Source organism: Pelmatolapia mariae, linkage group LG9 (assembly GCF_036321145.2).
Source record: "Pelmatolapia mariae isolate MD_Pm_ZW linkage group LG9, Pm_UMD_F_2, whole genome shotgun sequence".
Classification (NCBI taxonomy): domain Eukaryota; kingdom Metazoa; phylum Chordata; class Actinopteri; order Cichliformes; family Cichlidae; genus Pelmatolapia; species Pelmatolapia mariae.
Genome location: NC_086235.1, coordinates 13053950 through 13110000, shown reverse-complemented (window position 1 = coordinate 13110000; position 56051 = coordinate 13053950). Strand labels below are relative to the sequence as shown.

Genomic DNA, 56051 nt, shown 5'->3' with positions numbered 1-56051 from the left:
CTGATAAAATCAAATGGAAAATAATTACTCAAGGCATTGCTGCCAAAGATGGTTCTACAAGTGGCTGAATCTCAAGATGAAGTTTTCACATGACTCAGTGACTCATGGGCCACGTGTAAACTTGTTTCATGGCTGCAGTGACTCATTGTTTATCTTAGACATTGTCTTCAAAATGCTGGCATGTGATCCGTGATGAAATGTACAGTAAGTGATGTAATGTGAATTCTATCTTGTATTTTTCCATAGACTGTTTATGAAAGGTTTGTCCAAAGAGCTCACTCACTCAGCTCATACCTCTGATATCTGCACACAGCTCAGATAAGAACGCCTTCATTACTTTAACCAAAGGGAAGTGCACTAAAACTACACCATAAAGAATGTTTATTTGGCTGTTCTAATGATGAATTTTTCTGAAGTATTAATTTGTTTTTTCTTGTGATCCTCTCTTGTCCTAAATAGGAATTTACCAATGTTTTTACAGCTTTTTCTTTCCTTCTAACCTGAAATTCCAATTTAAATATTTTGAGCTTTGTTATTTACATAGTGCTGAACATAAGGAGAACCTTCCTGAAAGCTTTCGTGTGAAACCAGAAGAACAGGTGTAGCATTGTGTGATTTTCTGCAAAGCTAGAAAGCCCACACACACAGATGAAGAGATTCCTAACATTTCACGTTACCTTCAAGTCATCACTTAAACGACTACAGGCATAAAAACATTATTCAGTAACTCACGTCATAAAATAAGTCTGAGAATAATGTGGGGTGTTTTGTAACCCTTAAACCCTTGTTGCTTGTGTATAGTGTATCATTTCTCTAAAAAAAGGTGATCCCCTTATTTCATGTCAGAATCGAGGATGTTGTGTTTTGTCTGAAAACTTGTTGAGTGACATATTTTTGTTTGATTGGTGTGTCACAAGGGTTGCCCAATCAGTACTGATGTGCACATAAGCCCCACCTTGTTAATAAGACAGTGGACACAAAAGATGAGCTTTAGGCACACTTGTGCAGCATAACGTCAAGTAATCTTCCCCGATCTCCTGAAGGAATCATGTCTCCTGTCTACATTCTCCTCCTGCTGGTCCCTGTGAGCTCGGCTCAGACTTTTCACTGGGGTCCCTGTCCTACTCCAGAGGTGCAATCTAACTTCACCCTTCAACTGGTGAGCACAAATAGAATAATATTTTTGGTTTACTGTCTATGTATATTCAGTATATAAAGAGTTTGATAGAACTAATGTCCTGCCTTTGTTTACAGTACCTGGGAGAGTGGTACGAGATTGCAAAGCTGCCTGCTTACTTTGCAATAGGAGAGTGCATCCAGGCAAACTATTCTATGAGGGAAGATGGGACAGTGAGAGTACTGAACTCTCAGGTGTTAAACGTACTGTAAGTGATGAAGGATTGGGCCATATGCTGATTCAGCAGGGCAAAATGTATCTTTAACTTCACATATTCTGTCTGTCTGATGGTGTGACAGATTAGATAAGGAGACTCGTACCACTGTGTTGTCTGTGTGGTAGACTTAAAATTCTGGGAAATAATTAGTCTTTTAATATATAATGTTATTCACATGTTTGTGTGTCTCAGGAATGGCAGTAGGTGGGTTGTAGAGGGGACAGCCAAAGTTATGGAACCAAAAGAACCAGCCAAGCTTGGAGTCCAGTTCACATCTTGTAAGTACCCATCTTATCAACTTCTTTTATAACAGTGTTTTTCCTTATCTGTTTTTGCTTCTTTTCTTTTTTTGGCTTGCCTTTTATTCTCATAAGGATGATCAGGCTCTTAAAAGTTGTATGGCATGTCTGTATTGGCTTAATTTTTAATTTGGAAATTGTTGCTTGGTCTAGGCTATAACAAGCTTACCTTTGCACTTTTTAGGACAAGGTGTTGAATAAATCATCTAACACTGCTCGTATATTAGCATGCTAACAGTAGTATTTACGTTAAAAAACCGTGACACCAAACATGTGATCACTATTCTTACTGTAGCCTGTTTAAAAAAAAAAAAATCAATTGAATGCCCAAATCATCATCATGTAGATTATACTGCAGTTTATATAAGTAAAAATTTGACATTGATAGATAGATAGATAGATTGATATACCTTTATTAGTCCCACAAGGGGAAATTTCATGAAATCTTTCTGAAAATATTGTTATGTAATCAAAGTATTATAGTCTACGCTGCCCAAAAGCTTTGCCCAAAGAATGGAGCAAATATGCCTACATAAAAATGTACAATATGTATTGAAAATCTTTGATTTTTTTGGTTTCCAGTTCTTCCCTACTCTCCATACTGGGTTGTGTCGACTGACTACACCACCTATTCTGTAGTGTACTCCTGCACAGACATCTTTAAGAGATTCCATTTCAACTTTGCCTGGATTTTCTCACGGTCGCCCACCTTGCCTACAGTAATTGTGGATTATGCTAAAAAGCTGCTGATTGAAGAAGGAATCGACATTTCCAAGATGACCCACACAGATCAGAACTGTATTGTGTAACTGAGGTCTAATACAGATGTTCATTAGTTTTTTCCTTCCTGAATATTTTATATAAACTACTCAGTTTACCTGTATTACTCTGTGGCCTTTTAATCCTTTGCATTCCTTCAGGGCCAGAGAATTGTTTCACAATTTTAGTACATTTTTCACTTAAATGATAAGTTACATCTAAAATATTCATTTGGTTCTTTAAAAAAAAGGGGAACCTATATCAGCACGTTAAGGTATTCAATTAAGATATTATTTGATTAACAGAACAATGTTTATTTATTTACAATAATCAGTGAAACAAGCTATTTTTGGTAATTAAAAAACTATAAAGCTTCTGTATAAATTAAAGTTACATCCATTATTCAATTGTTTCATCTCTTCTCATTCTTCTGCTGAACCTCTATATAACTGATCGTTGTAATTGGTTGCTAGGGGTTCACTGACCGGTCTCTAGGCCGACAAAGAAAAAAAACCCAACAAACTAAGAAAGAGCAAGTGCAAAAGAAAAGCCTGAGAAATACTATCTGATTATTTGAAGGTGAAAAACCAAGAAGGTATTTAATGTGGCAGATGACAGAAGTGTTAGACAAACTTATAGTCACTAATACTTAGAACCCTCATTTGTTCCAAAGTTTGCGAATTTAAAATAATCAATTAAAATGTAGGTTTTCACTGAATGTCTCTGGTTCATAGAAGAAGAAAAATGTATGCTTGTTAGAGAATGTATTTGTTTCATGTTGTTATGCATGTAGGACTATGAGAAATAACAATTCAAAACTATAATGTGCAGCAAACTGAAAGGTTGTCATTGACAGACAGTGCAAGTTCTCTACCAGCAATAACACCGATGCATACCCAAAACATGCTGGTATTTACTGGTATGTTAAAGGTGTTAGAATCAAAATGTTATAAATATCACACCGTGTGTGTGTGTGTGTGTGTGTGTGTGTGTGTGTGTGTGTGTGTGTGTGTGTGCGTGCGTGCGTATTTTTTCGCAATGCTTGTACTTTGTGATTACTCACCTCTGTGTGTTTGTACTGCTGATCGGCTGACTTTATCTTCTGATCATGTGAAGAGAGTTAGCAGTGGGAGACTTTGTACATGGTCTGTACGCTGCTCACCCAATCAGAAAATGGACATAGTAGAGCCTTATCTAGAGCCAGTCAACAGCATCCTCGTGTTTTTTCGAGATATTTATATGAATCTAATCAAACCAGATAATGATTAAGAAGTAGAAACACATGGGGTCTGGATAAATTGAATATTTTATTGCTTGTCATAGTTAGAGTGTTTTCATAATTTGGGCACGCCAGCTGCTATGTAACAGGAGCTCATACACTCAGTGTCTACCAGAGTCAGACCACCATATGACATCGGTGAACAGTTTAGGCTAGAAAACTTTAATAGCTTCAATCAAAGGGAAATACACCAAACTGCAATCTTAAAAGTTTGATGTTATTTATTTAAATATGTTATAAAACACATACAAGTATTTTCTGAATATCAGTAGGTGTTTCATGTAATTGAATGATTCTCAATTAAGAGAATCATTCAATTAGTTTTTTTTTAATTGTTACACAATATAGAATAGTGATTGTGAAACCATAAGATCTGATGTGGCAACGTGTGGTATGCAAAAAACCCAAAAGGAAACACAGACCTGAACAAAGGAAAGATTTCTGACATTTTTCCTGGAATCTAATTTCACAAAAACAAGACCCACATAACTACAATGTGTCATAACTATTACATCTTAATAGGGAACAAGTGAAGCAAAAATTTTGCAAATCAACTTCATAACTTTGTAATATAACTTCTGTAATCTCCAGAAGGGACCATGTCAACTGTCTAGCTTCTCCTGGTCCCTGTGATCTCAGCTCAGACGCATTAATGGAGTCCCTTTCCTACTACTTCACAGTTGAATTAATAGTACTCTATTTCTATCAGGAGTGATGATACGTGGTCTATAAAAGGTATAGCCAAAGTTATGGATCCCAGCAAAACTTGGAGTCAACTTCTCACCTTGTATGTAGTTTTCTTATCACCCCTCTTTACAGCTGTAAATATACTGCTTGTGGCACCTTTTTATTTCTTCTTGCTAATTGTCCTTTTTTGGGTCATTATTACTCTTTTTGTTTTTCTTCTTCGTTTCCGAAGGATAATTAGGCTCTTAAGATCATTACAAACTGATGAGACAACAACAAAACAACTAAAACAATATTTTGCCTCACTTATAGGACCTTTGTTTACCTTGTAACTATTCAATAAATTTTTCTGAACTCATCTTGATTGAAGGCACACGCAACAATAATAACATCAGTTAACATGTAACGCAGTAGTTTGTAATGTTTGTAATGTCACTGATATTAAGGAGCTCTGTCAAAGCCTTGTATCATTTATGTATATTTATATATATGTAGCATATGCATATATGCTGGTATTTGCCAATATATTTTGAGACTAGGTTCAAGTCTGACTTTGGAGCAACAATTCGTACATGGAAAATCAGAACTATATCATGAGATCAGGAGATCAACAAAAGTCACACCCTTTGGCTGCACCTAGAAATTCTTTTTATGAAAAGTTTGAAACAGAATCAGTGAGAGAGGGCGGCCTTAGCAGAGTTCATTGCCCTTGGGTAACACGGCTGTCTTGTTGCTAGCTATGTGAACTAGTTCTGCTGTTTAGGGCTGAACAGCACAGTTAGTAGACATTTGATGTTGTGCTGAAAAGAATTACACAAAGAATTACACAGTTTTTAAAGGTGAAATATAAAGATAAAAATCAAAAGTAGTCAAAAATGGCCAATTATACCCTTGAACCCAGAGGGTTAAGGTGAGAACAGTCACCTGAAGGCACATTATATTGTAAGGTAAAGACCCTACAATAATAGAGAGAAAAAACCCTACAATCCCCTGTGAGGTGCACTTGGTAACATTGGGAAGGAAAAACTCCATTTCAATAGGAAGAACCTTCTGGCAAAACCAGCCTCTGGAAGGGGCAGCCATTTGTTGTGACTGGTTGGGGGTGAAGAGACAAAAGACATGGCCAGAGATCAGCACTGCACCTTTGGATAAAATTAATGTTTTGACCTTATAGGAACAGTTTGCATATTTAAAGTTTCTAGCAGAACGATACCATGAGCCCTAGAGATCACAGAAAGCCACACCTTAAAATTCTTTCCATTAAAAGTTATGAACAGAATCTGTGACAGAGGACATCTTTGGCAGAGTTCATTGACCTTAGACAACAAGCCTGAACTGTTGCCATGAACAAAACTTGTGGTTGTACAGTGACTGAATTTCCAATAACAACGGGCCCGATAACCCAAACTCCCAAAACAAATTTCACAAAAACAAAAATTTTTCTTTTAGTAGATTTCCATGCACCCTTGAGCATCCTCAAGAGGCTCAAGAGCTGGTTTAGTGTTCTGCAACCAAGACGAATCAGAATTTTTAAGGAATATGAGGAGAATTGGCCATCGGTGAGTCAGCCACAGTGATGGGCAAATTTTAGTATATTAGCGTATAAGTATATGTTCATGACATTGTCCCTGCCTTTTTTGCACCTTAAATGAAATATGAGAAGCTAATGATAGTGAAAGATGTCACCGCAGTTTTCACTTATTTGATCAATATTTCAATAAATGATTAAGATACTTAAATTTTGGGAAGGAGTTCATAAACTATAAAATATATTGTTGTAAACATCACCATATACTTTGAGTCGCATCATCATCTAAACATAAATCATCCTGACAGTGTTACTGTTCCTCAAATCAAAGTGCAGTGATGTAGATATGGAACATTTTCAAGTTCCTTTTAGAAATTCTTTTAGACATTGTCGTTGTGTTAAAGGACATTGACAAATTGAGAGCTGTTAAGGTGATAGGTGATTGCTAGCAGACTCTATTTGACCAGGTAAACCTCTAATGTATTTACTACTTTGCCATAAGTCAGTCACTGGTATCCTGCTCTCTCATTTGTAGGAGCCTAAATTGCTAATCTCAAAGTTGAGGAAAGTTGCCTTGGGATCTGCTCACTTTGTGTTGCAAGCAATATTTTCGTCTGTAATCACTCCCGGTCACCGAATGTCATTGATTTCGACTCACTGGGAATCGTTTCCTTTGTGGATAAAGCTTTAGCTGTTTAGTCAATATAAAGATGAAGCAACCGACATTTGAAAAGTCTTCAGTCAAGATATGAATTATTTTCTGAACATGAGAATGTCTGCTGTAATTATTTATTTCATATTGTAATCTTATCTCCTGCTAAAAGAGGCGATGTAAGTTCTCTTATTCTAATGTGAGGACAATATCTTAGGAAATTTTTCTAATAATGAAAAAAAAAACCCGATAGAAAGGTTTTAGGATGTTACACCTGAACTGTTGCTCGTGTTCAGTTTATCATTTTTCTTTAAAAAACAAAAAGGCGATCAATTTATTCTGCAGTAGATATTGCCTTTTTAATCCTCAGTTTTATTTTGTAAAGCTGGCTCATGAGCAATCAAATTTGAACAGCAAGCTTCTCTTGATTGGTCAGTGTGTGATAAGTGTTATCCAGTAAGTAAATATTGACTGTGTACCTAAACACAGATGTAATAAAAAGAAAGTGGGTATACTGAAGCTATAATGAGCTCTAGGTGCAACTCTTACACAACATAACTTTTGTAATCGAACAAAGGAAGCATGCCTGCTGTCTAACTTCTCCCTGTGATCTCAGTTCAACTTTGACGGTGCAGCCCAAAATCTCCCTTCAACCAGTGAGCCTGGATCAAAACCTGCATGAACACAAATTAAAAAACAAATTAAACAAAGCTGTAAAAAAAAAACTCATAAATGACTTGTCTTTGTGTACAGTACCTGGGTAAGTTTGATGAGGAGTGACAATAGGTGGACAAAAGAGGGCTAAGGTTATGGACCCCACAAGAACCAGGGAAACTTGGAGTCAGCTTCTCATATTGGAAACATTTTTTTAATCATCCCCATATGTTTGTCATCTTTTTTCAACATACTTTTCATGTTATTGTTCTCCTTGGTTGCTATTTTGTTCAGCATAATTATGCACTTTAAATGATCATAAACTACCTACTACAGACACTTATGCCTGTAGAGAGCCCGTTCTCACTCCCGAGGCGTAACATCCCTCGCGGCGGTTTCCAGCCCTGTACTGCAGCCCTAAACTTAACCTTATCACTAAGCCTAACCATAACCTTATGCCTAACCTTAACCATAACCTTATGCCTAACCATAACCTTATTCCTAACCTTAACCATAACCGTATCCCTACGCCTAAACCTAACCTTATCCCTAAACCTAACCATAACCTTATGCCTAAACCTAACCATAACCGTATACCTAAGCCTAAACCTAACCTTATCGCTAAACCTAACCATAACCTTATTCCTAACCTTAACCAGCACTTTAATGAGGTGAAATAGTGTTTTCTAAAGCGATTTTAAGGGAAAAAGCGAAGATGTGTAGATTGAGTCCAAACGGTTCTCATGTGTCCGCAGTTTTCCGATGTCGTGACGTAGGAACGCCTTGGGTGCCCAAAAACGTAATATGTTGACGATTTGTCACCTAGCGTAAAATGTTACGATTTGGGAGTGAGAACGGGTTGCTGTAGAATGACAATAACATCATGTGATTACAGCAGCATCAGTTTGATGACATTCTGTCTGTCGCTGTGAAAGGGTCTTTTGTCAAAATGCATTTTGGTCTTTTAGACTTTTAGCCTTAATACAATTTAAATTAGATGAGACACATAAAAATTCATAAAGCTATTATGATGAGGAAACTGACTAAAGAGATTTTCTCTTTAGCCAGTTGATAATCTCTCCCACTGGAATAGCTGTCTTTATTTTTTCTGTTCAGTTTTCTTTTTTCCCTAGTTCTTCCCTACTATCCATACTTGTCTACTGACTACAGCAGCCATACTGTAACAAACGTATTCGTGCAAAAGTGACTATGACATATTCCATTTCTACTACCCAGGGATTTTTGTACAATTGCCCTAACAGCCAACAGAGATGGTCGATCATGCCAAACAATTTATGACTGACGAAGGAAGTGACATTTCCAAGATGACACACAAATCAGAACTGCAGAAATAGGAAATAAGTGATATAAGTTATTTTATCTTTTCAGATTTCAGATCTGTACCTGTTTTACTTTGTTCCTGTGTTTTAATGTTTTATGATATCCTGAGAATTTAATACAGTTTCCACTTAAATGACCAAATTGCATCTTCATCATATCCTCCTGAGAACATGCCTGTTCATTTATGTCCTCTGTGTTGGACATTTGCTTTTGGTCTATTTCTTTTGAGTTATCTGAGCTACCATACTAAGTCCTAATGTACTAAATAGTGGACATCCTGGGCTTTTCATTGATATCTATGTTTTGTAGTTTAACTCAGGGTTAACTTCTTACTAACTCTGGATATTATAGATTGAACACGGCATTGGTTTAATTGCCTAATAGTGTATTTATTATTATTTACAACAACTACAACAAGTCAAACGAGTTGTTCTTGTGATTGAAAAACTTTATTAAGGTTCAGTATAGATTAAAATTTCTTGCGCATTAAACAGTTGCTTGGTCTATTTTTATGTTAACTGTTATTAACCTTGTGAACATTTAACTAAGAAGCAGTGTTTGGAGTGACAGTGAACTATTATTTCTATCTATCTATCTATCTATCTATCTATCTATCTATCTATCTATCTATCTATCTATCTATCTATCTATCTAGGAATTTCCCTAAAAAAAAGGTTAATTTTTCAATAATAGAAAAAAACACATTGCACAATGACAAAGCAAATCTCAGATAAAGTGAGCATTAACACATGAGGCCTGAATGAAAAAATGTAATCAATAATATTTAACCCTTATCCCAGTGACATTTCACAACAAAAGAATATTCTTATGACTAGCGCTAAGGAGCTGGTGAGTGCTGTTTGACGTGTTGTGGAAGCCAACCTCTGTTGTTCTGTGAACTGTATATAAAAGGTTTGTTCCTAGAGCTCACACACTCAGTTTCTCCCAGCCTCGGACCTTCACCTGACATTCGCACACAGCTCAGGTAAGATCTTAAATGACTTTGTTTTTTTAACACAAAAAGCACCAAACTCAATTGAAAATTTGTGCTGTTTTAGCAATGTTGATATTTTTAAACACCGCTTTCTGTAATACTAAGTCCAGCATTAATTTTCACTCATTTTTATCATTTTTTGTGTTATCCTAAATCAGAATGTATTCTGATATCTTTACAGATTGCATTTACCATATGCTTATTGTCCGTATTAACATATATATTTTTAATGATTATGACATGGTGCTGAACACATGCTTGGCCTGTGTCTCACAGAAAGCATTTGTGAAACCAGGAAAACAGGTGTGACAATATTTGCTACAATAGTTAACCCTCACAGGAATGCAAAACTTTGTTCTGTCATTTTCTTCTATCTAATTAAATAAATCCATGACCTTCTAACCAACCATTTCACAACTAAATGGGGAACTTGCTTCAAATCTTAAGAGTGAGGGAAAAAATGTATTGTATTTAGTTTCTGTACCTTTCAGTATAAAAGGTGATGACATTTTTCAACTTTAGAAATAGAGATAGAGTGAAACACACTCTCTACATACACTCCGCTGTATTAAAAAGGCTGGATGAACTGAGACAGGTATAACTGCTGCATAACATAACTTCTGCAATCCCCCCTTTATCTTCTACAGGAACCATGTCTGCTGTCTACCTTCTTCTCCTGCTGGTCCCCGCGATCTCAGCTCAGACCTTTCACTGGGGTGCCTGTCCTATTCCAGAGGTGCAATCTAACTTCACCCTTCAACCGGTGAGCAAAGAGATATATGCATCCAGAGTAAACATTTTTTAGTGCAGAACTCATGGCTGGGTGTTTTTTTGTTACAGTACATGGGTATGTGGTATGAGATTGAAAAGCTGCCTGATATTTTTGGAAGAGGACAGTGCATCAGGGAGGAAAACACCATGATGGAAGATGGGACCGTTCAAGTGTCGTACTCACAGGTGTGGGACCCCCAGAACCAGTAAGTACTGAAGGATCAGGTCGATGGATTGATGACTGGAATATAGGTTAGATGGACTGATACTATTCATTTGTCAGTAGAGTTAGATGAGCTTAGCATAAAGGAGAATAATGCAGGGAAAAGCTAGTATAGATATAAAAAATCCTTTTAACTATAACAACAAAGAAAAAAAGTCTAGTTTCTTACAGTAGCGTTAATGTTGTTGAAGCAATTGGCCGCTGGTAATAGATGGTTAGTAATGGATGTGTTTGTCTGCAGGGTGAAACCTTGAACTTTACTTCTAGTGACATTTCTTTGGATTTATTCTGGGTGTTGATTAAATGTTTGCACAAGTATTTTTCTTCTGAAGAGCTGGGTTGAGTAAGAAAAAAATGTGATGCAATCTATGTTGACAAAAGGTTTAGTGGTGACACACCTCAACTGAAGTTTTTTTGATTAGGAGCAAATGCACTAGAGACAGACCTTGGTATGATAAGAGATATGACACAATGGATAGATTGATGAAATCGCATATTTGTCTCTCTCAGTCAGGGTAAAAGGTGGTACCTGGAAGGGACAGCCAAGGTTATAGACCCACAAGAACCAGCCAAGCTTGGAGTCAACTTCTTGTCTTGTAGGTACCTCTTTTATCATCTATATATGTATATATATTGTTTTAACTGTTACAACACTCCTTTTAACATTTTATTTCTGTTTCTGATCTTTATTCCCAGTTCTTCCTTACACCCCATACTGGGTTCTGTCAACCGACTACACCAACTATAGCATTGTGTACTCCTGCAAAAATGTCTTTGGGATCTTCTACTTTGATTTCGCCTGGATTCTTGCACGGTCACCCTCTTTGCCTCCACAGATGGTGGATCAGGCCAAACGGATACTGATCAGCGGGGGGATCGACATTTCCAATATGACTCCCACAGATCAGAGCTGTAGCGTTTAGCAAGAACTGGCAGAGATGTTCAGTTATTGTAGAGGGTTTTTTCCTTGATTACCTACGCCTGTAACTTTTTACATGAGCCATTGTTTTTAAAAAGTACATTATTTTTGTGTTTTAATATGTTTTGCAATTAAATGATCATCTCATTCAGCAAACGTTATTTCCATCATGATTCATCTTCATGTCACGGTTCTTCAAATCAAAGTGCTGTCATACAGACATGAACACAGAAATGGTTTGAACTCTGTGTGAGCCGCCTGATAATTGGAAACTATTCAGTAAAAGCTGTCCTATTTTTAAAGGTTTTGGATTTAATCAACTAAGCAGTGTTTGCATATCCTTGATTGCATGTAATAATCCATGAAACATGCTGTACTTGGTGTAGGAAAAACTTTGCTAAGATTCTGCTGACATTAAAGATGAACTGATTAAACACTGGCTTGGCTTACATTCATTATAACTGTCGTTAAATGAAGAAAATGCTATACGATCCTGACCCACAGTGAAATAATAGAGGGGCATTTTATTTTTAATAAAGAAAAAGTATTTGCAATTTCACTGTAATAAAGTGGAAGAAATATCACACATAAATCATCTTTGTTCCTAGCCTCAAATCACGATAAAGCGGTACAACTGAAGAGCCATCAGTACTGATTTTTCAGCTAGTTATTTTATCTGTAAACCATTTAAAGGTGATGAAGAATAATATCATTTAAATAATTTCCCTCATTCCAAGGTGGTATCTTCAGGTGTATGACAAACAATTCAAATGAAAATGATAAAGAAATAAATCAGAGCTTAATTCGGAGATGAACCCAGCATTAACACAGTGGTTCCTGAATGAATAACGACATTCATCCTTTCTCACAGTGGCAGCACTTTCACCATACAGGAATGTGCGCATGATTACAATTAGTTAAACAGATGTCCTTATGCCGTCCGAGCGACGTAATGCGAAGGCTGACCTGTGTTTGTCTGGAGAGCTCAGACAGTGACCGAGAGCTCAGCCTCTAACTTCCACCTGACATCTGTACAGAGCTCAGGTAAGAACGCGTTAATAACTTTAATAAAATGGAAATACAACAAACATCTTGAGCATAAAGATTTATGTTTTAATACCCATAGTGTATCTTTTTACTGAAATTCTAAGTATATTATTAATGCAGCTCTTGCATTATTGCTACTGAAAATATACACTCCTGCAATAGCTCTTGTCTAATGTAACTTCTACCCTAATCTCCTGAAGGAACAATGTCTGGTGTGTGCTTTCTCCTTCTGATGCTCCCTCTGCTATCAGCTCAGACTTATCACTGGGGTCCCTGTCCTACTCCGAAGGTGCAGCCCAACTTTAACCTTCAGCAGGTGAGTACAAACTAAGACATACACTCCTATAATGGCTTTCCATCACCACCTTTCAGTGAAATCAATTAAAAAAATTTGTAACATATAAAGACCTCCTAAATATAAAGGCTCCTAAATATATATATATTTAGCTGAGCTACTGGGACCTTATAACTACAGTCGTCCTCTCTGATCATCCGATTGGGGTCTTTTACACCCTCTCACACACCCTCTTCTTTTAAATCTAGAGGCTATTGCAATTCTAAACATTGGATCAGCCTTAGCCTACTGAAAATTAATTTCTATAGGTTAGCATTTCCTCAAACTTTTTCCCAATATTTTTTGGCTTTTGTTCTTCTAATATGTATTTATGTGAGTGCGTATGCAAGAATGAGTGTAAGACCACATGTCTGACCGTGTTTTTTGTGTGCTTGAATATGTACACCTATCTTCAGTGTGTGGTTTTATGCAAACTGTGAAGCATTTTCTGTGTTTTATTTAATGATATACAAATGAAATAATTATAATTATTAAACAAAGAGTTGCACAGATCTAATGACTTGCCTATGGTTGTTACAGTACCTGGGTAAATGGTATGAGATTGAGAAGCTGCCTGCTCCCTTTGCAAGAGGAAAGTGCATTGAGATAAACTACTCCATTAGGAGAGATGGGACCATCCAGCTGTTGACCTCGCAGATCTAGTAAGTACTATAGTAAAGGATTTTTATTGTTGGTTCGCTTGACACCACATTTCTCTGCAACTTCCATTTTTCTTTTAGCATATACTCTTTTGAAGGAATATTGATACCACTGAAACGCTTGATATCACTCTCATTTGTATGGTTGATATGATGCTGGAGACAAAAAGTAATTCTACTGTTTCTGGCATAAAAACTGTTGTCTGTGTACAGAATCAGAAAGAATGCTTTGTTTCAAAACTCATTGCAATAAAAATCATGTTCTACTCTATGTGTGAAATATGTCTGAATATAGTCCCAGATTCAAAAAAGTAAACGGCGTAAAAGTGCTTTAAATCTAAATCCTTTGTTATGGTCAGCAATGGGCAACTCCTCTTGTTTGAAAAAAGATTCTTGTTTGAATTAACGTTGCACAGGACTTTATTAGTTCGCCATGTTGCCACAGTGACAGGCTGGATGGTTGGAAGCTTGTCCCAGGGTAAACTTCTCCCAACTTTGATGCAAGTGATGAAAAAGACAACCAATAGGAGCACAGTATATTGGTGACTCACAGATGACAGGGTACAATATAAATTTGATGATTACTTTCAGAGATTACATCCATAGCCTGGAATGACAAACAGTTAACCATCGGCTTTAAGTGACAAGTGATGAAAAGGTAAGCCAACCCTGAAAAGGAATGGTATTTACATCAATGCACAAGTGGGTGTTAAACAGAGGCAAAAGGCATGTGATCAAACAAGTAAAACAAAGGTCATAAGGTCTAAGAGTCAAAGATTCCAGGGGAAAGGCAACTGCCATTTGGTTATAGGTATTATGACCAGGATGTTAAAAGCTAAAGATTCCACGAATAGTGAGTCTGTCTCAGTTTCTAGCTTGGTTAGGAAGATACATCTATGTTCAAATCAAAGGGCTTACAGCAGTAGCTCAAAGCACACCTCGGTCCAAGCCATGATGATGGGTGATTTGAGTTTTTTGTGAGTTTTTTTTAGACTCCTTCAGGGTGTGTATTGTATGATGAGCATAAAGTAATAAAGCTGACACTGACCATGGACAACTGACCTAAAGCTGATTGCCGGCACACCCTAGGTGGAGTTTGCCTACATAAGGGATTCTGTCTTTCTGATTCCTGCTGTTTTATAATTAGTTGAATTAATAGTTAGTCTGTTTGAAATCTTTGTTGACATATTTTTTCATCTCAGTAAAGATAAGAAGAGGCATGCAGAAGGGACAGGTGTAGTTCCAGACCCACGAGAACCGGCCAAACTGGGAGTCAGTTTCTCATATTGTAAGTACTTATTATCCTTATTTTATCAACTATTTGATGAAACATTGTAGCAGGATTCCTGCTTCACTGAGATCAAATTGTACTAAGTCTGGCGGTCCTTTGAAATTACATCTTGACATTTTTTCACTCAAACACCTTCTCTTGGCTATAATTTGGAGCTCTCCAGTACTTTAGTTGATGACAATATAGTGTGAGATTGTGAGTATATTGACAAGCTGATACAAGCATTTACCTTAAAGCACTGTGATACTGTACAGTTTTACTGTCATGGCTGTAGCCGGTCTCATTTATTGAACCCGTTGTATCATCATGTTGTTTTAAATTTGTAATTACCTTGACTAATTTATCAGTGGGCTGATTTTATCAACTCATATTACATATTTGCTGATCTATCGGTATCAGCATTTTAGCCAATAAAAGAAAAAGAAAAATTACACTAAACAAGAGACGGTAGAAACGCCCTTCAGACTTGCTATGAATGTAGATGTTGCTTATTTCTTCCACCAGAGGACACTATGCTACGTCCCTGTGTGAAACACATTCGAAAGCCACAAATAAATCAACCAGCAGATCAGAGCAGAGGCAAAGCATAAATAGTTCAATAAAAAAACTACACAAAATCTGTTTATGTTTCATTTGTCTGAGAAAAAGAAAACCAAAAGCAGATTTTTAAGTCACTAAAAATCATATATTATCATATATTACACATTTAAGTTGGATCAGTTTTATTCAGAAAATCAATATAAAGATTCTCCTTTGAAAAATTTTGTTGTTTTTTTATACTTTTTTTTTCTCTTTGTTCTCAGTCACTCCATATGTGCCATACTGGGTTCTGACTACTGACTACACCAGCTTGTCTGTCGTGTACTCCTGCACAGACATCCTTCGCATATTCCATTTCAACTACAGCTGGATTCTTGCCCGGTCGCCCTATCTGCCTCCAGAGACTGTGCATTACGCCAAACAGCTGCTAATTGATGAAGGAATCGACATTTTCAGGATGACACACACAGATCAGAACTGCAAAGATAAATAATAACCAATAGACACGTTCAGTTATACCTCTCTTATGAACTCATCCCATTTCAATATATCTGTTATGAACTGTTGCTGCCTTCTGAAAAGACATGTAAATTCTAAATAAAATGATCACTAAGTTGAAGTGTTAAAATTGTACAAAGGAGTTAAGTAACCGATTATTAATTATTTCAAGTAAATATATTATATATATATATATATATATATATATATATATGATTCTGAATTAGCTGATAATTTTAAAACAATATGAGGCTGGCAAGAAGACCTGAATGGTCGATGAAGACAAATATGAAGGAAAAAAAAAAAACAGCAGGACACTCAAACATAGAGAACAGTTGAGGAAAAGGTAAAAGGTAAAACAAAGACAAGAACATGAAAAAGTGCCTAAAAGACAAATAACTACAACACTGAGAAAAAAAGAGAGGAGATCATAGAAAGATGATATCATGATATACATTATCCTCTGAACTTCATGTTTGCATATTGACACTAGAATGGATCATTTTCCTTGGTGATGAAAAAAAGGTTCTGTATATATTACAGTTACTCTTTACAACCATCATTAATATATTGAACATTCTATTCTGATTCACACTGATTGGGGAAATGCAGTATTGTTAATTAATTTTTAGTTTTTAAGGGTTACCGCTGACATGATTTATATAAGGGGACATATATTACAGTTTTTCTCCATTGGTTTGGCTCATTTCTTGAAACAGAAATTACATTCTCAAAACTCTAAGATCATTTGGCAAAACACTCTTACAGTTTAGCACAACACTATAGCTCACCTGCAAAAGCTCATATCTCTTCCAAAACTGTTCACTCAGGCTTCAATCTAAATCCCTTTCTCATCTAAACAGTCAGTGTCTCCAAAATGGCAAAGATCCTTCTCAATAGCTTTGGCTCATTTCTCGACACAGATCGGACATTCTCATCATTCTTGGTGCTTTTGTCAAAATAAACCTGGATGGTTGATCACAACAACATGGTCCACCTGCAAAAGCTCATATCTCTCCTAAAACAGTTCACTCATGTGTCAAAACTACATTTCTTGCTAATCTGAATAGTCAGTGCCCCCAAAATGCATCGTCCCTTTGGCATTGTGTGAGTACTGCCATACAAAATGTTTAGATGTTTTGTCACCATGGCAGAGGACCAACAATATACAACAGAAAAGAGTAGCCTCCAAGGTTTGACATCACAGATTGCACTCACACTACCAAGGAAATTATAACCATTTTATATTCACACGCAAAGAAAGTTTCATACATATGTAAAAAGAAAATGTACATTACAGTAGTAAATTGTATGAACACAAAATCAAAAATCAAGGACTTATTCAGTGGTCGCTGTACTCATTCTCCCTCTCTTGTCCACTGTCTTCACCCTCCTGATTATTTACACGCTGTTGTCCGTCTGGCCACAGATTCTTGTCCACATCACAGCGGATACTTTCTCTTGCGATGCAACGAGGGAAGAAACGGCGTGCATGCCGCAACCATCCCCTGCATTGATCTCCTGTAATGTCGTCACACGCTGTGTCCATAGCATGGAGCAGGGACGGCTGATCCTGAGCATGATGCTCATACACTCTCCACCTCCAAGCAGAGAAAAACTCCTCTATCGGATTGAGGAAAGGAGTGTAAGGTGGTAGGAACCCCATGACCATCCTTGGATGCGTTGCAAACCAGCCCCTAATGAGTGGGCTATGGTGGAAATTGACATTGTCCCACACAATTACATAAATGGGTAGGTGAGGCCCTATGAGACCTCTCTCATTTTCAGGGATAAAATCGGTGTAAAGGCGATCCAAGAAGATGAGGAGCTTGTGTGTGTTGTATGGGCCAAGACTGGGGATGTGAGTGGCCACACCATTCTCAGAAATGGCAGCACACATAGTTATATTGCCCCCTCGCTGACCTGGGACATCCACTGTGGCCCGGTGGCCAATAATATTACAGCCACGTCTTCGGCCCTTGGCCAGGTTGAAGCCAGCTTCATCCACGAACACCAGGATGTGAGGGGTCTCATGTCCTTCCAATGCCATTATTCTCTAAAATAGAGTGAAGAACATAAAATCAGTCATACAGAAGAGTAATATACTACAGTTAGACAATTACATGTTCCCCCCCACAGGTTCAATATACTACAGGCCACTACTCCAGTGGTTCTAAACTAGTGATAGGCCTATGAGGAAGTACTGCAGGGGTATATGATAGAAAGGGGAGTGAGAAATACTGATGACTCACTGAGATGTTACAGTAAAACCTACAGTATTAGACAGATTTGATTGGGAGACAACAAAATAAGGATTATAATGAGAATTGTATCATACAGTAAACTGCAGTTTTCTGTTGAAATTGTTGAAGTCAGATGCAGCAAATACTGATTCTGAAATCAGGTAAAGGAGGTATTGAAACCAAATAAGTGAACTACTGCTTACTGTAATCACAGGTAAGGTTATAATGAGAGACAACCAGTAACTGACTTACATTTACATACTGGTAGCACAGCTCCTTCACTCTGTCAGAGTTCCTCTCAAATGGTACGCTGTAGATTTGTTTCATTGTCATCTGATGCTCCTTCAAAACCCGGTCTATTGTGGAGATGCTTATTGTGTTTATATTCTGGAATATATGATTGTCCTGAAGGATGGCATCACGGATCTCTCTCAATGTGATGGCATTATTTGCCATCACCATGTTACAAATCTCTCTTTCCTGTTGTTCATTGAGCAGTTTTCCTCTGCCACCCACGCGAGGTTGTCGTCCAATCCTACACATAGAACAGAATACAGTAAGTTACCAGTGTAATTGTATTATTGTTTTACTCACAGTAACTTCACCACAATCCTAATGCAATATTGCACAGTGACTGGAATACTACTCTAAACTGTATGAATTATGTAATTCCATAGTTTACAGTAATTTGTTCAATATCTTTCTTGTCATATTTAGTATCACAACATTCCACTAGTCCTCTCCACCTGCTAGTATAGACCTACTACTGTAGGCAGATGCACACAAAATCTCTACAGTAAGTTATACATTTTTTGCCTCACGCACAGTGCCCTGTTCTATACAACATATAATTCCATCATAGATTACATAGAGTACATACCTGTTTTCCCTGTGAAAGGTTTGGATGATGGAGGAGACTGTAGAGCGAGGCACATTAGGCTGCACTCGACGACCTGCCTCTGCCATTGTGAGGCCATGGTTTATGACATGGTCTATATTTGTGGCCCGAATTTCATTCGGGACAGCACAGTGTCTTCACGCACCTTGGCCTCTTCCCCCTATTCCTCCACCACGCATTCTCAGTCCTCTTCTTCTTCTTCTTCTTCTTCTTCCTCCTCCTCCTCTTCCTTGAGGGAGAACTTCCCCTTGTCCGTTTGCTTGGCCTTGTCTATCCATGTTCAGAGATCGGACTGGCTCTGGTCAAGCTCTATATATCTGTGTTTGGCAGCACACAATCATGGAACACACCTGTGTGTGACACTCCCCCTTCGTTAGTCTAGTTTCACCTGACTGTCAATGACTGTCATCAATTTATCAAATATTCAAAGAAATTCATATATGGTATTCATGGTATTATGTTCTTGACCGATTTTGACAATTGAACAGACAGTTGTGAATGCGAGCACTTATACAATGAAATCATGCTGACATGTTTTGGAGAGAATGATCATTAGACTGAGAATCAACTAATCAGTTTAGATCTACAAGATCTATTCATTTGGAAAATGTGCTAAATGTGGGCTAACTGTATAACTGTAGGCTACTTGTACTTAATCATTTGCAAAGATGCACTGAGACAATTGAGACATGTACTAAGGCATTTGCCATTTGATAAAATGAATGAGAAATGTCATTCTGTTGTGAACATTTGCCAAGAGGTTTGGAGGTTTGTCCATGTTATTTTGAGAATGTCATTTCTGTTTCAAGAAATGAGCCAAACCAATGGAGAAAAACTGTATAAGGGGGAAAGTATCACTTTTATATAGTCGACAGATTATTCTTGCAGCACAGTGATGCAGTGGTTTCTTTGTGGCATGAAAACATCACAAAGATGTTGCTTTGTAGACATTTTAAATGAATGTGCATGTGAATGCCTGCCTGTTTCTCTGTGTCAGTCCTGGGATTGAGTGGCAACCAGAACTAGCCAACTCTGAACTGGCAGCTGAGAAATGGACTGATAATTGTTTCTGGAGCAGTGAAGAAGGCACCAGACGCATAGCTTGTGGGGCTGTGAGGATGTCATTTCATTTTAATGGTGACATCTTTATTTGTAAAGTTTAAGAATGTGGAACCAGCAAATATTTGGCTTCATCCTTACAAATGTGACTAAAATAAAATAAAAAATGTTTGCAGATCACCAGTTCATTGACTATTTATACAGGGAACTAAATATTTATTATGGGGAACTAAATGTTACTGCTCTACTAAACAGAGTCAGGAGAGATTTACACTTGTAGCCATACATGCTGCTTTTTCTCTTTCCCAGTTTTTGTTTGGGTGTTTTAATCAGAATTTACACCTCAGTTTACATTACAGTTGCTGCAGTAGGTTTTGTTGGGGTAAAATGTTTATCTGTTTATCAAAAAATGCTTGTCTGTTTATTTCTATAAACAAAGAATAAACATTTAAAAATAATAAAAGCCATTCAGCTCAGCTCTACTTTATCAGAAGTAAAACAGTTTTACACCATTAACTATTAGACTCGATCAGTAGCAGGATAGACAGTGGTGGTCCAGAAGGACCAACTAGCTACTGTTTGCAATTTTTTACTTTCCTCCCAAATTAAACAGCTATAAATGAGACTAAAATGCTAAACAAATCAAACTTCTTCTTCTTTTTCCTTTTTTTAGTAGGTGCGATGTGTACACAACTGAGAGAAATATTTGTGAAATATGAGGACAGCTCCCCTCTGAGTACACAGGGTACAGTATAATCTGGGAAAAGCCTGGCGGGGTTATGTGCTTGCATGTGTGTGTTTGCTTAAGTGTGTGTTTGGAGGTCGGCTGCCTCTTCCTCCACTGAGCCCCTCACACCACAGACCTCAGTGAACCAGCAGAAGATCAGCAGCATCTCTTTGCACGGCTTCACAGACTATTCACAGGTAAACAGCTGCAGAGTTTGATTCTGGTTTCTGAAGATTTCTAGTATATATCTAAGATATTGTGAATAGTTTGACATATTATTCACTTTATTTATTGTTTAAGAGATTTCACTTTTGCAACATAGACAAAAAAAAAACCCTACAGCATTGTTGGGTGTTTTCTTCATTTAGGAGGGAGACATGAAGCTGCTGGTGTTGCTCGGTATTGTCTTCTGCCTCTTTGCCTGTCATCTCAGTGGTGAGTTTTTCTTTTTTTAATCCACAGAAAATATGTTACCTTGAATTCAAGAGTTGGTGTGTTGTAGCTAAAGTTGAGTTTATTCATGCAGTGCAAACATTAATAAGTTTTAAGACTAAGTTTGATATATGTACATGTAGAGATGTGGGTGAAAATAGCTGGAAATCATGTGATGTGACAGTGCTGTTGGAGAGGATTTGTTTTGTGTACAAAGAGGACTCTGACTGAGTCTCCATGATGAATTCCTTCTGGTTTAGTCTGTTCGTGCGTGTGTGTGTGAATAGTTAACAATAATATTTGAGGAGGGAGCAGGTATTTGTAGTCCCCTGGGAAAAAGCTCTCTTTTCCAGAACTGAATCCCATCTTTGTGCTGAGAGAACCAAGGAATGCTTGAAATGTTAACTTTTTTCCCCCTTCTCCCCCTTCTCCCTTCCCCCCTTCCTCCTCCATCTCCTCATTGCAGAGGCCAGGATCATCCCAGAAGGAGGTAACTTTTAAAATTTCTTTTAGACGTCTTCAGACATATAAAAAAGCTCAATGAACTTTGCATACATGCTGTACATCAGAAGTAGACAAATGCGGCCGGTGAATCAAACCCTGCATTCTCTCTAAAATATTATTATTTTTATTATTATTATTTTTAATCTGCATCAAAACATTTCTATAACTTTTCATGACTCTTCGGTAGATAAAATTACAAGTACATGGCATATAATGTTTACAAATAGGAAAATGAACTGCTACATTTTTTATTTCAAATAAATATTGGGAAGCATTGTCATCCATAAATTAGTCAATGTTTTTTGGTCAAATGAGTCATGTGGACTCAACACCAGGTTCATCAGGAGGGTTATTTGAAGACATTCAGTTTTTTTCCACAGACTTTTATAGCACTGAACTCGACTCAAAGCAACTATGTTAACAGGGAGCATTTGCACAAAGGAAAGCCATTCGTGTATATTTGAATTTCCTCCCCACACACTGTTGTCGGAATACAAGAATACAAAGGAGAAAGGGCACGTTAGCTATGCTTGTCCTTAAATACTGACTCACATGACGGATGCTAATTCATTATTTTCTCACATGTAGGCTCCAACAGTTGTGAGTGACCTCTGAGACTCTTGTGACCCTACCTAGGAAAATAATTTCTCCACATTGATATAAGCCTTGCTTATAAATGAGTGGATGGGGTGGTAACAGTCTTCAAATAGAATCTTAGAGCAACTTTAATAAACTAGAACACTTTTAATGCTAAAAAAATCAGGATGCACAGATAGAGGTACTTATTTAGAAATAAGACTCCACCTCCCTGGGAACACCCAGGCCCTCCAAAGTGTGGAGGCCTATCTCCCCTCACCACACTCCCTGCCGGTAACTGATGCACTCAGGGGTCGGTGCATTGGTGGTTCTTGGTGTCCGGGGCTGGGCGCTCAGGTATACACCAGCTCACTCCCGGTGGCTACTTGGTGGGGCCTGGTGCCTGTCGCTCGGTCAGGCCTCTTCCGGGGCAAAGGGGGCCCTCGAACCTCCGACCTCGGGGCCTGCAGCTCGGTTCACTCTGGCACAGCTGGCTGCCGGCAGAGCCGGCGGGCGCGCCAGTGCAGCCCCCTCTGGCTTCTGCTCCGTGGCTACTGGGTGACCCCTCGTCTGGGGATCTCCTCAGCCCTTCCCAGGAGGGTGGCACGGATGCCCCTCCGGTGGTACTCCTTGGGCTCTCGCACTCTGGGGTCCCTGGATGTCTGGAGCCTGGATCTCCTCCATGCCTGCTTCATGCCCTGGGGGACGGGGCTATGGCCCTCCACACCCTCTAGCAGACCGTTACATGGGGAAACCTTCTGTATACAAGCGCGCTGATCCACACGGGTGTGCACATGGGTGTTCACTGTTCGTAGACATAAACTACACCTTTCTTAGCTGCTACTTCAAAGCACATTGTGCGCTGTCTGTGCTGCACAACAACATTCAATATTTAGTATTTATTGCTGTTTACACTTAGCTAGATTAACATGATGGTGTTGTGTTTAGTATGTTGCTTTGTTTTTTTTTTTGCTTGTTTTCTATTCTTTTTCTCTCAACAGGTGATCCAGGAGATTTTTTTTTTCTCTTTGTCTTTGTAAGTGCCCTTTCTCACTGTCCCTCTTCCCTTCTGTTTTTCTTTTCCTTCCTCTCTTTCTTTCTCCCTTTCCTATCCCCCAATCATGTCTGTCTCATCTGTAACTACTGAAAATAAAATAAATAATAACAACAAAAGTTGATCAAATGGACCAATACGGCAATGCCATGATGATCCATTTGGCAAAATAAATCCATTTGGTATCCTTGTTGGTCTTCAGACAACAATTCTGACGGCTAAAGAACCAAATGGGACAGACAAAAAAAAGAAAAGAAATAAATACTAGAAAAAAATCATAATAGTTAATAATTTGGTCTTTTTAGCCTTTAAAAGGAGCGTTGATATGACACGCACATTTTTCTGTTTATAATAATCTCTTCAACTCATGACTTGTAGGAATTTATTCTACAAACTAACAATCAATTTTCATTTTAAACAGGCTTCTACCTGGACATCTGAATTAACATTTGCATTTAGCAGCAAGAGCAAATATGTGATTTTAAATGAAATAAAGATGTTTCTAATGAGCTAATGTTGGTTGTGTCTCTCTGAGAGTGGTTCTCTTTTAAACACCAGTTCTTCCTTCCCATTATCACCTGTTATTTTTGCTCAGAGGGGGTCATCTGATTGTTGGGGGTTTTGCTCTATTATTGTAGGGTTTTTTTTTTTTACTTTAAAATATGAGGCAACTATTGTTGTTATGATTTGCCTGTGTTTAGCTGTCAAAATAAAGCTTTTACACTTAGGATTACCTAATGCAATACCATTGTTCTGTGATTGAGTTGGGACAGCAAAAAAAAAAACCTTTGCTGATCTAAATACCTTGTGGAAATGAAAGGCATACAAAAGCATTGTAAGAGCCACATTTTCCATAGAATATGTTAAATAAGTCAACAAAGGCAATGCCTATGCAGGGCTGTGGTTCACTTTGTTCTCTGTAAAAAATAAATAGCCATTGCCTCTCTTCTCACTTTCATATGTTGGAAACGGTGCCTGTGATATATCAACTTTACAGTGAGAGTTAAAAACACCTGGTGCTTTTCTGAATGTGTGAATATGAACTACTACCAAAAACTATATTTACTGCAAAATATCATCAGTAAATCCCTTACATGATACTTTATGGTCTGTAACAGCATCTCACTGTTTGAGACTGGATGTACCCTGTCCTTTCTGACATGCCATGTGTCTTTCAGTGCCTTATGATGAACCACCAGCTGTTCCCTACTGGCCGTACACCACCTCTGACTTCTGGAACTACATTGAGTACTTCAGATCCATCGGAGCCTACAACTACATCAATGAGATGGCCCGGGCCTTCTTCGCCCACCAGCCCATAGGAGACACTCTAGGATATGAGACCAATGCAGGACATGAACACTAAGAGAGGTGCTAGACCCAAAAGAGAGAAAAAGTGAAAAGAGCATGACATGAAAAAAAAATGTTATCATGAGGGTTTATTAAAGGGAAATAAGGAAATTATTATAAATATGAAACAACAGGGGGATGTGAAAAGGAACACAGATTTTTTTAGTAGCTTAGTCACATATATACAATAGAATTAGAAATAAATAGCCCTCTTATTGTCATATAAAGTGCCACAAATAAATAAACAAACCATTCTTCAAATATGTAATGGAGTCTGAGAAATGATTTCTTTTAGTCTTTAGAGATCTTAAAAGTATTTTCTCTATACTATTGTTATTATTATTATTATTATTATTATTATTATTATCATCTATTTATTTGTTATTATTGTTGTTGTCATTTTTGCTTTAACAAGAGGCCTACAAAAAGACTGTCAAAATTTGCAATCACTATTTATAGTATATTTTGCAGGGTGTCAAAACAAGACTTAAATGGAGCAAACCGTACTCTTCATGTTGGATATCTAGTTTAACTTTACTAGCTTAACTTTTTTAACTTTAAAAAAAAAGTTTAACTTTAAGGAATTGAACTTTAATTTGATCTATTAATTTATTAGAAATGATTTAACGTGCTATGCGCATGGTCATATTGAGGAATATTATAATCACCCATATTTTGCTGAGGGCGGACCGAAAGCGACAAGTCAGCAGCGAAAACCGGGCATGAATTAGTGTTGCACACGGTTGTTTTGTTTACCACCTAAGCCTCGATAACTGCAAACGCAAACGCACCGTTTGACCTAATTGCGGCGGAACTGCTTTTAGAATAACATGAAGCCTGCAGTGGATGAAATGTTTCCTGAAGGAGCTGGTCCCTATGTGGACCTGGACGAGGTAGGTTCACAGATTTAGAGCTTTAAATTAACCGGCGTCTAGATGTGCTAACGCTAACTAGCTCCATATGTTTGAAATGACATGAAACGGAAGCGATGAATATAATCGCCTAGCTTGTTTGTTTTTGTTTTGTTTTTTAGTTATTTATTTATTTATTTTACATTTAACTGCGTTAATACGTTACATTTTGGGTTATTCAGTATTCTTGATAGAAACACCTCAGCTCATCCCGTTAAATGCGTGCATGTCTATGCTGTTGCCTCACAGCAAGAAGTCTGATTTTGATTTCACCATCTTTCTGTGTGGAGTTTTCATGTTCACCCCGTGTTTGCGTGGGCTTTTCGGGGTATTTCGGTCCCCCCCCCCCCACCGTCCACAGACATACAGTTAATGGGGTTAGGTTAACTGATGATTCTAAATTGCCCATTAGTGTCAGTAGGAAGTTATCTCTTTCTATGTGTTAGCCCTGCTATTGACTGTCGACCTGTCCATGGTGTACCCCGTCTCTCACCCTACGATTGCTGGGATAGGCTCCAGCTTTCATATGGTTTTTTTTTTTTAATGGAGAGTTTCTCTCTTGTTATTCCAACTTCCTCCCACATCCTAAAGACATGTGTGTTAGGTTAACTGGAGATTTTAAACTAACGTAAGAGCAGTGTTGCCAACTCTTCAGTAAGAAAAATCGCTATTGGCTGTCCTAAAAGTCGCTAGAAGTCGCTAAATGACGTCATCACCTAATTTGCATAGTTGGTCATGCTAATATAATTGTAACCTGCGTTGTTGGAGAGAGAAATAACATCGTGGAAGAGACATAAAGTGAGTAAAAAACGTCCTACATGCATTTAGAGTTTATTTAGAACTACAAATTACATTTCTTTTAGCAATTATTGTTTTTTTAATGTCACAATTCCAACCCTGCTCCTTTACCCGGGCTTGGACCGGAAAAAGTGACCCGAAATAGGCACTCTGGTGGAGTTACTTTGTGTGTGTGTGTGTTTATAAGTAGTTTTAAACCTTGTGATCCACAAAACAGCATAAGAGTAAAAGAAGAACTGACTGCGTTACAGTCAGTGCGGGAACAGCGGCTTCGCTCATGCGTGATTCATTTGCAGTTTGGACGCATAGGTGTGAACATCTCCTGCCCTGATAGCAGCTGGGGGAGGACTATCCTCCACCCGTGAGCGCTTTGGAACGGGCGAGGTGCCCATGGCAGCACCCGCTGCTTGTTGAGAGTAAGAGCGATACGCGCTTTCACGTCAAATAGTCGTCATAAATAAGTCTCCAATAACACCAGAAAAAGTCGCCAGATTTGTCGCTAGTCGCTTTTTAGAAAAAAAGTCGCTAAGGGGGTCTGAAAACTCGCTAAATATAGCGACAAAGTCGCTAAGTTGGCAACACTGCGTAAGAGTGAGACAGTCTGGTGACCTGTGCTGGGTATAAACCGCCTCTTGCCCTCTGACAGCTGAGACTTCAGTCCTAAAATATTGTTGTTGTTGTTGTTTTTAATTAGTTTTAATTGCTATAACAAGGGTATTTTACAACTTTGGCATAGATAAGATTTGTCTTATCTCACTTTATATTGGGCCTGTTATCTTCAGTTTTAAATATAATTGTGAGTGTTTATTTTTTTTGTTGTGTAACATTAAATCTTTGTGCTGGATATTAGTTAAAAGCTCTAAGTAAGCTCTGGCTAAATTGTTGTTAATGTTAATTGCTATTGTTTTCACTTGGAAGAAAAAAATCCCATCCATTTGCAAAATTCTGATTTTCAGGTTATTATCTCAGAATTTCAACTAAATAACTGACGTTTTAAGTTATTTTCTCAATTTTGAGTTTATTTCTCAGAAGTTTGAGTTGGTAAGTTGAAATTCTAAGACCGTAACCTGAACTTTTGACCTATTTTTTTTGGAAGAAATTTCCATAGCATGCACTGCTGTGATGCAGTAAGTGTAGCAGTTGGTGTATATGTACATGTACATGTATGTGTTAGATTTTTCTCATGTGGTATGACTGGTTGCACTGTTGTGTGTTTGCAGGCAGGAGGCAGCAGCGGTCTGCTCATGGACCTGGCAGCCAATGAAAAAGCTGTGCACTCCGATTTCTTTAATGGTAAGGGACAGGTTTCTGCATCTCTTCTCAAATTATTAAATTTGATGAGGATTAAATTTACTTCACTGATTCAATTTAATGAGGTTAGGGCTTACAGAGTCGAGCTGGAATTAAACATAAATCTTGTTTTCATATGGCACGGTTAAGCTACGATTCCTTAATTTGTCTCATGAGTCAAACAAATGTGATTAAAACACATGGTATAACATTCCAAAAATAAGCAACGGCATGCTCCTTTCTCTATTTATTGATCACATCTAATAGAAAAACGTGTGATATTAACAAGTAAAAACCCGTTTAAGAGTTCCCAGTTTGTAAATTTGCCTAGTTTAAGCAAGATCGTGTTTGCATGCAGAGAGGAAGGTTCTTTAATGTTCAAGGGAATAACAGAAAACTGGTAAACATATCTAGATTTCTAATAGGACGAGCAGACATTTTGCCTTTTCAAAACCTTCATTTAAAGTTTAAAATACATTAAAAGTGTAACTTTAGGTGCAAATATGAACAACTCAAACAAACATAAAAAGTCAGCAAATAAACTTTCAAAGACTTGAAATAAACCCGATATGTTCCAGTATATTATTTCAGTAATTTGAAAGGCTGTGGCTGAGAAAGCCCTTAACCTGTTACCCATTTTCTTCCTTTAACCACATTATCTTCTCACATTAACCCTCAGCAATCCCATTGTTCCCCGGTAAACACCAGTTTATGTGCAAACACAGATGCAGAAGACACACTATAAAACACCGAGCAAATCTGTTTTGTGCTGGCTGCCGGTGGAACAATTTTTGGCTCAGCAGCACATGACCTAGATAGAAAAGAGCTGATTGTTAAAAAGAGAGCGTGAGGGAAATGAGAGAGAAAGAGGATGGTAAAGTGAGTTTATAGCTGCTGTCAGACCGAAACTCAGCGGGACACCTCGCCAGTCAGCTGCACACACACATCGGCACTCTTCACCTGGGTTGTTAACACTGCTAGAACTGGTTCCCCTCTACCTAATAAGCTCTGTACTTAAGAGTATTGTAAAACTATAGATATCATCATATTTTAAAGCTCTTTTTTAAAGTTGTTAGTTTTTTCCTGTAACTAAAGAAGGGGTTGTGCTGACTTGAAGAAGGCAAAGGTCCCCAGAACCGATGATCACATTTAAACGTGACAGGGTGAGTGCAGTTATGTTACGTCTCAGGCATATGTAATAGAGGCTTTAGTCCTTGTATTTTGTAGCCCATTGCAGCATTAACACCTTTAAGCTCTGCTTTAACTTGCTGTTCACACTTTGACATAAAAGTTTGGTTTGGAGCCAGAACCTCTTTTCAGGTGGTTGTAGTTGACTCTTTTGCCTCTTTTTCACTATAACCTACTTTGTTTGGCTTGACTTGATTCGACTCTAGTCAGTTTTGGATATTTTCCATTAAAACCGTAAGTGTCTGCACCTCGTCACTGGGCCATGGTGTTGCTCTGTGTGTGTAACCGTTCCTTGTTGCCAGGAATGGTGAATTTAATTTTTGTGAATGAGTCACTCACATGACTGAATCAGTGATGTCACTCCCTGGCTAATCAGTGGCATGCAGTTTGCTGACGTCACGTTTTTGGTTTAGCTCAGTCTGCTTGGAATCCCTGCCTACTGGGTATTAAAAAATACCTGGTACTAGGGCTGGGCCATATCATACCGTTCACGGTAGTACCGGTATAATGTTGGGCAACGATTAGAAAATGAAATATCGCGATAGAATATGGGTAAAACGCGCATGTGCAGTGCCTTTGTTTTCATACGCACATGGCAGAAAAAGCATGACAGCGACGGAGAATGAGAAGGGCAAAAACGGATCGTTGAATGAAACGGATGAACCAGAATTGGTTTGTAAAAATGCTGCAACTTCAGTGGTGTGGAACTCGTTTAGCTTTCGTGCGTCAGATACACAACAAAGCACTATTTTTGGTAGAGCATGCTAGCGGGCCGTCGTTATTACCGTGTTTTTTGGAAAGTATGGCACACTTAAAATCAATCCTTTGATTTTTCTGAAAATCGACAGTGCCCCTTATAATCCCGTGTGCCTTATGTATGAATTCTGGTTGTGTTTACTGACCTCGAAACGATTTTACGTGGTACACGGCGCTCGAAAATCTGTCAAATGTTTCAGTACGACTTCGCTAAGCTACGAACCCGCACCGCTTGATGGGTTGTCGGAGCATTACGGCTACCGTAGTCAGGAGCCTCGCGGAGTGATACGTACTGTGCTTCAACATAATATTACCGTATTGTGTGTGTAGAACCTCTTTTTAAGTTTTGTGGATATTATACATGGTTATGCTGAGGATATGTCGGCCAATTTCTACTGGAAATGCCTTTTGGTTAAACTGTCAGCAAGGAATTTGCATTTGCACTGTTAAATTTTTATATAACTTTAATGCACATAAAAAAAACAGCTGCTTCTTTAAGTGAAAATACATTTATGTTTTTTTTTTTTGCACTAATAAAGTTGTGGAGTTGTAAAGTATTTTGTCTAGTGTCAATTGTATCGTCAGTTATATCGTTATCGCAAATTTTCAAATGTATATCGTGATAAATATTTTTGGTCATATTGCCCTGCTCTACCTGGTACCAGGTATTGCCCCCAATATGGAAAAGCCTAAAATCCGAGTCGAATCGAGCCAAGTCACATCATGCTAATTAAAAATGAGGCCATTGTTCTGGAGATTTCACTTTACTCTTATGGTCAGTGAATACTGGCTCTATCTGTTTATAGAAGCTGGATGACCATGCAGAACTGCTGGTTTATTTCAGAGACTCTGCCCTTTGACAGGGCTCTGTAAGTGTGGTAGTATAAGGTCAATGTGTGAAACATGAGATTTTTTTTTCTTTTGAAGACAGATTGTGAAAGTGAGGTGTGTCAAGGAAGCTTTGGCTTTTATGCCATGTTTTTACACCACTGAAAGTCATTACAGGTAGCCAAAGGGCAAACTGTCCCTCATTACTGAAGACTGAAGAATGTTCACTTCGTCAAACAGTTTCTCAAACCTGCTGTGGAGAATCATAGCCATCCTTTGGATATTTTGACAAATTAAATTTAGTCTGCAAACCTTCTTACATATGACCGGCATAAGTGGTTTCACAGTTGTATCAGTATTTTCTGTCTCACTAAGTTGGTGCAGATTTCTTAAAAACTTGGAAGGTCAGAGTGCAGTTCACACCAAACAAAAACTCACAGCTTTGCATCCAAGAGCAGTTAGTATATGGCAGTATGAGCACTGAGAGAGACAGATAATGGTAATAACTGCCATAACTGAAAATTCATCACTTAAGGAAGAAATGCTTGATTCTTGCTTATGTGAGCAGGTTCAAATTTGTGCATTTGTACCTTAATCTATGTGTAAAATAGTGTCACATCAAGGGCAGTTTGAGGAAAATTCCACCTCAATTAGAGGGAATGTAACTGATATTAATAAACAAAGTCCCCTATTTGCTTGATAAGTTTCTGGTGACTTTCTCCTTCTGGCCTGTAGTAGTGGCACATGGCAACACTAGAGCGAACATACTGCCTCATTTTGTTCCCTAAAGATCTTGTTAAAATTCTAGTTATTGACCCTGGATGAGAAATCACTTGTGTGCTATTTTAACCTTTTAATATCGAGCTGTCAGAGCCAGTTAGATCCTCTGGTGATGAGTCATTTTCACGTCAGTCAGACTGTTAAGTTTGCTAACTGGCCTATTAGAGTTTTGTCAAAGTGAGAAAAAAAGTCTCAGAAGAACCTCATAATGTCTTCTAATGAAGTCATCTGTAGTGGTTTAGACACCATGCTGCCAGTTCTCCAGATGTGAAAATACTGGCTTTTTAATAGTATTATAATTTATTTATTTTTAACCTCTAGGGTTGCAACTAACAATTTTTGTCATTAACTTGTTTTTTTTCCATTATGTCATTAATTAATAAAACAATCCATTGGCCAATTATTTGTTCCTCTTCCTTCTGGGGTTCTAAGTATATTTAGGTGGTTTCCATCTACCCAACACTCATGTCCCAAGATAATAAAATAGAAATCATGAAAAATTAAATATTTCCACCTGTGATGCTCAGACCAGTCATATAACTTTATTAACTCGTTGTGTGAACAGATATGTAAATAAGAGTTTTCCTTGTCTTTTTAAGGCCACAGTTACACAGACCTAGAGAGCAGTCAGTGACCCCTAGATGACCAGAGATTTCCATAACTGGTTGGTTGACGGGTGAAATCGGCTGATTAAGGATTGCTGCACCAAAAAGCCCTTGTGATTGCTATGGCCAACCATAGATTGCATGGTAAACGGCAACTTGTCTGCAAACACTTTCTAATTAACCACCAAGCAGTAGTGGAATCTGAGATTGGAAGATAGAGTCGGAGAAAGTCTTGCCTTCAAAGTAAAAATAGTCTTGATATTGAAATCAACACTTTTTGCTTTGAACTCAGACTTTTGGCTCACGCTCACAAATCAATTACTGCTTAGTGGGTAATTAGCAAGTGTTTGCAGATATGTCAGCATCTTCTGTGGAACTGCTCATCAACTTGTTGGCGAATACCTATTTTTTTTCCTAACAACCAGTGTTTGCCAGGCAGTCACCAACCAGTGTGTAGGTCTGCGTCACTGGGGTATAAGATAATTATTTATTTACGTATGTGTTGTGTTGGTGGTGCACAAACATTTTCTTTGTACTTACAAAAAAAAAAAAAAAAATCACAAGTATCTACAGAGCAGCATGAATTGTGACCAATATATAAAGTAGATTTAAACTCTGTAATTCTTCCCTTGTCTTTGTTCTCCTGTTTCTTTTTGCAGATTTTGAGGATCTGTTTGATGACGATGACCTGCAGTGATGACACCTGTTTGAGCTGCTGAACATGTACATAAAAGGAATGAAGAAATTGCCCCATTCTCTCTACAAGTCTCTTATTTGTACAGCTTCCCTCGTGTAAATCACTCAGCCCAATATTGAAATAAAACCTTTTTGTTTTTACAAAAAAAGTGGTGGTGAACCAGGTGTCTGAATTCTGAGAATCCCTTACATTCCAGCTGAAGAGAAAATTATGAGTATGGTTTTGGTGTCGTCTTGTTTGAATCTGCTCCTGCCTGGATTGTAGGCTTGTTTCTCCTGAGAACCACCTGTTAGCAGACGTAATTACATATGTGTTAACGTGATCACTCAATGATCAGCGGGAGCATGATGGGACAGGAATAGGGCTGGAAAAATGTGGAAATGCTAAAAAAAAAACCAGCAACTCCAGAACAAATAAAGATGAAAGAAATAAAAAGCCAGAGTGCAATAATTAAGGTATGACTATGCAGGAACAGCAAAGTACTGTAAACAGAGAAAATGGAAAAAAGATGTTTCTGCTTGTCCACCCTCTTTTTAATGACCGACTATACTAAAACCTCAAAGGCCAACTTCTTCCAAGTACTTTGGTGACAATTTGTGAATTTTCCAGCATGATTGAGCAACATGTCTCAAGACACAAGCAATAACTTAATTGCACGAGATCAGAGTTTGGATTCATTGCCAGGAAAACTCCAAATCTTAATGCAACTGAAAATCTGTGGTGAGGCTTTAACAACAGGTGGATGGAAAGATTTACATTCTGTACAGGATCAAGAAAATAATGACATTTGTATGTTATAATTTACAAGTAGCATGCTGTCAAGAGTATTTACCAATGCTTCATAAAAAGTTTAATTTTACTTTACTAAAGGCAGATTTTGACAAAAGAATCTGGTCATAGTATAGGCCTCGGATTATGGAAAGTTCCAGACTACAACAGGTCATCAAGTGGAAAACCTGCTACAGGAAACATTTTACAATTTAACGTCAGATTAAAACCAATGAGGTCAAACACTAAGGTTACTAAAAGAAAGCTCTTCTGCATGGCAGATGAATGAGATATACAGTAAATGCATGTGAAAGATTTAGTGTTTTATTGTAAAAATGACAATTACACAGGTGATACTGCCAATAAAATAACATTTGTAATGTTATGGCAGCACAGCTTAGGTTTGCAAAAATTCAGTGGAACAAACCTTAAAGTCTGAAACAATGCCGTTTGGACAGGCAAAACTATGTTGGAGATGTTTGGACGTTATGCACTAACACCTCATACCAGCTGTTAAGCACTTTGTTTGAGGGCTAATGATTTGGGCTTGTTTTGCAGGCAAAGGACCTGGATAACTTAAACCCGTTAGGCTGATGGTGAAATTCTCTGTATATCAAAGTGCTCTAGAGTCAGAAGTAAGGCCACAAGTCTGACAGCTAACATTTGGCCCAATTTAGGCCATGCAATGGGGCAATGATCCCAAGCACAGAAGCAAATCTCCATCAGAATGTTTGGAAAAAAGAAAAAGTGTTGCAATGGTCCAGTCAAACTCCAGATCTCAACCCAAAATGAATTGAAGCAACGCTCTAATAGTGACCAACCTAAAACAACTCAAGCTATTCAAAATCCTCTAACTGTAGTTCAGTCTTTAGCTATTTCACAATCAATCATTTAAGCATCGTGTTCAAATTCTTATACTTCCATAAATGTTAAACGTATTCTCTTTCTGGAATAAGACAATGTTTAAAACTGATTTTCTCTTAAAAGTCATATTTGTTTTAAATTAAATTACATTTAGTGTCAAAAATATTTTCAGTAAAAGAACCAAAAACAATAAAACCCCTCTGCAGCTGTTCTGGACATAAACCTGATAACATTACTGAATGGCCTAAATGAATTATAGGCTTATATAGTCAGATGTGGTGATATTGCATCATATATCTCAGATACATAGTTTTTCTGCTAAAATCATTGTGTGCATGTTTATGTACCTGTGTGTGTCTTACGTGGCTGGCATGCCTGAACACAGTTAAACTCAGGAGGAAACTGTAGATTATCAAATTCCTCATGTGTGGACCAGCTGTGCTTGCATGTTGTGTGTGTTCAGACAGAAGCTGTGGTTTGGCCCTCATTGAGGTCTCTGAGAAGTGCTTATGTGGCACCTCAGCGCCCCTTTATTTTACAGCCCTGTGTCTTTCCTCTGCCTCCTCTGTGGTCTTTATTTTACTTTACATGAGTTATTGTTGCAGATGTTGCAGAAACAGATGTGATTTCTTACATTTAATATAATTAAACAACCAATCGTGAAGTTGCTTAAATTAACAACTTGAGGTTTCTTCTTTTCACCCAATACTCCACGTCTTCATCTTTACTCCTAGCTCTCCCACCGTCTCTGCTTTTCTGTCTTTAATTACGGTGCCTCCAATTGGCTGGAAGTTTCAGCCAATCAGGCATCTTCTTGGGGTGGCCCTTGACCCCCCTCAGGTAATCCTGCTGAGCCTTTTTTAGTGTGTGTCAGAGATGATGGGCTCACTTTAAAACGTTGCTGGATCCTTTTGTCAGATCAGTCTGTAAGAAGAGCTGCAAGGAGCAGGGTGTACAAGGAGTCCCTAACACGCGCACAAACACCTCCCACGTACACACCTGGTGGACCGAGCTTCATCCGAGTCCACTTTGGATCCTCTGGAAGGAAACCCTGAAGTCAAACAACCGCAGGTAAGAGACCAAACAGTGCAGTCTGTGTTTACTTTTAGTAGAATCAGGTACTTTCCGAGGCTTAAAATTCAGGCTAAGGTGAAGTTTGTCTGCTGAAAAAAACCCTGGTTCCGTTTTACTATGACAAACCAGTAAATTGAACCCAGCCAGGAGCCGTTGTGGCAACATGTTTGTTTCAAGAGTTCAAATCCAAGCTGCAGGCAGAGGTCACTTCTCCAACTGTAATTCAAGTTGAGACTTTTCATAGAGTTTTAAAAGTTTTGTAAAGTTATTTTTGAGCTTTAAAATGCATCTTTGTGGGGAAAATAGTGACTAGTGGCTGAAATATTACTACTATGGTTGGTTGCACCTTATTTTTGGAGCCAGTGTTCAAAGTATATGTGAAAAAAAGGATTTTGCATCAGTGTCAAACAGGTACAGGCACAGAAAGGATCAAAGTGACAGTGGTTTTCAAGATTGTGTTTTTGTTGAGGTCCAGTCATGGCTGAAAGAAGATGGACCAGTTTCTCCGGTGTGTTGATCACCATTATGCTGGCTGTGATGCTGCTGCCTGGTGAGTATCCAGCAGACATGGGACATTACAGACAGCGTCAAATAACAAGGCCAGAATGTCAGCTATACATTATATTATAGCGAATTATGGAGATCATGACAGGTAGCTAAACTATAATGTTGATTTGTAATCCCACAGTGTAAATATATTCATATAAAATGTTACTGCAGATTAAAATCTCTATTGGAAGAAACAATCACAATAACACAATCAGAAGATGCAAAATTAGTAGCCCAATAAATGAAAGAATTATTAAAAAAAATATTTGCAAGAATCATAACAGCAAAGCTCCAAGATCTCCACGAGTTTGGAGGTTAGTCTACTTTATGGGTGCATTCCAAGATCGGTGACAGTATTAGGATCTCAAATGAAAATGTGTTAGTGGTGAAAAGATGGAGCTTTTTCCTTTTATTTATATTATATACATTCTTCATCAAACTTGAGGGGTTTTTTTCCCCAACAAAGTCTGAGATAATGTCATCAGATGTCTTACATGCAACCCCAAACCTAAAGATAATCACTTTGAAATTGTATTAAAGGCACAAAAGCACTAAAACCTCACATTCCAAAACCAGCAACCCATCGTATCTTTCACCAGAACAAAATTGATCAATATCTTAAACTCTTATCTAATACTGAAATTCATTCATACAAAGCTATAACTAATTTAAAATCTGTCTAAATTCATCTTATTCAAACAGTCTTCAGCAACTACTTTTCTAGCTCCTCTTTAAAGCAAAGGTACCTGTAAAACACGGTGCCTCTATGACACGCGGATACTCTGAAAGATAAGCACACTCCCCAAAAGTCTTCAGTGCTGAGATGGTGCCATTTAAAGTGAGAAAACATCGCTGAAAGACTGCAGTTTCCGGTGAATGCTCACTTCTCGCACTGCAAATCTGTTCTTAAATACAGTCCTTGAGCAAATAAGAGTCCATTCATGTCCCAACTGATGGGTAGAACAAAAGAACAATGATGACATAAAAGCATGTTTCCAGTTTTACAAGTTGAAAAACTGAATGATGGAAGAGTAAATCGTTAGGTGAAGGGTAGACTTTACGGCAAGAATGAGTCATTCAAGTCCACATTGATGACGAATGTCAGCCATTATTTCTTAATGTTAGCAGGGACACAGCAGTGATGAGTGACTTTCTTTCTGTCTGTTTTTTAAAAAAGAAAATATTCATAAATCAGAGATTTTACCTTTTGCATTTAGGTTGACATGCAGTTATTTTAAACCATTAAAAGCACACAGCTGGCTATAGATCAGCGTGATACTAATAAAGCTATTCAGAGCCAGAGGATCTAACTTTTAGACTTACGACATTTTTGATTTTGTGAATCAGTTTAGCAGCTTATTTTTCCAACTTTCCTTTGATTGTTCGAGCCTCCTTAAAATGTGTTTGCCTTGAGCTATTGCTTCATTTCAAGGTTCAGTTTGTTAAAGCTAAAGTTTAGTTGCAGTACGTCTGATGAGTTCATGAGCACTGGGTTTCGCATATATCATCATGCGGCTCTATAACACGTCTGTGATGCTCATATATCACCAGCGATGTTGCAACATGGAGACAGGTTGTTCCCCTACCACCTGTTTCCAGTTCTCTCTCGACTTGATTGACATGCTTTCTTTTAAAATTGGTTTTAAAAGTTATGCTCCCTGATGGATAAAGGGGGGGAAATACAGTAACGAGGAAGAGGAGGAGTTACTTTGATCAGTAAAAAAATTATTACCTGTCAGCATCACCTCCTCTATGCCCTCTTAAAGTGCTGCTGTTTCCAGATGTGCCAGCCATTTTTTACAGGCTTGTTAAAAGAAAGAAAGAGAGAAATAGAGTGGATATACTGAGGCAGCATCATTCAGCCCACCCTCCTCCTCCTCCTCCTAAACATCACCTTGGGTCACCTTCCCACCTTCTCCTTTAATTCTGTTGTGTACTTTAGGATCCATACCTTTAGTTTAACCTCAAAAGCGACAGTGCATATCCATTCTTCCAATCCAAACTTTAAAAAAGAAGAAAAGAAGAAGAAAAATCAAGAGATTAATGTTTTTTTCCACTTAAAACACATGCCACGTAACCTTGATTTATCCCCTGTGGATCTTTTTAAGGCTGTCATCTGTTCCTCTCTTCTTCTTCCTCCTTCTCCTCTTCCTCCCCTTCTGTGAGGGATTAACACCTTCTCCCTGCGGAGATGAAAGGAACCCGGAGCAGAGCTGAATCTGCTGTTCCTTCGACTGTGAGGGGGTCAAACTGTGCACACGTGTGCATGTATGTGCATACAGATATACACAGCCCTTTGAAAGCACAGCATGGGGCTCCGTGTTACAGGCGCCCCTATAAAAATCTACAAAGAACTGCAGTAACCAGTGCTTCAGGCAGTGCCAATTACCCCAGCCCTATTTAATGAAAACTATCAGCCCGTAAGCATTTGAGGTTTAATGTCATGTTATCGCTTGGATATTACAGACAAATTAGATTAGAAAGAATCAGCAATTTTGACTTCAGCAACATCTGTTTTTGCTTTTCTCTGTTTGCAGCATTCTTGTCTGCTGGACCAATTGTGCAAAAGCCCAGAGGAGATGGTAAGTATGTGGTTTTTACCTTTAAAGATACTTCAACATGTGTGTTTGTTTCTAAAGAGTGCATGGTGACCGGGTTTTTGAAAAGTTTGTCCATGCAAGAGGTTTGTGATTGGAAAGTAAACACAGATTTATGACTTCCACCTCACCTGGCTTCTGTGTAGCTTCAACACTTGACCCTGTGATTGAGAGCTAATGTGAGATGGAAGCCGTTTTCTAGCGAATACAAAAAAAAAAGGGGTTTGAGTCCTTGAATGTTTTGTTGGAAACTTTAAAAGTCACTAGAAAGTCCTTGAATATGATATTCAGTGTGAAAGTGGAAGCCTTTGGATCGGCAGTGTCTTCGTTTTTTTCCCTCATCTCCTGCCCTCAGCGGGGGAAAGCATCCAGGAGAAGGCGTCTACTGCAGCAGCACACAGGAGGCTGATCCGCAACCGCAGGAACATCAGCTGGTACAAACAGCACTCTGACTTCTGGGCATGGTACAAGTACTTTACTGACAACGGCAACCAGGAGGCAGTGAGTGAACGCTTTGTTTTCGACATTAACTGTGTCATGAAATGAAAGTTTCCATGTAACACTTCAACTGTTTAATATGAAACAAAACTCTTTAGTATTGACAAGTTGTTAATGAGATGATTGGTTCTCTTATATTTAAAGCTGCTCTAATTAATGTTTTTATATTAACCCTTTAAAGCCTGAACCATGAAATGGATGGATTTTTAATATATTAATGTACATGTCAGTTTATTTGTATTATATTTGCCAAATCTGGCATTTGTTTTTCAATGTATTGCTTAAAAATGTGTTGTGCAGTTTATTTAGGTTTTTTGTGTGGGGGAAAAAATCATGCTGATGATGTAGAAGTTGCCATAACTCACAAAAACTGTATGTATCAAATGTGATACACTAGGTATTACAGGCTTGAGTCTTTTGCAGTGACCAAACCATAAATTATAATGTGACTGGATGTAATAAAAGCTGAAAGTACTGTTTTAGCACCTTTTAGCACAGTTTTTGGTTTCTTTCAGCTTCACTGCTTTGATTTATTGTTGCTGCCCTTGTTTTTTAGACATGACAAGGGGGCAAGGAAGGACTCGGAATTTGGATTCAGGAAAAACGAGTGGAGTCACTGAGAAGTCACAAATATTATAATCATCCTAAACCTGAATATATCACTAACAACTCTCACATATAAAGTTAATGAGCCAGTAAAATCAGGAGTAGTTTGAAAAGTTGCGTGATTTTCTGCTGGGAAAACTTGACGGAGTGAGTTTTATCAAACAGGAATTAAAGCACACACAATCAAATGTCCTTTTAAAGGACAGCTGGCACCAGATCTACAGAGGCCTGTCCAGCTTCTTTCACCAGAAGGTTCACACCTGCTACAAAACACAATAAAACAAAAGAAACAAACAAAAATTAAATTTCTCTTAAATGTCAACATAAAAATCAATAAAACAGGGTTACCAATAAAAAGCTAGCGTTCTGCTAATGTATTCTGATTGGTCAGTTACTCCCTTGATAGCACCAGTTTTCAAAAACAGAGGCTAGGAGGACAGTCGTGTTTATGAATAGGAAGAAGCTGGTTATTACTGCTGTTTTACAGTCTCATACTCTTATATTAAAAAAGCATAATTAAAATTGCCAGAGTACAAATGTTGACCACACAGAGTTTATAATTTCGGCCAGAGATAGTTTCTTTCTGAGCCATCTTCTGAGCGCCTCCTTGTAAAACTGGATGTTTAGAGAGTGGTGGTTCTCTGAGAAGTCTTTTACTTTTATTGATGTTACATGTCATCAGATCAGTGAAAAAACAATAAACCCTTACTCCCTTCAGATTCAGGAGATGGATCGCATCTTCCTCGCCTACCTCCAGAACAAGAACCGTGCTGAGGGACATCGCTCCTACAAGGCCTACTTGAGACACCTGGGAGATGTTTACAAATCCTGCTCCGATACTGAAGATCCCAACTGCGTGGCTTCCTACACCAGCAGGGCCAGTCCTAAAGCGGAACCCCCCAAACCTGCCCCAGTAAAAACCTGTGACCCCACCAAGGACCCCTACTGCATGTACATGGCTTTAGTCCAGGGAAAGAGCCCTTACAAGCCATTGGTGCTCCCGGCTGCCACCCCTGCTCCTCAGTACGTCCACTCTGCTGCTCCAGCCAAGGACCCTCAGTCAGGGTACTACTACTACTCTCCGTCCACGATGCCTTTCCTGACCATGGTATGCTATAGTATTTTTGTGCATAGTATACATGTATATTTACTGTATTTTAATTAATTAATTATTCATTGCAAGTTTTGTATCATGCCATACAAAATATCACAGTTTTTTAAACTGTTTACAACTGAAAAACTGATTATTGTTTAAATTTAAGGTTATTTAGAGAGTTTTTAGAGTTCTTTATTTAGAATTTAGAGTTCTTGTTAAAACTTATGTTATTATTAGATAATAGAACCTTAGACTGCTGGGGAGTGGTGCATCTGAAAGCTCCTATGGGTAAGATTTGCAAACTTATATCTATATTTGTTGCTCAAGATGGATGCATTCAGCAGGAGCAATAATTTAATTGCTTACAAATATTTTCGATGAGAATAAATTGCACCCATCTCATAATATGGATCCTTGTTTCTCGTGCTTCAGGAGCAGAAGGCAGAGTTGCTGCGGATCTGTGGCTCTGATGATGTGGAGTGTCTGCAGTACCATCTGAAAGCTGCTTATGGGTATTCTGGTGGGTCCCGTCCATCATATGCCCACCTTGGCTGTGACCCCAAGAAAGATCCTGCCTGCAAAATGGTACAGAAAGCTCCTGCTGGTCTTTACATGAATGCCTATTCTGCCTCCAGTACGGTACGTCTTATTCGTCATACTAATTTCCTTCAACAGCTTTCTGCATTGCTATATTTTAATTTTACTCTATCCCTCCAGGCTCCCCAAGCTGCACCAGGATCCTGCAATCCTCTTTTTGAAGATGGTTGCAACCCTCTTACCGCCACCAGATTTTCCACTCCTCCAGAGTCATACAAAAGTAACGAGAGAGATCAGGCCGCTGCCATCCGTGCTGCCCCTCCTGCTGAGCAGTATGACCCCTATTCCATGCATAGGGATTCTTATTCTAATGTTAACAGAGTCACTGATCCTTATGCTATGTATCGCCAGGCCAGTGCCCCAGCTTCTCCTCCAGCTACTGATCTCTTTGCTATACTGCGCCAATACATGGCCCAAGCTCACGCTAATGACCCATATGCTCCACGTATGGGGGCTGCTTCTGAGTCAAACTCCAACGATCCTTATTCTGCTATGCGTGATGCAGCAGGCGCTATGCACCGGCACACCCCTCCCTCCCCCAGGCAGCAGCACCCTTATTCCTATCCCAGTTATGAGGAACCTGCCCAGGAGGAACGCCACCCTCTGGGTCCCCCAGGCAAAACCAAGGAGGGCTACGACTGTTTCATTGGCTATGACCGTGAATGCTATCCCGTGAAGCCCAGCGCACCTCGCTCTGGAGTACAACGTCGCATCCCTTACCCTGCTGAGGCCTATGAGCCCCACCTGAATTCTGACGGCACCCGCAACGGCGTCCTGGAGCCTGAAAACCCACACTGTGACCCCGAGTATGACCGTGACTGCCGCCTGCGTCGCTATGAGACCGAGCAGCCTCAAAGCCAGCCTGAACGTCATGCAGCGGAGGACCACAGCCAGACGGCAGCCGAGAGAGAGCAGGTTAATCAGGACCAGTATGAAGCAGAGCCCTACCAGAGCGGCCAGGAGGAATCTCACACACCCTACCAGCCTATCTCACAGGGCATGCCCAGCCTCCAGGACATACTGAGGCGCTATGGAGACCAGTATCCCAGGCAGGATGATCACAGAGCTTATGCAGACAACTACCGCAAGAAGTAAACAGGCTAACACGCACAAAAGCATGCAGATGGACATGAATGCACAGTCCCATGCGTTCCTGTAGTTCAGCCCTTGAACGCCTCATGCCCCGAGAAACCAGTTCTATTTGGACCAGAGGTGGGACACAGGTGAATTTGATGGACCCAGAGAGCAAGTACATGCATGTACATCCCAAACACGGCTTCTTGCTTTGGGAGCCTGCTAAAAACTTTCCTGGAACGCCTTCCTATAACTTCAGTTGCTTCGGGCCTGATGCTTTGATTTATTGCTTTTTACTTTCTACCTTAAACTCTCCTCTGTGCTTTCAAGTGTGTAATGACCTCGCAGCTCTCAGCTTTGCTTCTGTATCTGTGCATTATTTTTAAAATGAAATATTGTTTATTGCTTTTTGACACAGATGGATTGTCATTTTTTTCATTTTAATTGTTCTAATAAAAAATACAGAAATATGTTTGTTGGTTTTGATTTGTTTTTTTGCGTTTTACTGCACCTTGACATACTGACTAGCTACTATAATGACAATTTGCACTCACATCCCGTGTACGAAACTAAATATACTTCACTTACACAGACTATAGGGTTTATCATTTAGTGTAAAATTATTATTATTTCTACTGATGCCCTTAAGTAAATGCAAAAAGTGTAAATTTCTTTTGTCAACTATCCCCTTTCTCTCTCTCATTAACACACAGGGGTGGCTGTAGCTCACGTCATCCACTAATTGGAAGGTTGGTGGTTTAATCCCTGGCTGCCCCAGTCTGCATGCCAAAGTAAAGTATCGTTAGTGTGCAACCCTTAGGTTTTTTTCTGAATTTTTTATTGGACTGTGAATGTGAAACAGAAAGAACTTGGAAAGAAAAAAAATGCTTGAATGAGGACTGTTGTATAAAGCAGTTTGAATGCTCCAGTCAAGTAGAAAATACTACAAACGAGTGTTTACCATTAACACTGTTAATTCATGCATCTCATTGCCTTTTGAGAAACACTCACATGGGATTTTAATAGTCTTCTTTTAAAAACCAAAAAACCTATGGGAGTACTGTATACTACATGGTGTACACCAAATGTTCGGGGCCCAACACCTGCTGTGAAGGAGGAAAAAGAGTTCAGCTGTTCCACGAAACAGAATTTATTTTAGGAATGTGCTTGTTGGTTTTGTCAAAAATGTGGTTTTGCTATTGCTGTGGTGGTGGGGTGTGGTTTTGGCTCAGCTGTGGGCAGTAGAGGTGGAACAGGAGATTCAGGGTTCAGTGCCAATCAGAGACTGAGTGGCACAGCTGTGGCACATTGTTTAATCAGTCTCTCCTATTTATGCAGCAGCAGCATGCTAAAACCCCCGGTAAGCACTGATGGTGGCCGGTGTAGTAGAAACCATCAGATGACTGAGCGACCTGACACTGAGTGCGTGAGCATATGAACACTCACGCTGGAGTGTGAACTGTTGTTGTAAATGAAGGCACAAGGAGACAGAGCTGTACTACACTTCCAGCAGTGTTACAGTCATGCAGGAAAGAACTGCATGATTCACACCAAACAATCGCAACTGTCATTCAACTTGCTGTAGTTTCCAGTGCTGTGCGTGCAGTGTCAAAAGAACTGTAATCACTTTCCTAAATTTACTTATTCATATGTCCTAAACTAGATTATTTTTATGTTGGTCGAGTCGGTCAGTACTTGCGCTTCCTCTAAGTGAGGACTGACGCTTTTTTCTTTTTTTAAATTTGAGGTTTCTTCTGCTCTACTCTTATCCAAACTCTGACTCCATTGTTTTCCATGCTGGATCTCTCAGTTAGCGCCAAAAGACACAGCAAGAGGATGGTGAGAGGCCTGGCTTTCATTGATCCAGGAGCCGTCAAACACATTAGCACCACATGCCTTCAGCAGACTGGAGTGAAGCTCTTGTAGGCCTCAAAGCTCAGCTGAAAACTTTACCATTCAGTTGCAAACAAAAGGACGAAGGGTATGCAGGATTTGTTTTGTTTTAATTAGGTAATAAAATCACATATTGGTGTTAATTAAAAGAAGGATGGTTGTAAAAGGGATCCAGCAGGGTAGGTGCATTTATAGATTTGAAAAGGAGGAACATTGTCAAACAACAAAAGCAAAGATAGACCTGATTCACTGGATGATCGTTGTAAAGACTGGTTAGGTAATTTTCTAAGAGTGGAATGAAGAATGAGGACCTAAATCTGGAAGCAACATATCATAGACTTGTAATATGCGTCGGATGATTCACTGTCAGGTATGAGTAGAAGAAAATGATAAAGCTGGATCAGCCTCTTTTTTGGAATACTTATTTACTGTGGACTGTGTGGACACAGTTAAAAAATAAATTAAATGAAGTGGGAAGTTTTAGTTGAAATGTGATTGCATTTAGCCTGATGAATAAACATTAAGAGAAAAGCAGTAGGAAGTAAAACAAGAAGCTGTCTTCTATCCTCAGAGTTACAAATATTGGCTCAGTTTTTTGAGTAGCTGAGATAAAAACATGAAAAAAAACTGACAGGAGAGCTTCTAAAAAATGGAAAATCAACTCAAAAGTTTTAAAAATGTTTTATCTAACAAAACAGAGGTGCTGTGGGAAGAAAAACACAATTTGCATCACTACAAATTAATTACGTTCTTTTCAGAGTAAAATTTTGACTCTATTTTGTGAAATATAAAAGAGTGGGGAAAAAAAAAATCCTGTCACATCGGCACATCTTCAGTCTTCTCCTGCTGAGTGGATTCACAGCTGTGCAGCGAGTAAAATGCTTCACCTAAAATAACTTGACCTTTTATGTCTTAACTAAAGACATCCGAGAAACTATAAAATAACTGGACCAGAAATCCAGGTACTGATAACAAATCAAAGCTCCTTTTCTACTAAATCCACCCAACGCGAACAAGACAACAAATGAGTTAAGGAGCAAAGAATCTGGATTTTCAAAGTATGTTCACGAGTTATTGCATTCAGAAGATTTTTTCAGAAAACTTGACCTCTAACCTTGAGGTCAAGGTCACTGAGATTCCAACTTTTTAGTAGATACACCTATGGCATCAATATGAAGCTCCTACGTTGCTTCGTTCTCAAGTTATGCCATTCAGAAACTTAAGTGACCACATCCGCACACTTAGGTTTCTCAATTTTTGCTTTAGGTTTGGTCAATAAAGGGTGGAAGACCACAACAACAAAGTCCCAACAAAATATTTTAATATAATAATATAAATACAAGAGCTCCAGAAGATCATCCTCCTTGGCATTGCTCATTTACTGTGGAGGACTTTAACCATTAAGTGAGCTATTGCATGTTCAAAACAACCTGTGTTCAAGGGATGGGCTTAGCATCATGAGTGAACAGAGCAGAATTTATTTTCATTTATTATTATCCTTAAAGAGAGGAAGCAGCAGGAGGAGGAGAAGATGCATCATGTAGATAGTGAAACATGCAAAGCTACAACATGACTCACTGTCTCAGTGACCATCTTAGTAGAAAAAAATCCTGTCCAATGAAACGCAGTACAGACTAAACCAGAGTCCTTTAATTATTCTGCCGTCATCAAGCTAATTCGTACTCCTCTTTGAACTATTTCTTAATTGTCTGCCAGTTAGAAATCATTCATTGCTCATTCAAAGCCAGCGTCGTAAATCTGCTCTGACTAACTTTCCTCTGGAAGTGAGGTCATGTCTGTAACTTACTGTTTATTCACAGGGCTGGTTATCGTCTGCGTGTCCTCCGCTTTATCTGATTTTTTTTTCCCATCCTAAGGATATTGTGCTTCTATGAAATTAACTATGTGATAATATCAAAATAGACACATGCACAGTTTATCTTGAAAATATTAGATGCAGCTTGGATGTTCTGAGAGGTCAACACTGAAAAAATAAACCTTTTTTCATATTTCCCTGTGGCTTCTGTCACAACAACATTGATCTTTACTTGCGGATTATTCCAAAGCAATTTAGATTTTTAGTGTCAGTGTCCAACGCACAAAAGGACTATTCTTCACACAGGTGAAGAAATAAAAATGAGATGTGATATGAGTGATGTTGGGGTTGGCAGCAATATAACAGACATGGACTGCTCTACTAATCCATGTAGGGCAATCAAATTATCCATCCATGCACCAATGTGCGAAGTCCAAGAAATCTTCTAGTAGTGATTTTGCAATTTTATGAATAATTTATTAGCAATGATTTCAAATCTATTGATTTCTAATCTGGAACATAGCTAGCTCTGGAGCAGGTTAGGTTTGCAGCACAACTTACCATAGTTATGTAACCTAGTGAAAAAAGAACCACCTTCATAATACTCAGCATCAAAGGTTGAACTTAAATTTATAAAACACTCTTCAAAACAAAGTTACAAAGTGTTGAATAATAATGAAAGCAACAGCTATGAAAAGTTCAAGTTTAAATAAATACCATGAAATTGAAAAGAATTTTAAATGAAAAAGAAAAAGAAAAACGAAGGAAAAACCAATACACATGCACTTTTGGGTCTTTTAAACCGTAAAATATTTGATAATGGCATCAGCATTAGGAAACTAAAAGATAAAATATGTTTTGAGAAGAGATTTAAAAGAGGTTAGAAAGCTCTCTGAGATCCTCAGGCAGGGAATTCCAAAGTCATGGAACCCCAATTGCAAAGGCTTGATCAGCTTTATTGACTAGACAAACTTTAGTGCCCTCCACAAATCCATGCCAACAGATCTCACCCAACTTACTTAGCACTTAGTTCCTCCTACGCCGTGGCGCATCGGGCAGCTAACGATCTCCATCGATGCTGGTCAGCGGCGATTGCCTCGGCTTTGTCCCAGGCAATGTTGACGGTTTTCAGATCATCCATAAACGTTCGACACCATGTGATCTTTGGTCAGCCTTGCTTTCGCTGGCCAGTGCGCGGGAACCATGTAATGGCGATCTTGGCTGGGCGATAAGGGGGTAGACGTAGAATATGGCCCGCAAAGCGGAAGCGCCTTTCTCCAACAACATCAGCTAAAGGGCAGATGCCTTCATAGGACCTCATTGTTTGTTATCCGGTCCTGGTAAGAAATTCTCACAATTCGCTGCAGGCCATATTGTTGAAGCACGTTCAGGCGTCATGTGATCGCATTTGTTGAGCGCCAGGTTTCGCTAGCGTACAGTGCAGTCGGAATGACGATAGACTTCAATAGTCTGATCTTGATCGTAACATTCAGGGAGGTCGAGTTACGAATAGGTTGGAGACGTCAGAGGACACCGGCCGCCTTCCCTACTCTGACGTCGACATCTCATATGGAGTCAGCATCTTGCTTATATAGAAATGGGCCAGACCGTGGAGGGCTTAAAAAACTGCAATGTAGTGCTAAAATCAGTTCTCAAACTAATAGATACTCAGTGACGGGCCAGAAGGACTGGTGTGGTTAAACTTCAAGTTACCTTGATAGCCCCAAATTCTGTTTTGTATCAGAGCCCTCTGATTAGCTGTCTACATGTGTGTGAGCACCTGGTGTTTCATCTAAAAGCCACAGACATGTCCTCTGTGTGGGGTTTTTGTGGGGTGGAATTACTTTCTGGATTTCAAAGTCAGGCTTTTCCCACATTGCCGCACCAACAATGGTCCATAAACATCTGAGAGCACCTAATGTAGTTTAAGAGTTGCTGCGGGCGCACAAAGACCTGTCTCTGTGTGTGTGCTCATTTCAGCTCTTGTTCCATTTCCTGTGTTTACTGTTTTGCTTCGTCTCTATGTTTGTGTCCATGTACTCACCTCCACCTGGACTCCTGATTGCTCATTAGCCTTCACACCTGTCTTCCATTTACTCATCAGCAAAACATAGTAAAGGCGCTAATTCATTTCTGTTCTGTGCTTCAGCCAGTTAATTGTGGCATAATCTGGCCAAAATAGACTCCACAGAAACAGGCTGCACCTTTAAAACTCAATTTTTCTTTGGTTATTTTGCTCTGTTAAAAGATTTCCTATCATGCCATCTGCGTGGCAGCCAAAATAAGAGCTGGATGAATTCTGTAGGCATACAAAGAATAGGGTCACATTAGGAAAATAAAATAGTATTTTACATTGTACTTTAATCTTATAAGTCAAAAATGTCTTGTCTTAAAGTTAGGTCCAGTCTTAAGTACATTTAGTGCACTGGATCATATCTTCACAGAAGATAAAATATGAACGACAAATTAAAAACTCATTTCACTTTAAATGTTTTCCATTTTTCTTCTAAATTCCAGCCTTGGTCATGAAGTGAAATTCTTTACCAGCATGTTTCCATTTATGTAGCCTCAGGGTCGGCAGCAGAGCACATGAACTGAACTGAATGGGGAACTAACTTTGACATTGGAGCATTCAGCTCAACTCAATTTGCTATTCTACACTCACATAACATATTCATAATTGCCACCACAGAAGAAGAAGAAAGCCACACTTAGAAAAGTGCAAAAATACCTGTTTCAGATTTTAGGGTCAAAGCAGGAACAGACAGTTAAGACGTTCTTTCCAGGTGCAGAAGTGGATCAATGAACTCACCACGCACACAAGGACAGCTAACTGTGAGCGCACAATCTCCTCAACACATTTCCATTTGTTTTGAAATGTTCGAGTAGGGTCATGCTTTAAAACTAGCTGCACAAGATGACGTATGATCTCTTTTTAGTTTCAAAAAGACATGAGGGGTGAACACTCAGTGTTGATCTGAGTCATGCTGGTTACCACGATTTCTGCAGAAGCATTAAACTACTCTGAACTGAATAATTAAACTGAGTTTGCACTGCAATAACTTATAGTCAAATGGGTGTTTAAGGTTTTCCTAACCAATCTGCATGAATTAGAGTCAAAGTGTATCAGTAGAATTCAGCTGAGAGGGCACAGTGACTTTATCGAGCAAGCCTGGATCCCTGAGGCTTGTCCATAATGTCGATGCTGTGTAGCTTGCATGAAACAACATGCTAAGAATGCACTTTTTTTGTAGCTCATTTTAGGGTCATTGTAGTGTAAACATATAGACATCTGACATCAGAGTATTAAGCACTATATTAGAGGTACAGTCAGGTTTTTGCTACAGTTCACCTCAGTGCTCCAAGTCTCCCCTTACATCTTTTCTGGACCTCATGACATTTTCCATCAAGTCCAAGGAAAAGTGATTACAAAAACACATAGGAGGTAATTTTTTCAACTATTTGACTGCAGCCACAGTCTCAAAAAGCCATCTTTAGCCAAGGAATCCTCCTGGGTCGGCACAACCAGCTGCTCCGGAGTCTGGTGGAGTATGCCCAGACGCTGTTTGACAACATGTCTTTGATCACTAACTACATGTGCCTATAACTCAATCGTAGTCTGAACCCCTGCCAATCCAGACTTATTCCTCCGCCTTCTCACCCAGCACGCTGCACCATGTAGATGCTAAACCTTCTTATCCAGAGATTCTTTGTGTTTAATTAACTTCATCACTACTTATTGAAAGAGGACTTTTCCACACAGACTGTGATACAATTCTCACACCTGTAAAGTGGGGAAGAGTCTCTCAAGAAATTGATTTTTATCAGAAGATCTCACTAACAGAGATCCTGCTGAGGAAGCTGAGATTAACAAGGGACAAAATTTCTGCACAGTAAGTTCCTCCTCTCCTGCAGACATGACGACAACACCGGAAGAGCTAACAAAGGAGTTCGCATGTTAAATACATCTCCTGACTATTTCTGACCAGAGACAAATGGGAGCCTGATATTCTTAATAAACGAAACACAACTGCTAAAGAAAAAACATGCATATCGTTCATGACTCATCATTATAGTCTTGGCAGTAAATTTTTCCTTGCAGTACTGTGTTTGTATCCTTCATCTGGGTTCAAAGGGTTGATGCAACAAAACAATACAATGAAGGAAATTATAGGGTAGATGGTGTGAGACAAACTCCAGCTGAATGGAGAAGTAAATAGTGACACATTTTTCATTTGCACGCAACAGAAAAAACATCCTCAGCCTCCTGCTGCTGAGAGATTCATATTCCCTGCACACAAACAAAACTGCAACAAAAGCCCAATTTTCATCACTTAAGAAATCAGAGTGGTGCAAACTTGTGTTTTGTAATCACGCTTGTCTGTTAGTCAGAGCACACACACACACACGCTGAAGCTGGGACTCCCTCTTGTTTCTAGGAGGCGACTCCACTGATGCTGTCAACAAGTCCAAACTGATTAGTTGTTGAAGACTAACAATAGATCGCACTGTCAAATCAATTACAGACTATCCTCAACACCCTCCATCCTGTCAGCAGCTGTTAATGTGAAATTTACATTAGAATAGGACAGAAAGCCTTTACTGTCATTGTATTCAGGATACAAGATTGGTGGAACCACATACTGACATCACAATATTAAAACATTTATATTAAAAGCCCCATAAAAGCATGCAAAAAATGTTACTAACAGGGATTACAGCTTACATATGAATAGACAAGGTTAACTGAAATAGGAAGGCAGACAGAATGCACAAAGATCTGAGCCTAAGACTGCAGTTTGGAAGGACGTCCATGAGGATTGGTGACGTTTCCCAGGTCAGACAAAGAAAGGAATCCAAAGAAAATAAGCAGGAACCTTCAGGATCTGAGTGTGTGCCGCTGATTCATATTTTATCTGGAGTGTAACGAGAAAAGCAATTCCAAGTACAAACGTCCATGGACAGCGTTTGGAGCAATGGTTTAAATCTGAAATATTGCAGCTGAAAATGAAGACCCAAGTCCCTAGAGTGAGCAATGCAGTGGGGACAAGGAGTCAGCAGTAGTGTGAGTGACTGGAATTGTTGATTGGTGAGAAATAAAGTGAGAGCATTATTATAAGCGTGCACTATGACAACTTTGTACATTAACTGAAAATGGTGGCCTTAGGGAAGAAAGTGCTCATGAGTCAGGTGGTCCAACTTTTTAGTGGCCTGTATCATCTGAGGCTCTATGGCTGAGGCTCAAACAGACGATGCCACGGGTGAAAGCCATCTTAAGCAATGTTTAAGCCAGGGGTCTCGAACTCCAGGCCTCGAGGGCCGGTGTCCTGCAGCTTTTAGATGTGTCCTTGATCCAACACAGCTGATTCAAATGGCTAAATTACCTCCTCAGCATTTCTTGAAGTTCTCCAGAGGCCTGGTAATGAACTAATCATTTGATTCAGGTGTGTTGACCCAGGGTGAGATCTAAAACCTGCAGGACACCGGCCCTCGAGGCCTGGAGTTCGAGACCCCTGGTTTAAGTTCTAGAGAGGTAACATGTTTGCAATGTCTTGGAGAGACAGAGAAGAGGGCTGGCTCATTTCTGGAGGGGCTCTGTTGATGACCTTTTCTTGAGGTTTGTTTTCTTTTTGCCAGGTGCAAATTTAACATAGTAAAACACACTGCTGTGAAATAATTAAAGGTTGCCGTCAACTTTCAGTGTTTTTTTTGTTTATCAGGTTTCTTTGGAGGGACAAAAATTGTGTGTTTATGACAGAAGTTTTTTTGTGTGTCCGGTGTTAGTTTGTTTCCTAAACACCATGATGGCAGTTTCTGGACCTCTTCAGACTTATCTCCTTCTGCAATTCGGCTGTCCAGAGTGGTTTTATTAATGAGGTCGTTGGGGTTATGGTCAGGTAAAATTATGTGTTGAGTTAAACTATATTGAATCCAGCATACTCATTATAATAGATATAATGTTATCAAGATGGGGGTGAATACCCATGCCTTGGCAGATCAGATATTTTTTTAAAGCAAAAGTGATGAAAAAGTAATTTGTTTCATATTCTGAGATGTGGATATTGCCCTGGACTTAATTGAAACTGCAAAAATGATACAGAAGAGGACAAGTCCACAACCTTGTTCTCCTTACCCTTGTTAAATTGAAATCAAGATTTTGAGTAAAATAAATAAAAGAAATGGGAATAATGTGTGAAAACATTACATTAAAAGAAAATGAAAAGGCAGTGAGATAAACAGAGCCAAAGTTGACAAGAGAAAAACTTACTTAATCAACTTTAATTCAAACCTTTATTAAAAACAAAGATGGTCCCATGCTCTGAAATAAGATTAGGAGGGAGGGTAAAAAAGGTCTTCCACCTGATGGACAGCTAGAAATGAGTAGATCTGTCAGCGTGCTGCATCACCTAAAATAAAAAAAGAAAAAAGGTGTGATATCTCTCACCTTATGTACAGAGCTGGGAACTAGTGCCAGGTAGAAAGAAACATTAGGGGGTCCAGCTTTCCAATTAGTGACCCAAAGCAAGAATGAGGGAGAAAAATAGGTGAAAGGTAGGTAAAAACAAAGAAAAGAGAGGAGAGAAGCAAGGTGATGACAAGGTGTGAAAAAAGAGGGAAACAGGTGTGTGGCTAAAAAGGCTGAATTCACAGTGCCTGGAAGTGCAAAAATATTCCAGCCCACGTTACTGATTACAATACGGATGAGAGATGTTCTGTCACCTTCGCTCTTTTCTTCCTCTTGGCTGTAGAAATATAACTGTCGTGCAGAAACATCCTCTGATGAGTCGGCCAAACATAGCAATGGAGGTCGATAAAGGTCATACATGACTCATTGCCCTTTAAAATCATGGTTGAACAAATAAAGCTTCTAATGAGTCTTTTCTGATAACTTTTATTAATTATTGTACTTTGTTCAGCAGTACAATACTTTAAATTACAGATCCTTACAAGGTGACAAGTCGTGCCACATAAAGTATGTGCGTAATTAGACTGATTCTTTTAAGCTGCATGGGTAGTTTTAATGAAATGTGCTTTCAAAATGAATATTTTTTTGTTGGAGCTAATAAGAGGGTGTCGTGTTGTCTACGGTCTAATTGTTTGCTTCAAAAACATAATCACGCACTTGCAGCTTGAGCAGCAGGGCAACTCTGTTTTATTCCTAAAGACCAATGCTTTAAAGAAAAATGGTGCAAAAACAACCCTATATTCACCTCAGGAGAGCAGAACATGATATATATGTGATATGGGAGTCATATTTGCGACTTTAACTCAAATACACACTCAACAGTCAGTTCATTTTCTACTCCTTCCCTGCAGGGGTTAAAGTGGGCTGGAAAGGTCTGGAACGGCATTCTGACTCCTTCAGTTAATGAGCAATTAACTCTGACAGGCAGGTTAATGCATATTATACATGTGTAATTTCTTTTTTTTTTTTTTTTAAGTGGCAGGACATTTCAAATGGAACTTTTCAAATATTTCAACAAATATCAGCAAACACACAAATGTTTCTGTGCAGTTTGTCACAAAATGTGTCTGTGAGCTGTACAGCTGCTGTGTTTTCCAGGGAGAGGGTAAAAAAATTTACTGTGCACTGACAGATGACAAAAATGTTATGTGACCTATGTAGGAAAGAGCAGTGAGAATAAGCAGAACATCTTTCACATACAAAGTCCACAAATTACATTTATTCATACTGGACTAAAATCCTATTTTAACCTGTTAAGCTTTTCTGTCACCGGTGGCCTCGGTTACATTTACATAAACATACAGACCCTCATCTCAAAGCTCAAGGTCAATCCCATACAGTATTATAGAAAGCAAGGGAGTCATACTGTATGTTTGCATCATCTCTGCACTTTACGACCAGATAAAGAGGTCAAAGCAAGACAGAGTCAGCGTTTTCCAGAGGCAGATTACACAGGCCCCTATAGCTCCAGGATTACACACGAGAAGGGGCCACAATATTAATATCGAAGGGATTTAAAGGAAAACTTTGCCCTGTGTGTTATACAGTGTTTTCATTCATTCGTTGTCCTCAGATTTTCAAGCTTTATGGCAGTTTGAATTTGCTTCCGTCCTTGGTTAAGGTCATCAGAGAGCCTGGTTTTCCTGATTGCCAAAATTAAAGACAGTCAATGTCGGCAACCCCCCCTCCCCCCAAAAAACAAAACAAAACAAAAATCACTGTCTTCAAGGTGAGGAATGAACTTACTGTAAGCTGTTTAGACATTAATAAATGTAACACCATTAGCAGTTAATTTTGATTGTACTGTTTGTTTGCAGTGGAGGCACTGGATCACTTCTCTTTATAGTTCAGTCATTAAGGTTCCCCGTGTTCCCTAGGGAAACAGAAATGGTTCTAACAAGGACGAGGAAGAGAGACAGAAAGGGAAACGCAGTGTGGGGTTGTCTTATCATTGTGGAGCAGGGTCGCTCGGAGACTAAATACCATGAACTAATTTCATACCAAATTTACATGAAAATTGATATTAATTAGTTGGAGATATTAGGTATGTTGGAAGCAATTATTCGATCCACATACAGACATTATTATGGAAATGTAATTTTGTTTGTGTTCCCTGTGCGAGGCTGTAAGCTGGCACTTAAAGAAAAAAGCCTAGTTTTTCAAGGCTAAGTGTGTGTGTGTGTGTGTCGGGGGGGGGGGGGGGGGGGGGATCCACTCAAAAGTTTCCCCCTTTTGTTTGCTCTGATTCGTTGGATTCTGTGTCGTGTGATGCTGCAGGGCCACGACCCTTAGAAACGAGCGGCATGAAGCGGTCGCATGGCGACAACCGGCGACAGGTTGCCACGACAACAACTGGTGTGATAGATGTCCCAGCCTTCTATTGTCTCTTGGCAATGCTGCGGTGTTTGTCTTACTATCCTTCGCCATGAGGGCTCATTCATCATCCTGCAGCTCAAAGCGGGCACATCCCTTGCTAACAGTGCATCTGATTAATATTTAATCGCTTTTTAAAACATTGCCAGACGTGTGTGTTCTTTTTTTGTTTTTTTCCCCCCAAACTTGGCTCTCTCTGTAGAGAACAAAAGTAACATTTGCTCCACTTCCAACTGCGTGTCACCTCTGACACATTTTAAGTAATGAAACACTCTGGAAATTAAATCTGAAGGGCCACAAAAGTGGGGCAGCCACCAGCTCAGCGTGACAGTCCATTCTAATAAAGTTTGTCTGAATATGTAAGCGTGTGTGTCTCATTTCTGCCAGCCTGCCTCTTTCTGTGTACATCCTCCAAAGTTTCCATGTTTGGCCACGAAGCCCCACCATCTGGAGCGTTGATGCCTCAGGTTTGTGTGTGCGTGCACAGCAGAAGTGGAGAGCAGCTGTTTGAAGCCACAACAGATGGCTCCTCCTCCGCTCTCCTGAAGCCCATCACATCTAACCCTTTGAGAACATAGACCTTCACATCAGAGACAATAAGATCAGTGTTCATCTGTGCAGCATTTTTATATTTACTGTGGGTTGTCTGAAAACAGCCTTGAGGCCTGCATTTAGTTACTGCTAATAACATGATTTGTTTTTACCTGCCTAATAAAACAGTTAACTACTTTCATCTTTATTGTATTTATCTATTACACTATTTTTAGACTTTGTGGGATGCGGCGCAATGTTGGGAAAAATGGTACCCTTTAAACCCCTGTGTACAAAAAGTACTTTTTGGTTTGGTGTAGACGAAACATGTCGTTCATAACGCGCAAAAAAAAAAAAAAAAAAACCCTGCCCTTTTCTGTTCATTTACATGTAAAGTAGCTTAGTGCAGGCAGTCATTGAATATTATTGATTTATTTTATTTGAAGAAAAAACCGAGTGAAAAAACAGGAAGCTACAGGGCTGTGTCAATACATGATTTAATATTTAACAAAAATATAGTGTGTTAGACTTTTTCTTAATAAAACTGAATCATAAAGTAGGTTTTTAAATGAGTGATGAACTTTTTTTTGTTTTTTCTCTAAGCTACTAGGGTCAGATGCCCTCTTTGACCTCTTGATGTCTCCCATTATTTTCCTATCTCCTCACTCGCTTCATCATCATGCT

At 38.9% G+C, this 56051-nt stretch overlaps 6 protein-coding genes across 8 annotated transcripts; all 6 read left to right on the top strand.

The window, feature by feature from the left end:
* The first annotated feature begins 1048 nt into the window (after nucleotides 1-1048).
* On the top strand, nucleotides 1049-2502 carry LOC134634120 (apolipoprotein D-like). The gene is made up of 5 exons (XM_063483187.1): nucleotides 1049-1159; nucleotides 1255-1380; nucleotides 1425-1432; nucleotides 1599-1672; nucleotides 2276-2502. The coding sequence occupies exons 1-5, from the start codon at nucleotides 1049-1051 to the stop codon at nucleotides 2500-2502; spliced, it is 546 nt and encodes a 181-aa protein (XP_063339257.1).
* A 7737-nt stretch (nucleotides 2503-10239) lies between these two features.
* On the top strand, nucleotides 10240-11504 carry LOC134634119 (apolipoprotein D-like). Its single transcript, XM_063483185.1, has 4 exons — nucleotides 10240-10350; nucleotides 10428-10564; nucleotides 11092-11177; nucleotides 11278-11504. The coding sequence occupies exons 1-4, from the start codon at nucleotides 10240-10242 to the stop codon at nucleotides 11502-11504; spliced, it is 561 nt and encodes a 186-aa protein (XP_063339255.1).
* Nucleotides 11505-12452: 948 nt separating this feature from the next.
* LOC134634547 (apolipoprotein D-like) lies at nucleotides 12453-15989 on the top strand. The gene is made up of 5 exons (XM_063483810.1): nucleotides 12453-12544; nucleotides 12748-12863; nucleotides 13422-13543; nucleotides 14743-14828; nucleotides 15635-15989. Exons 2-5 carry the CDS (start codon nucleotides 12753-12755, stop codon nucleotides 15862-15864), a joined length of 549 nt encoding a protein of 182 aa, XP_063339880.1. The 5' UTR covers nucleotides 12453-12544; nucleotides 12748-12752; the 3' UTR covers nucleotides 15865-15989.
* A 4877-nt stretch (nucleotides 15990-20866) lies between these two features.
* On the top strand, nucleotides 20867-24975 carry otos (otospiralin). Its single transcript, XM_063483790.1, has 4 exons — nucleotides 20867-20993; nucleotides 21165-21231; nucleotides 21695-21718; nucleotides 24541-24975. The coding sequence occupies exons 2-4, from the start codon at nucleotides 21174-21176 to the stop codon at nucleotides 24726-24728; spliced, it is 270 nt and encodes an 89-aa protein (XP_063339860.1). The 5' UTR covers nucleotides 20867-20993; nucleotides 21165-21173; the 3' UTR covers nucleotides 24729-24975.
* A 451-nt stretch (nucleotides 24976-25426) lies between these two features.
* Nucleotides 25427-32687, top strand: cops9 (COP9 signalosome subunit 9). The gene is made up of 3 exons (XM_063483745.1): nucleotides 25427-25605; nucleotides 27642-27714; nucleotides 32528-32687. Exons 1-3 carry the CDS (start codon nucleotides 25543-25545, stop codon nucleotides 32563-32565), a joined length of 174 nt encoding a protein of 57 aa, XP_063339815.1. The 5' UTR covers nucleotides 25427-25542; the 3' UTR covers nucleotides 32566-32687.
* A 2230-nt stretch (nucleotides 32688-34917) lies between these two features.
* Nucleotides 34918-42730, top strand: and1 (actinodin1). 3 transcript variants are annotated; one of them, XM_063483743.1, is made up of 7 exons: nucleotides 34918-35268; nucleotides 35747-35821; nucleotides 38358-38402; nucleotides 38773-38918; nucleotides 40240-40629; nucleotides 41050-41256; nucleotides 41335-42730. In XM_063483743.1, exons 2-7 carry the CDS (start codon nucleotides 35749-35751, stop codon nucleotides 42307-42309), a joined length of 1836 nt encoding a protein of 611 aa, XP_063339813.1. In that variant the 5' UTR covers nucleotides 34918-35268; nucleotides 35747-35748; the 3' UTR covers nucleotides 42310-42730. The 3 variants fall into 3 exon arrangements, with proteins under 3 accessions (XP_063339813.1, XP_063339812.1, XP_063339814.1); XM_063483742.1 differs by having other exon boundaries at nucleotides 35741-35821; XM_063483744.1 differs by having other exon boundaries at nucleotides 34936-35037; nucleotides 35116-35821.
* The last annotated feature ends 13321 nt before the right edge of the window (nucleotides 42731-56051 follow it).

Bases quoted from the DNA above. Each gene is read 5' to 3' on its own strand.
- LOC134634120 (XM_063483187.1), top strand. From the start codon at position 1,049: ATGTCTCCTGTCTACATTCTCCTCCTGCTGGTCCCTGTGAGCTCGGCT. The intron at 1,160-1,254 runs GTGAGCACAAAT...CTTTGTTTACAG, and splicing joins CTAACTTCACCCTTCAACTG to TACCTGGGAGAGTGGTACGA. The intron at 1,673-2,275 runs GTAAGTACCCAT...TTTGGTTTCCAG, and splicing joins TGGAGTCCAGTTCACATCTT to TTCTTCCCTACTCTCCATAC.
- LOC134634119 (XM_063483185.1), top strand. From the start codon at position 10,240: ATGTCTGCTGTCTACCTTCTTCTCCTGCTGGTCCCCGCGATCTCAGCT. The intron at 10,351-10,427 runs GTGAGCAAAGAG...TTTTTGTTACAG, and splicing joins CTAACTTCACCCTTCAACCG to TACATGGGTATGTGGTATGA. The intron at 10,565-11,091 runs GTAAGTACTGAA...TGTCTCTCTCAG, and splicing joins GTGTGGGACCCCCAGAACCA to TCAGGGTAAAAGGTGGTACC.
- LOC134634547 (XM_063483810.1), top strand. From the start codon at position 12,753: ATGTCTGGTGTGTGCTTTCTCCTTCTGATGCTCCCTCTGCTATCAGCT. The intron at 13,544-14,742 runs GTAAGTACTATA...TTTTCATCTCAG, and splicing joins CTGTTGACCTCGCAGATCTA to TAAAGATAAGAAGAGGCATG. The intron at 14,829-15,634 runs GTAAGTACTTAT...CTTTGTTCTCAG, and splicing joins GGGAGTCAGTTTCTCATATT to TCACTCCATATGTGCCATAC.
- otos (XM_063483790.1), top strand. From the start codon at position 21,174: ATGAAGCTGCTGGTGTTGCTCGGTATTGTCTTCTGCCTCTTTGCCTGT. The intron at 21,232-21,694 runs GTGAGTTTTTCT...TCCTCATTGCAG, and splicing joins CTTTGCCTGTCATCTCAGTG to AGGCCAGGATCATCCCAGAA. The intron at 21,719-24,540 runs GTAACTTTTAAA...TGTGTCTTTCAG, and splicing joins CAGGATCATCCCAGAAGGAG to TGCCTTATGATGAACCACCA.
- cops9 (XM_063483745.1), top strand. From the start codon at position 25,543: ATGAAGCCTGCAGTGGATGAAATGTTTCCTGAAGGAGCTGGTCCCTAT. The intron at 25,606-27,641 runs GTAGGTTCACAG...GTGTGTTTGCAG, and splicing joins CCTATGTGGACCTGGACGAG to GCAGGAGGCAGCAGCGGTCT. The intron at 27,715-32,527 runs GTAAGGGACAGG...TTCTTTTTGCAG, and splicing joins GCACTCCGATTTCTTTAATG to ATTTTGAGGATCTGTTTGAT.
- and1 (XM_063483743.1), top strand. From the start codon at position 35,749: ATGGCTGAAAGAAGATGGACCAGTTTCTCCGGTGTGTTGATCACCATT. The intron at 38,919-40,239 runs GTGAGTGAACGC...TACTCCCTTCAG, and splicing joins ACAACGGCAACCAGGAGGCA to ATTCAGGAGATGGATCGCAT. The intron at 40,630-41,049 runs GTATGCTATAGT...CTCGTGCTTCAG, and splicing joins CGATGCCTTTCCTGACCATG to GAGCAGAAGGCAGAGTTGCT.